Source organism: Panicum virgatum, chromosome 1N, assembly GCF_016808335.1.
Source record: "Panicum virgatum strain AP13 chromosome 1N, P.virgatum_v5, whole genome shotgun sequence".
NCBI lineage: Eukaryota > Viridiplantae > Streptophyta > Magnoliopsida > Poales > Poaceae > Panicum > Panicum virgatum.
Window position 1 is genome coordinate 15941606 of NC_053145.1, and position 70931 is coordinate 16012536.

Below are 70931 nucleotides of genomic sequence, written 5' to 3' on the forward strand. Positions count from 1 at the left end.
GGTTTGCGACTTAGGTCACGCTCAGGATAGGGGTGGCGACGGCGCAGGTTGCAGCAAGTGTCGCGCTCAGATCAGGGGTGGCGACGATGTCTTCCTTCAGGAACATCGGCGGCGATGTCCGTGCGAAAATGGCGGGAGGCGCGGAGGCGGATCGAGCGCCTGCTTGACGAAGACCGGCGGCGAGTGGCGCCACCGCCTGAAAAGGCGACGGCACCGGTAGGGTGGCTTGATCACGAACGATGTCGCTGCAGCCTGGAAGGGCTTAGCGACAACCTCGTCCTTCGGGGGTGTCGACGATGAAGCGGCGACGAATGGCAGGGCGACGCAAACCGATCTTAGATCGGAAAAGGAAAAAAAATAGCAGCAACTGGTGAACCGCGGGTACAAGCTCGGGTGCACCTAGCAAATGTCCCTCCCCTTCCTTATCCTTTCCCAATCGTGGTCAACCACGGGCAGAAAAGGAGAGGAGGCGAGAGGCCGGCGCCGGGTGCGGTTCGAGCGGCGCCTCTGCTTCTGCTGCACAGGAGACCGGCGGTCAGAGGAGAGATAGCCGTCGGGGAAGGGTGGAGCCCCCATGGCGCTGCAGTTCGCCGGCGACGGCGGTAGAGCGGTGCGACGACGGCGCGGCGAGGAGTCCCGATGCGACCGTCGGCAATGGATATCGACGTGGCGCTGGCGACGACGTCTGCGGCGCGGCGACTAGCCCAACCGCAGTACCCCCGACGGCGCGGCAGCTCAGCGCCCCCCGTGCTTCCTCCTGTTGCAGCGCGCCCGCACCCAAGGCAGCGGTGGTGGCGGCGCATGGGGAGAGGGGCGGCGCTGGGCCAGATGCGCGGGAGGGGGACGACGTGGACGGTGGAGGCAACCTGAGGAGATCCAATCGACCATGGGGAGGTAGGTCCCCTACTGCTACTTGACGACGACGGCGCGGCGGATCAGAGGGATCAGCCACACATCCTACGAGGGCGCTGCCCCCGACAGAGATCAATCTCCCCGGGGGCGGCGCGGCGGCGGCAGCGGAAGCGGAAGTCTAGGTCGAAACCCTAACTCGTGATACCATGTAGGAAAGATAGGATGCGTATAATGTGGTCAATGTATTGCATTGAGCCCCTTGAGCGGTATATATAGGAGTTCATGACTTGGAGGGCAAGTAGCCTCTCCTAGAGATAAAAAAGGTTATCCCGGGATTACAATCAATCCTAAACTTACCATATCCGGAGTTGTCTAGTATACTCTAACACAATGTCATAAAATATGTGTTACCATGTCGTTGGCCAAATTAACACCAGATGACTACAAGAAGGAAATTTTGAAATCTCATCCGGTGGATATAAATTCTCTAGGTCCTTACCATCAATCCCAGAATTCTCAATCCCATCCCGCTTCATAAATCCTGTCGTGAAAGTACATTCTATATAGGTTGTATCACCTGGCCTCTCTAGCATGTGCTCTCGCCAACTTAATAAATCAAAGTATGCATTTATGACCTACGTAGATTCTGCAATGACAATGGTTAGACAACTAATGCATTTATGAACTACTTAAATTCTGCAATGACAATGGTTATTAGATATAAATACAACTAATTGTACAGTTCAATTTCTTATGAAGTAACACTACCTCCTCCTGCCCTGGCGAAGATGGAATTTCTTTGATACATTCAATAACGCAAAGATCATCTTTGTTGCAAGCATAATCTGCAAATGCCGCAATTGTAAGCATTGGTAGATTGAATATAAAATATTATATGCAACGAAGCACAATGGAGCAAAACAACACGTTTTAGCAACATCATGAGATTCCATATTACCTATGATTGCTGAGTTCCTCATGAGATTGTTCAATCTCTTCTCCATCACCACTTTCCTTTACCGTTCTAGACATTCCATCACCTTCCGAGGTTGCCATTTCCGTTGGCTTGTGGGTCTCATTGTGATCCTTGTCAGCCATGTCACAATAGTGTGCCCCTGTTGGATGACCACACAATATTCTTAAATGTAAACATAAAACAACTACACTATAGCGTATCAAATGAAATTTACAAAAATAGTAGACGTAATGGGGCAAAAATCCTTTTACCTATCCAGCACTGACTCTTCATTGCCCTCGTCCTTCTCACTACCCCTTCCATCAACTTCTGATGGCCACAATTTTCACTGTGAATGCCGTCCCTTTCAAGACCAATCATATGTCGTCGCTGTAGGTCACAGGGTCATATGGTTGTGTTAACGGAAAGATATCATATCACCGGTAGATTGAATATAAAATATTATATGCAACGAAGCACAATGGCAGAGCAAAACAACACGTACTGTTCCATCTCCTAGAGTTTTAGCAACATTTGTACATCATAGTTGGCATCATCATCTCAGAACTTTACCTTCCTAGCTGACCGTTTTCCTTTGGTAGCGCTCCCCTTATCCATGATGTCCTGCAAATTAAAAAAATACATTGCGGTAAGACGTACGGTGGACATGAATACATGATGAGAGAGGATTTCAGCAAGTCAGCTATATATATATGGTCGCAGCTGTGTGAAATCAATGTAATATATGAATAACAAAATTAATAGTTATCGGTGGCGCAGGATTTGTCTATCAAGTATCAACGATTAACATGCAATACATGTAAAGCCAAATCACCTAATGAGTTATTGACTCACTAATCGCACCAGATGAACACGTAACACGCAAGTAAAACGGGATAAACTGTGTTGAGCACTACACGCGACGACTGCGTGCGCCGCAGCCGCCGTTGGCCACACCGCCGCACCTGAGCGCTGCTGGCCTGCATGGCGAGTGGTGCAAACCGCGCACCGGGGCTGGCTGTGCTGGTCGCCAACCGCCCGAGTACTGCTGAAGTGCTAGACTAATGCTCGATTCAATTGGTATGGGTTGGGTTCTGGTTCACGCCCTGCTGCTGCTGGTGGCTCCGCGCTACCGTTTCTGCTCCTAGCTAGCTTGGACACGGGTGCGTGTTGCGCTGAGACAGATAAACTCAGAATCGTTCAACTTAACCTGAACACAACCTACACACGTGTGCCGGCGGCTAACAGGGCTACCCCAAGTTCATATGCATGTGTGCCGGCTGAATTCGAATGAAAGAACACATGGCAGCTATAGATGGTATTCTTTGATCTAACCCTAGTCATTTGTTCCTGATCATCGGCTCACGGCCACTTGCTAGTTTCCCTGATGACCAGGCCACAAGGAGGTATGCAAAATCAAGCCACGTTTGACAGATCTGAACGCTCGAACAGGCAAGACGGAAGGAGACTAATAGGAGAGGATGACAAAGAACTCACTTGTGATCATGGTTTTAAATCGCCGGCTAAGGCATTTAGCGGCAAGGTCACCGTTACGGTGTTTAGCGGGCTATAGCCGGCATTTAGCAGGCTATAGCTGACTTTAGCGGGCTAAATGCCATAGCGGTTGTCCTTTCTAGAAGCTATAGCCGTCTTTAGCGGAATCTATAGCCGGCTATTTAGAACTCTGCTTGTGATCCATCCCGTGATCGCGCGCGGAATGATGCCCTCGGAGGTGTCGGCGGCCCAGCCACCGGTCGTTCTTGACGTGTGTCGGCGCCGCATGTTGCACGTCAGGCGATTGGCAGGTTGCACGGCGACGGCTCTTGGCCGCGGCGCAGGGGATCTTGCACGTGGATGAAACTGCGATCCCGGCGGCCCAACTCAAATCGAAGGGCGCTGGAGGAGAAGACGATGGTGCATGTCGCGAGGGAGCATCGCAGGGAGGAGCCGTGGCCCGTGGGCGAGCCGGAGGAGGACCCGAGGGCGGCACGGATGGACGCAGGGCGCCGCAGGAGGACCCGAACTAGGGCGACGCAGTTGGAAGATCCGATGAACGAGGGAGTGCGGCACGATGCCGACTTCTAGAAAATGAGCCAAAGATACAGGCCGAAAGTACCAGCCACTGCACCAACCGATCTTGATACAAAGCATATGTACCGGTTGTAATAATAGCCGGTACTCTTGGCCTGCGCCGAGCGCTGGTAAGACGTGCCACGGCACAAACAGGTGCCAATGCACAAACAAAGACACCGATTGATTCCATGAGCCGGTACTAAATGGACCATTCATCAATGGCACCGGGTGGAGGCACGATCCGGTGCTTATGGAGCAGACATTAGCACCGGGTCATGCCATGACCCGGTGCCAATGCTGGCCTTGGACATAGGCACCGGTTGGTAAATTCAATCGATGCTGATCAATTATTTTTAGCACCGGTTGTTCAGCACCAACCGGTGCTTTTGTGGCCCCACTATAAATACCCTACCCCCTTCCCCCCTCCAAGCTGCCGTGAACTCACTGTTCATGGCAGCTGAGAGAGGGGATGGGGGACAAAATTTTTCAATTTTTTTAAAAGGTTAGTAATATTGTTTTCAATACTTTAGCAAATTAATTTTGAGGATGTAGTTAGCTTTTGATTTAGTTTATACACATGATAAATATTTATAGATGTATTTTTGACCCGATTTAGTTTTATGGTATTATATTATTGTTATATAAATTATTAGGCATAAGATAACTATTTATTTATATATAGTTAGGATTTGGATTATTTTATTTTTATATTAGACATGCATAATATATATATATATATATATATTTGTAGTATATAATTTTGATGACACTCCAATTTAATTTGTTTCATAATCAATCATTGATTCATTCAATTTATTATTATTATTACTTCTAATGTTTATTTAAAAATAGTTTATGTTGACACTCGTTTGATGTTAATAAATAAAATATGAACTCAGATGAGTCGGCAATTGATGTACATGACGGACCGGCGTTCAATGGAGTTCATCGATGGTGTGCATAAATTCATAAAAGTTGCTGAGAACCACAAGTACGATGGTTTCATTTGCTATCCATGCAAAAACTGCAAGAATGAGAATAATTACTCATCATCAAGAACCATCCACAGTCACTTGTTCAGTAGTGGTTTCATGCCAAACTACTATGTTTGGACTAAGCATGGAGAAAGAAGAATAATGCTGGATAATAATGAAGAAGAAGAGGACAAGATTCCTGACTTTGAAGGCAATTACGGTGTCTTTTTTATGACACTGCAATGGGTGAGTGTGAAGAAGATGTTGAAGGACACAATGTAGAAGATGATCTGGGTCAGATGCTGTGCGAAGCTGAGGAAGTTCGCGAAACAGAAAAGGAATCGAGAGATCTGAAGCGTATGTTGGAGGACTACAGAACATTGTTGTACCTAGATTGCAAACAAGGCCAAAAGAAGTTGGGTACCAAATTGGAATTGTTGCAATAGAAGACATCAAATGATTTGTCTGACAAGAGATTCGAGGAGTTGCTAAAACTTAATAAAAAACTTACTCCCTAAGGGTAACACCTTGCCGGAGATAATATACGAGGCAAAAAAGATTGTTTGTCCTTTAGAATTAGAGGCAGAGAAGATACATGCTTGTCCTAATGATTGCATCCTATATTGAGGTGAGTATGAAAATTTGGATTCATGCTCTGTATGCAACGCATGCCGGTATAAGATCCCTCGAGATGATCCAGGCGACATTGAGGGGATGCGTGTCAAGAAGAGGGTGCCTGCCAAGGTGATGTGGTATTTCCCTCTAATACCACGTCTGAAACATTTGTTCATGAACAAAACGAATGTTAAATTGATGCGATGGCACAAAGAAGAACGTAAGCAAGACAATATGTTGAGACACCCCGCTGATGGGTCGTAGTAGAGAAAGGTGGACAGAACATTCCCAACATTTATAAATGATGCGAGGAATATAAGGTTCGGCTTAAGTACGGATGGTATGAATCCTTTCGGTGAGAAGAGTAGTGGCCATAGTACCTGGCCTGTGACACTCTATATATACAACCTTCCTCCTTGGTTGTGTATGAAGCGGAAATTTATTATGATGCTGGTGCTTATCCTCGGCCTGAAACAACCCGGTAACAATATAGATGTGTATCTGAAACCACTGATTGAGGATCTTTTATTGTTGTGGAAAGAGGAGGGTGTTCGTATGTAGGATGCGCACGCAGAGGAACATTTTAACCTTCGTGCACTGCTTTTCGTAACCACCAATGATTGGCCAGCACTAAGCAACCTCTCCGGACATTCCAATAAGGGTTATTGAGCATGCACCCATTGTTTAGAAGAAACCGACAGCATTTACCTCAATCACTGTAGGAAGATTGTGTATATGGGTCATCGTCGATTTCTTCCGATCAAGCACCCATTAAGGAGGAGGCATGCTCACTACGGTGGAAAGGCAGATCATCGTACCAAACCTAGACACCATTGTGGGAAAATAGTGTTTGAAATGGTCAAAGATCTAAAAGTAGCATTCGGAAAAGGACCTGGCAGCAGATCAGTGCAGAGTGATGACGGACGTGCACCTATATGGAAGAAGAAGAGTATTTTTTGGGAGTTACCTTATTAGGAAGTCTTAGAGGTCCGCCACGCAATTGATGTGATGCACCTAACAAAGAATCTTTGTGTGAACCTTCTAGACTTTTTTGGTGTTTATGGTAAGCCAAAGGATACACTGAAAGGGCAGCAAGATCTTCAACGTATGAAACAAAGGACCGCCCTACATCCAGAAAAAAGGGATAAAAGACGTCATTACCTAGGTCCTGCATGCTACACTATTAGTAAGGAAGAGAAGCAAAGTATGTTCAATTGTTTGAACAGTATCTGTAACAGTCCAAAATCTCACACAAATAAAAACCATATAAATTCAAAAATCATTCTCGAAATTTATTTTCAAAAATATAATTTTAAGACTGTTGAGATCATCTACCTTTGTATGAAAAATCCATTCCAAATTTAAGTTATCTAATTTCCTTTTAACCACTATCATCAAATTTCTATCTTTTTCTCTCTTTATTTCTCAAATCTTTCTCACCCTTTCCCTCTGTGTCGGTGGACAAAAATATCGAAGCAAAGCAACATCACCTCATCCCTTGCTCCTCCATCGAACAGATCAACCAGCAGCCTCCTCTATCTGTCTCGCACGCCAGCAAACCGAGCAAGCACACAGTACCAACATTTACTCTTCACTCATTGCACACTCACGCACTAGCAAGCGGCAGCATCAGCAGCAATAACTCTCACTCTCACTCTCTCTCACACACGTCTCTTTCATGCAGCAGCACTCTCTCTTGTAGGAAAGGTAGGATGCGTATAATGTGGTCGATTGTATTGCAATGAGCCCCTTGGGTGGTATATATAGGAGTACAAGGCTTGGAGGGCAAGGCACCTCCCCTAGAGATAAGGAAGGCTATCACGGGATTACATCAATCCTAAACTACCATATCTGGAGTTGCCTAATATACTCTAACATCCCCCCGCAATCGTAGCGATAGCAACACGAACGGTCAGACTGGAGAACAATGGATACGTATCCCCCCTGCAGTCGGAATGCCGGTGCGAAAGCTTTGACTGGAGACTCATGCAGATGATAGCCCTTTAGTGCCGTAGTAGCCGAAGTCGAGGTGGACGTGGTCCAAGCCGTGGAGGGGGCGCGGGTCGAAGCGTCATCGAGGTGCTCGAGTTCACAAACTCAGCAGCTTCTTGCCGAAGACAGCAGCAGGACGGTGCGGCGGATGACGATGGAAGACGACGTGGTTTGCGACTTAGGTCACGCTCAGGACAGGGGTGGCGACGGAGCAGGTTGCAGCAAGTGTCGTGCTCAGATCAGGGGTGGCGACGATGTCTTCCTTCAGGAACATCGGCAGCGACGTCCGTGCGAGAACAGTTGGAGGCGCGGAGGCGGATCGAGTGCCTGCTTGACGAAGACCGGCGGCGAGTGGCGCCACTGCCTGAAAAGGCGACGACACCGGTAGGGTGGCTTGATCACGAACGTCGTTGCTGCAGCCTGGAGGGCGCAGCAACAACCTCATCCTTCGGGAGTGTCGACGATGAACGTCGACAAACGGCAGGGCGACGCAAACCGATCTTAGATCGGAATAAGGGAAAATCAGCAGCAGCATCAAGACGAACCTGCGGGTACAATCTCGGGTGCACCAAGTAATGCCCCCCCAAACCTTATCCTCATCCGCCTGTTGGCCAGAGGACAAAGGAAGGGGCAAAAACAGAGGGGGCGAGACCCAAGCGGCCTCTGCTCCTGCTGCGGGGTGGACCGGCGGCCCCCGGGCCGCCCTCACAGCCGCATCCTTGCGCGCAAGGCTGCGACGGAAGCGGCACTGAGGACGAAGGGGACGCAGGCTTGACTGCGTGGAGGAGAGAGCCGGCGATGGAAGGCGGGAGGGACGAAGCCCCTGGACGCTGCGGCCCGGCGGCGACGTCGATCGGCGGTGCGGTGGCCCGCCGGCCCCGATGGCACAGTGGCCTGGCGTCCCCACGGTGGTCCTCCGCAGCCATGCACTCGCACTCATGGCAGCAGTGCGGCGGCGCTGGTAGGAGTCAGGGCGCCTAGCCTAATGCGCGGGAGGGGCGGGCGGATCTGGATGCGGAGCCGATAAGGAGGACGACGCGGAGGCATGCAGGCCCAGTGGCGCCCCCATGGCAATGTGGTACCCGAAGGGGACATCGAGCGGTGCCACCATGGGGCGGCCAGGGAAGAGGTAGGTCCTTCTGCTGTGCTTGATGACGACAGTGGTGCTGATTAGAGGGATCCGCGGTGCATCCTAGGAGGGCGCTGCCCCCGGCGGAGATCAATCTCGATCTCCCCGGGGGCGCGCGGGTGTAGCGGAAGAGGCGGCGCGGCTAGGGTTAGGATCTCATAACCTAGGCGTCTGATGCCATGTAGGAAAGGTATGATGCGTATAATGTGGTCGATTGTATTGCAATGAGCCCCTTGGGCGGTATATATAGGAGTACAAGGCTTGGAGGGCAAGGCACCTCCCCTAGAGATAAGGAAGGCTATCACAGGATTACATCAATCCTAAACTACCATATCTGGAGTTGCCTAATATACTCTAACATCTCTCTCACTCAATCTCCGTTAGTGGGCAAAGGCCACAAAGAAGCAGCAGCAGGCAGCTCTATCTCTCCCTGTTCAAATCTGTCGCTGCCTCCATGTGCTCTGATTTTTCTCCACCAAGTTGTGCAACAGCAGCAACTCCCTCCGTTCTCTTCCTCCTCTAATTTTCTTGACCACCGCAACCACCAGGGCTGCTTCTCCACTCGATCCCCCTCCCTTGATTTCTCTACCACAAGAACAAGCAGGCATCAACTTCTCTCCCTTTGCTTGCTTCTCCAGTCGACACTACCCAACAACAGCTTGCTGCATCTTCTTCTCTAGTGATCCAGAGAGCAGCTCATGCTCCATTAATTTTCTTGCCCATTTCTTTTTCCCAAAAACTTGAGCAGACGAGCAAGCAGTCCATGGCCACCGAGCGAAGCACCAGGGCTCTCCCGCTCGATCTCCAATTTCTGTCTCTCCACCGAGCAAGCATCCAGCACTAGCTTAGTTCTCTCGTGCACACCACCGTATCCCTGCTCCCTCCCTCGCCGAAGCTAGTAGCTCAAGCAAGCCACTCTGATTTCCACAGCAAGCACGGGCTCCACTCCAAACATCATGCGCTAGCTCTTTTTTCTTCTTGGCCTCACTTGCCCGTCGCTCACGACCACGACGACGGCCACAGTGAGTGCCGACACTGCCGACAACCCCCAGCCCAAGGAGGCGACGAGCCGGAGCTGCGCTGCCGCCGTCGCAACAACAGCCACGCCGAGCCGGAGCAGCCACGAGGAGTTGAGAGCTGGGGAACCGCCATCAAGAGCTACATCGCACGCCAACGGCCATGACGAGCGGAACCGCGAGCCCAAGCACCACCGTGCCACATCGAGCCTTTGTCACGCCGGCCACGCCTACACCGTCGACCCACGGTGAGCGCCGGCCGAATCTTATCCTTGCCAACCACCATGTGCTGCCGGCCGATGGCCGATGAACATCGTAGTTGGCCCTAGAATTCCCTGTCCTACCATTCTTGTGCAGGAGCCGAACATCGTCGCCATCCATTTCCTGTTGCCGCCTGACGCCATCGCGGCCTGGCTACGCCAGAGCTCTGCAAGCGTCGTGGCGATGCCACGGCCTCGGCTATGCTGAATGCCCGTGCACGCACACACTCGGTGCAGCAGTGCCGGCCCCTTTATTCCTTCTTGGTAACCACTGAGCACACGCGGCTGCCGTGACCTCGGGTTGCCGAGCGCCCGCACGTGTACGCGGCGAACACCACCTGAGCCGGGACCAAAAGACCCTGCCTTTGCCTCGCCATCGCCCGCGTCCACCACCGCAGTCGCTGGCCACCGCGAACCGGGATACCGGAGCTCGCATGTGACGGGACTGGTCAAAATGACCGGCTCCCCTCGCTCACTCTCTGATGTTTACAAGAAGGCAAGTAAGAGCACCTTCCTAGTTTCTCTCGGTGGATGGAAACACGCACACACACACTTGAGGAAAACAAATGTAGGAACACAAACTCTGAGAGGATCACTAACTCACACAGAAACTCTTCCGTGCTGCACACCAGCACGCACTTGTATTCACCTCCACACACACGTAGTACAAGCTGATTACACATTTTAAATAAACACACTCCACACCACGTCTAGTCCCACCACATGGCCGAGTACTCGTGGCCTTATCACGCCTCCCTGCATGCAAGCCACACTTACCTGCATGCAGATCACCACTAACTAACTTGTGCTTACAACTCGTACACGTTGAACAACAAGCTTCTGTCCACTGATGATGCATGCACCCATATTAACAAGCTGACCTCTTCCTGCTCCTGAATGTGCGCCACCTCACCGCCGCCCTGCCTAGCCGCTGCCTTGCCACCGTGCGCTGCGGACCTGGAGTGCCAGGACACTGCGAGCACGCGCGCCCGCTTCACCCTGGGCCAAAAGACCGAGCCTTTGGTCGCCACGTGCCAACATCCTGCTCAAGGTGCCCCTCGCGGTGCCATCCCCTTTCGCTGAGCCCGCGACATGCGCGAACTGCACTCATGCATGTCGCGACACTCTGGCCCCACGATGAGACCGCACATCAATGTCCGGCAGCTTTCGGCGCCGCTCCGCACTGTGGCACCATGATGCTTTGCCGCCGCCGCCGGCTTTGCTGTCTCGTCGCGTGTGTGACGACAATGCCGATCCTCGTTACAGCGTTGGCTCTGTTCTTGCACCAGTACCCCATCACACCGCTGTCGGCCACTGCCTCCTCTTGTTCTATAAAAGGCGCATTCGCGTAGCTCCTCCATCACTCCCAACTCATTTCCAACCGACTCGGCCACCTTCCCAAACCTGGCTCACTCACCCCCTCAGTTCCACTAGAGCAAGATTTTGCTCGTTGCTCTCTCTCCGACCACCCTTTAAGGGAAAATCTCCCGAGCTTGTCGTGCTCTTGGTAAGCACTGCATGCTATCTGGCCTAATTCATCTTCCTAAATTTATCTAAAATCTAACTCTAACTGTCTTTGTTAGTTTTATAATTTATAAAGTTTAGTTTACATTTATGTATGCTTTGTTTGTTTGATTTGTGATGCGTAATAGTCGCCGAGAGTTCGCGAACAATGATGAGAAGAAGCCTGGAGTCCGGTGCCGCGAGATAGGAAGTTTGTACCGCAAACAAAAGCCCGGAGTATGTACCGCGAGCACGAGGACTAGTACCGCGAGCCGGAAATCGAAACGCGTACTGTGAGTTGAAATACCCGTTTGTTGAGCGAAGGCAAGTTCAATCCCATCCTTCAATGCTTATTTTGTCCCAATTTTATAAACACAACCTATTGGCTAGTTTTACAAAACTGCATATGCTTTGATTGTTGAAAATATGGTTGGATAGCCACCCCTTGATTCGTTATAACCATTCCTTGACCACCTAGATTAATGTCTAAATATGAGTTATTCTATTTGGATGTTAATCGCTGCTAGAATGCTTAGGACCTTGAACACGGTACAACTTGTTTTATAAAAGGATAATGTGTGAGTGTGTGGGAAGGGAGAATGTGGAATTTTTGGAAACCAAAAGAAAGATGAGATGGAAGGCACTTCTGTGTGAATTGCCAAAAGGTGTGCTCGTACCTGTGTAGTTGAGCAAGGTTGGGAGATATCCATCTTGTCACAATTAAGGACCGAGTTGATGTGTCATCTTGCCTAACTCAACTATCGTGCAAACCACTCGACCGTTGTATGTGGCAACAGCTTAGCATAAACCCCACTAGTTAGTCTGATAGCCATCAGGAGAGCTGAGAGCAACGGGTGATCAAGGAGAAGGGATAAGCTCTATGTGACTTATGCCCCAGTTAAACCTCGGAGATAGGTCAATGGCCCCTTGGTGGATCTCGTGGTGGCTAGTCAGGTCTAGCTAAGGTGGGTAATGGCTTTGTTGGGATCTGCACCGACACTAAGGTGATCGTGCTGTGGTATCCCGCTTGTGGGTAAAGTTGCACACCTCTGCAGAGTATAAAATCTATTCGAATAGATGTGCCCTCAGTACTGGGCGAGTTATGGTTTGGTCACACAACTAGAGTTTCTTCTGGGAATGGATAGGTTGGCGTGAGTTATTTTGGAAAGTGTCCGGCAGCTGTGCCGTGTGCTACGGCGGATGAGGAGTCCGGTAGCAATTTAAAACTTGGATCCTGTGTGGATCAAGCCCACTCGGTTCCAAAAGAATTGCTTTAAGAAAAATCTTCTTCAAATAAACCTATGCATAAAAACTAGCTTTCCGCAAATTAAACCCTAACCTTATCATTGATCCATCCTGTGCATGTATTCTGTTTATACCCCCTCCGTGGGTCTGGTTGGACTTGCTGAGTATGTTTGTACTCACCCCTTTCCTAATTTTTACAAAGGAAGATCCAGACTTTGTTCCCGAAGACGTTGATTAGAGGTTCCGTTCTGCACCCAACCTTGCCTGTGGTTAGGGTCACCAAGCTTCGTATGGCGCAAGACTCTGATGACTTCTTTGTGCTTCACGTTCTTGTTTGGGTTGTAGTTGTTGTCCTCGCGATAGTGGCGCTTCACTGCCCATTACCGCGTAGAGTTGTACAGTGATGTACCATCTGATGTAATAAATGTGTTATCAACCTCCTGGGACTGATATTGTATCACATTTAAGTCATCTATTTTGAGGGGACACTTCAGTATCAAGGTCCCATCAGGCTACTCTTCGAACATAAAGAGGCCACTGAACCTGAAAGAGAAGAAATTCGCACACGTAAAGTCCCGTGACTGTCACGTGTTGATGACACAATTGATTCCAGTTGCACTTAGTGGTATTCTACCAGCTAATGTTCGAGCAACAATCATAAATCTATGCGTCTTTCTCAACACAATTTCTCATAAGGCAATCGATCCATCGAGTTTAAGCAGGCTACAAGAGGATGTTGTCCAAAGTTTAGTTAGCCTTGAGATGATATTTTCTCCATCATTCTTCAATATTATGATGCATCTTCTAGTTCACCTGGTCAAAGAGATTGGTACTCGGTCCTGTTTTCCTTTATAATATGTTCCCTTTTGAATGATACTTTGCAGTCCTAAAGAAATACGTTCGTAATCGGGCTCATCCAGAAGGAAGCATTGCGAATGGTTACGTCACAGAGGAGGTCATTTAGTTTTGTGTTGACTATGTGGAAGAACTATGTCCAATTGGGATTTCAATATCACGTCATGAGGGGCGGCTGATTGGAAAGGGCACACTTGGAAGGAAATCAGTAAATACCACAGATCATGCCACGTTGAGCAAAGCACATCTCACAGTTCTGCAACAATCAGTCTTGGTGGCTCCATACATGGAGGAGCACATGCAAATTGTGCGAAGCATGTACCCTTTGAAGTCTGAGACATGGATTACAAAACATCATAACGATACATTCGCCACCTGGTTGCAGAAGGAAGTCATGGCCAACGATGAAATTCATGAGCAGCTAGCTTGGCTGGCCAGGGGTCCGGCAAATTCAATCCTGATGTACCAAGGATATGAAATTAATGGTTACACATTTTATACAAGAGCCCAAGATAACAAGAGCACCAATCAAAATTGCGGTGTCCGTATTGATGCCACTGACTCTAGTGGCCAAACAAACTCATATTTTGGTTACATTGAAGAGAACTGGGAACTCGACTATGGGCCGTTGAAGATCTCTCTATTTCGTTGTCAATGGGTTAAATTGACAGAAAAATGTGTCGATATCGACGAGTACGGAATGACAACGGTAGACCTCAAAGAGCTTGGCTATCGAGACGAACCATTCGTCCTAGCTAAAGATGTCACTCAAGTTTTCTATGTGCAGGACATGTCTAGCAAACCGAGAAAGGACAAGTCCAGGAATAAATCAAGTTTTCTAGTTGCCGGAGATGAGCCAAAGCGCCATATTGTTCTGGCAGGCAAAAGGAAAATTGTGGGAGTCGAAAATGTCACAGATGAAGAAGAATACAATAAGGTTGAAGATATAACTCCGTTCGCAGTGGAGGTGGACACAAGTATTCTATTAGCCGATGAGGATGCTCCCTACGCACGTCATGATCATAATGAAGGGACGATTGTAAAGCGAACCATCGTTAAAATTCCCTTAGTTGAATGATTATGGCTTGTAATATTTTCTATGAACATGCTATTAATGATTATCTCTGATTGTTATGACAACTACCAGATTTATTAAGCAATTTAATGATTTCTTATGCATTAAAATGGTTTATTAGGCCATTAATAGAATTATTGTCCATTTAAATGATTTATTATGTATTTACATGATTAATTATGTATTTAATTGATTTGTTAGGAATTTAATAGAATTATTGTGCATTTAAATGATTTATTATCCATTTAAATAATTTAGTATGTATTTAAGTGATTTATTAGGAATTTAAATTAGTTATTAGACAAATAAAAGAATTATTGTGCATTTAAATGATTTATTATGTCTTTAAATGATTTATTAGGCATTCAAATGATTTATTAGATAAATAATAGAATTATTATGCATTTAAAGGACTTATTATGCATCTACATGATTAATTATGTATTTAATTGATTTATTAGGCAATTAATAGAATTATTGTGCATTTAAATGATTTATTATGCATTTAAATGATTTATTATGTATTTAAGTGATTTATTAGGAATTTAAATTAGTTATTAGACAAATAAAAGAATTATTGTGCATTTAAATGATTTATTATGTCTTTAAATGATTTATTAGGCATTCAAATGATTTATTAGACAAATAATAGAATTATTATGCATTTAAATGATTTATTATGCATCTACATAATTAATTATGTATTTAATTGATTTGTTAGGTAATTAATAGAATTATTGTGCATTTAAATGATTTATTATGTATTTAAATGATTCATTATGTATTTAAGTGATTTATTATACAATTAATTAGGCTACGGTACAGTTGTCGGTCGAAACCCACCGGCGAGCAGGGACAGGCAACACGAGGAGCCGGGAGGTCGCCGGGGCGCTGGCAAGCTCTGCTCCCTCGTCGACGGCCCGCAATTCCGTCACGCACCCGGAGATTCCGTGGAAAGCCGGGCGTGACACCTGACCTATAACCAATCAGGAAGGTGCGAACGTGCTCCAAACAGTTTCCTGCATACAAAGACACGTGTAAACATAAGTCCGAGCCGTGGTCGGCTCCCCGGGACGACTCTTGCATCGGCTTTAAAGAACCGATCGAGTCCCGGTGTCAGATTGGATCTGCATCTATCCAGATATTGATGAATAAAGCAAATAACTGTAAAGCTGCTTCAATTAAATCTAGTCAATCCAATCCACGATGGTAAAAGCTTCACTGCTAGATCGGAACATCCTACACGTGACTGGGCCTAATGAACGTAACAGATAACTAAACCAAAACCCAAAACAGAGGCCTAAGAACTAGCAAGAGCCGATTCCCGGAACAATCCCTATTAAGGCTAAGATAAAGTATCTAGTACGCCACCGGATCATCCAACCCGTTTGCAAGGCCTAACCTAGTAGATATTACGCCAACTCTTAGAGATAAGAGCAAACCATAACAGATCAGATCTACTAGACATAAAAGAAGCATGACGTTGTCTCTGTGAAACTAATTCTATGCGACAAGAATTAGCATAAGATTAAAACATGACTGCACAGAGACAACATGATATTCGTAGATGATAAGCAGCGAAGCACAACAGATCCACCAAAAGCCATGCTACGAATATCAGGATAACTAGCATTACTTGCCATAAAAAACGCTTAAGTACGAGTAATACCAAGGTAAAAGTAAGAACAACGCTGCCCTGATCGCGAGAAGCGATCAGGGCAGCATGGTGCTTGCTTGGATGAAACCCTAGGATTAGGGGTGGCGATGCGCCGAGATTGTTGTTTGTGAGACGTGATGACGTTCTCCCTCTTATGAATAACATAGGGTACATATTTATAGTCTGGAGACTTGGGAAACAATCTAAACTAATCTTGTCCCGATCGGACTCTATCTCTAATCTTAAACTAAATCTAAGGATACATGGCCCATGTGGCCCAAATGCTCACGCAGGAGCCGATTTACAAGCCTTCTTAATCTTCTGCTTTAAGCCCATCTTACTTTCGGCCCATAAATTAATCTTGTTAATTTATAGCGATAACACATGCCCCCCCTGGTTTTGGCAATGATAGTTCCAAAACCACTCCGTCGCTTCATTTTCCCGTTAATGCTCATTAAAACTGCTGCAACCACCAAGGAAGACGCAACGTCTCTGCAACTGGCTCCTCGTAGAATGTGAAACTGCCGATCCGTCTTCCATCTTTTCACTATTTAATCTCACCCCGAATTGGCTCTTCTTCACAGCAAAACTCCTTCTTCTTCCCAAAGCCAGTAGCGCAGAAAAACCCCAATCCTTCACCAGCCATGGCCATCTCTTCTTCCTCTGGCTCCAATTCTTTTGGAGATTCCTCTTCTTCCTCCACCTCATCTCCTTCTTGTCCCCTCTCCGCCTCCTCCATCGATTCTATCCCAGAGAGCCGAGAGCCGACCCCCGAATGGGACCCGATAGCAGCGTACGAAGCGCTGGCTCCTCTGCATTGGCATGCAGAGGAGTTCGATTTCTGGGTCGTTTCCGAGGAAGACGAGCCCGAGACCGAAGGAGAATACCTCCGGCTCCTGTTCCAGGAGGAGTCGGAGAGCGGCGAGGAAGAAGACCCCTCTTCGGACGGAGTCGACTCCTCCTCGGAAGAGGAGATCGACTCCCCCTCCGACGACGACGAGCCGATGGGCGGAAAGCCCTTTCGGTTCCTCGGGTCCTCTGAGGAGGACAGCGAGGAAGAGAACAGCGGCGACGGCGACGGCTGGAGCGACTCCGGGTCTGAAGGCGGCAGCAGCGCCTTCAGCAGCGACGACGACGACGACGATGACAGCGACGACGACGGCAGCGGGGATGCGCCGGCCCGAAGCCCCAAGCGTTGTAGGTACTAGGTACCTACGAGCAGTAGCAGTAGGTAGCATCGTAGGGGTAGGATCACAAAGCCGAAGGATCAATTCCTTTGTAACAATCGGCTTTCCTTGTAATGATCTTTCTTTTTAATGAAATTGATTTCCTCCAATTCCGTGTATATCCGCTTACTTTCCAAAAAACCGATGGCAACGCATCAGGCTTCTATAAATATCCAAGAGCCGACGAAATTCAAACTAGAAGCAACCCGCACAAGAGTAGAGTATCACTTCCAACTTGAACCGAACTCGACGAACTCTCAAATTCGAGCGTAATTCGAAAACCAAGCTCTACAAATTCGAGCAAGAACTCTCCAAGCAGCCGGAATTCGAATCAGAACCCTCAGCAACCAAACCCTAAGTCAACGGATCTGAACCATGGCAGATTCTGCAGCTCAGACGACAAGCTCCACAATCGATGATGCGGCAATCTGCGGCCTGAAGGTAATATTCGGTCTAATCCTTTAGTTTTCTTCAGCTTACCAAGCCTCTGAAACACTAAACTCTAAAACATGACACCATATGCATACTTCTGAATTTCTGAACTTCAGGTGTCTGACATCCTTCTGCCGCATCCCTCCAATCCAAAATCTTTCTGCCTTGGCCCACAAACCCATGAAAACCCATAGATTTGATCTCTTGTGAAGCAAATAGGATTCCTTTTGTGAGTCAAAACATCGATCTGAACCTCTGGGCCGACTGCTTGAGAGCCTGGCCTAATCCCCCCAAAAGCTGGATTACATGGTATAGTAGAGTAGCAAAAACCTATATGCCCTTGTGGCAAGATTTGAACATAGCCGATGCACTTAGCTTATCACTGTCACTCCTTGACAAAGATGAAAATCTTCTGAAAACCATCGGCTATTTTTGGTCTGATGCTCTGAACTGCTTCTTCTTCGGTCATGGACCCATGACCATTACTCTGCTAGATGTTACCATGATCACTGGCCTAGACATTGGATCTCCTAATCCTGCTGCCCACAAAATAGTTGGAGACCACTTGCCATACTTTTTATCTTTAGTTCCTAATGGCAATACTGCCTCCCAAACCAAGTCTCCAACCTAAAAATTCTTTGGCTTGACCTTCTTGTTGTACGCACAAGCAGCTTTAGCTTTATTTTCCTTGATCTTCTCCAATGACCAAAGCCTTAGCTCTGTCAGGTCCTCCACGTTGTCGTTCATCAAGGTTGCATACTGCTCAGTAGATAGATCATTTTGAAACTCAACACGCCTTGATCCGACCGTGATCTCCCATGGTAACACAGTATCTTGGCCGTAGACTAAATGGTACGGCGATGTCTTGGTAGACCCGTGACATGAAATACGATATGCCCACAAAGCTTCTGACAATACCTCATGCCAGCGCCTAGGATATTCATCGATCTTTCTCTTTATGAGCTTGATGAGGCTCTGGTTGGATGCTTCAGCCTGTCCATTAGCTTGGGCATAATATGGAGATGATCTGATCAGCTTAATCCCCATGTCATCGGCAAACTTCCTGAACTCCTCTGATATAAAGACCGATCCTCCATCGGTCGTAATGGTCTGAGGGACCCCAAATCTGTGAATGATGTGCCCTTTGACAAAGCTGATCATATCTTTTGACGCTACTGACCTCATGGGCACTGCCTCTACCCATTTTGTGAAATAATCTGTAGCAGCTAAGACCCATTGGTGACCCTTGCTAGACGGCGGGTTGATCTGACCAATCATGTCCATGGCCCAACCCCTGAATGGCCACGGTTTGATGATATGATTCATTATTGATGCTGGCACTATCTGAATCTTGCCGAATCTCTGACATGATTGACATCCCTTGTAATATTTGAAGCAATCCTCAAGCATGGTAGGCCAGTAATATCCCGATCGCCTAATCAGCCACTTCATCTTATGAGCCGATTGGTGAGTACCACAGGCTCCTTCATGAACCTCATGCAAGAGCCGATTTGACTCTGAAGGTCCCAGACATTTAAGCAGTAGTCCTTCCAAGGTCCTGAAGAACATGTCATCCCCTATCAGAACATACTTCATGGCCTTGAGTCTTATCCTTCTGGGTGCCCCTCGAGCCGAATCCTACAAGTAATTGAAGATATCGGCTCTCCAGTCTCCGGGTTCTAGAAACTGAACCTCCACATTGACTCCATCGGCTGTCTCCTTGTAGCCAGAAGCCATCTGTGCCAAATCATTGGCTTCATTGTTCAGAGTCCTGCGTATCCAGTGGAAATTGATGTACCTGAATTGTGACATCAACTCACGGCACTGCATCCATATCGGAAAAAGAGCCTCGCTCTCACATCTATATTCTTCCGTTAGCTGAGAAATCACCAGCTTTGAATCTCCAAAAATTTCCACCGCTTCTGCTCCAGCTTCGAGGAGTAGTTCCATCCCTTTGCGAACGGCTTCATATTCCACCAAATTATTGGTTCATGGGGCAGTCATTCTGATGGAAAAGGAGTAAGTCGCCCCATGAGGCGAGACCAACAGAATTCCCACACCGCACCCATCATCACAAGCCGATCCGTCAAAGAACATAGCCCAAGCACGAATAAATAATACAGCAATATCAGTGCTGATCCTGTCTGCAACAAGATCCGCCAGTGCTTGTCCTTTGACCGCTTTTGCAGACTGATACCGAATATCGAACTCTGACAATGCAAACGTCCATTTTCCAAGCCGGCCTTTCAGGACAGGAGCTGACAGCATGTGCTTTATGACATCCGATTTGCATATGACAATTGTTTCCGCCGAGAGCAAAATATGACGAAGCTTTGTACATGTAAAGTATAAGCAAAGGCAAAGCTTCTCGATTTCAGGATACCTGGTCTCGGCATCTAACATGCGTCTGCTGAGGTAGAAAACCACCCTCTCCTGGCCGTCGTGCTTCTGGACTAACACTGAAGCAATGGACGTGTCACCTACGGATAGGTACACATAGAACGGCCTATCTTGCTGAGGAGGAACCAACACTGGAGGCTTTGACAAATATTCTTTGATTTCGTCGAAAGCTTGCTGCTGTTCTGCCCCCCAGCGAAACTCATCATCGGATTTGATCTTCACTAAACCCATGAACGGTTCAATGCACCCAGACAGATTAGAAATAAATCGTCTGACAAATTTAATTTTACCGATGAGCTTCTGCAACTCTTTCTTCGTAGTAGGTGGCTTCATCATCTTCACAGCATCTTGACTCTTCAGGCCGATCTCGATTCTCCGTTCGTGCACCAGGAATCCCAAAAATTGACCGGCCGATACGCCGAAAGCGCACTTTTTGGGTTCATTTTGAGCCCAAACCTTCGAGTCTGCTCCAAAACTTGACGCAGATCTTCTAGATGCCCCCAGCTGATTTGGACTTGACCACAACATCATCAATATAAATTTCTACCAGTTTGCCGATGAGATCATGAAAAATGTAATTCATGGCACGTTGGTACGTTGCACCGGCATTTTTCAGTCCAAAGGTCATAACCAAATATTCGAACAAACCGACTGCGCCTGGTACTCTAAACGCGGTCTTGTTCACGTCTTCTGGGGGCCATGAAGATCTGGTTGTAGCCGGCATTACCGTCCATGAAACTCATCATTTTGTGGCCAGCAGCTGCGTTGATCAACGTCTCTGCAACAGGCATCGGGTATTCATCCTTCGGCGTCGCTCTGTTGAGATCTCTAAAATCGACGCAGACACGCCATCGGCCATCCTTCTTTTGCACCGGTACCACACTGGAGATCCATTCTGCATACCGGCACGGCCTGATGAACCCAGCATCCAACATCTTCTCCACTTCTTTCTTGACTTCTTCTAGGACCTCGGCCTTCATTTGACGTGCTCGTTGCTGAAACGGCCGAAACCCTTTCTTGAGCAGAAGTCGATGCTCGACGAGGCTTCTATCCAGACCGGGCATCTCAGTGTAGTCCCATGCGAAGCAATCCCGGTACTCTTTCAGTAGTGCAATCATCTCCTCACGCAAGGCCGGATCCAACTTTTTGCTGATAAATGTCGGCCGTGGCTTATCCCCAGGACCGATGTCAACCTCTTCCAAATCATCAGCTGATGTGAACCCGTATCCTAGCTTGCCGTCGTCTGAAAAACCAGCTGCGAATGCAGGCGAGTCCTCGTTATCCTCAAGACCAGCGGCAAACACAGGGAGATGACAAGAAAAATTATGTGGCCAACTGCACGGGCTGGCTGCTTCTATAATTCCATCATCATTCGAAACCAAATAGTCGATGAGTGGCCAACTGCCAGAGCAGGCCATCGTGTGTACATGATGTAACAATTCCGAACCCAAACATGATTTTTCTATTTTTTGGGGCCGGTCGCTGGGGCCGGCCTCTCTATCTCTATTACATCCCGTGGCATGCCAGGATGCGTCTACTCTATGAGGCCAGTGGATAAGACCAGCCTCAGCCTGTTTTTTGTTGCTTTGATCCGATCACAATCTTCCAGGGCGATCCCTAAGATCGGCTCTTGCCCTTCCGCATCCCAGGCATTCATGTCTGCGAGCGAGACCTCGCTAGAGTCATCTGCACGGACTACCTCCACTTCATCGCCATCCATGGATGAGATACTGATGCATTGTGGAAGGGATACAACAGTTGGCGTGAATCCAATCCCTCCCAAGCAATACCGTGTATGTACTTTTGCTGTTGATGATGAAGAACGAAGTCAGGATCGTCTTGCGGCCCACTGTCAACTCCACATTAAGAACCCCCATTGCCTCTGATGGTTGTCCATTGAAGTCATTGAGCATCACATTGGTCTTGATTAGGTCGGCAGAAGAACGACCCAATCGGCGCAGCACAGAGTACGGCATCAGGTTGACTGCGGCGCCAGTGTCGACCAACATCCTATTCACAGGCTTACCATCGATGAAACCCTTGAGATACAATCCCTTCAGGTGCTTGTAGCTTTTCTCCTTGGGCTTCTCGAAGATGATCGGCTGTGGGCCGAGATCCAGCTGCGCAATGGCCAATTCTTCCGGTTGGGGCGCCCGAAACTCCGTTGGGAGCACGAACACCATATTCACATCAGCCGATGGCTTCTCATCAGCTTTTGTCTGCTTGAGGCGCCACTCCTTTCTTGGGGGGCGCCTCTCCTCCCTTCACGGTTGTCTGATCTGCTCCGCGAGATCCGGACGTGCCTTCCTCAGCACGTCGAGGTACTTTGCTTCCGCTTCTTCTAGATTGCGCAAGCGCTGCACTCTACGCTTCTGTGAACGATTAAGCCCATCAGGACACCACCGTGGACGATGGTACCTGTCTTCTTCTTCAGGCTCAGAATCACCCCTGGATGGCCGCCTCACACGGTCATCATGACGTGTTCTGGGCCCTAAGCGCCGGAACACCGATGTCTCGTCCTGCTGGCGTCCTCGAGGCCTGCACTCCAACCAATCATCTATAGTAGGCAATCGGCTCATGCCGGAATTCCAACAGTACCTGAAGAATGGGCAGTACCAGTGGTCGCGTATAGCCTGGCGTCTCCCCAGTGTCCTTCCTGTGCGGTGCTCGTACTCATCCTCTTCCAATTCGTATCGGCGGTGCAACTTGTACTGGTACTGGTACTTTTCCAGAAGCCGATTAGAAGCTGGAAGCTGGTTGCGGATGTGACGCACTTGCTCTTCAGTCACATGTTGTTGTTCTAGCTTGTGTTCATTCTGCGGCCGTTTGCCAGAAGCGGCCTCTCTCCTCTGCTTGTCATGGCGGCGCATGGGTCCCACCATGTTGATCTGGAATGCCAAATCCTGGCCCTCGGATCCGAAATCTGACAGCTCCACAACATTAGCTTGTGGGAAGGCCTTTGTGTCAACCTTCATCGTGTGTTGAGCCAGGATTAATCGGCCTTGCTCAATAGCCGATTGGATCTGATGACGCAGCTCCTTGCATTCAGTCGTGGCATGAGTGAACGAGTGGTGCCATTTGCAGTACGGCCTTCCCTGCAGCTCTTGTGCCGTCGGTAGCTAGTGATTCTCTGGGAGCTTCAGCTGTTTTTCTTTGAGGAGCAGATCAAATATCTGCTCTGCTTTGGTCACGTCGAAGTCGAAGCCCATCACAAGCCCCTGCTGTTTGACCCACTTGCACGGGACAGGGTTTGCCCCCTGAGTCCACTCTGCCACGGCCACTTCTTGCTCCTCGCCAGAGTCATCAGATTCATCCGCCTGGGACATGTTTACATGGCGCTTGAACTTGTCCTGGTACAGCTCAGGATGGTAAAGGTCATATGCCGTCAGCTTCTGCACCATGTGTGCCAGAGAGGTGAACTCCAACTGAAAAGCCAGATCCTTGATCGGCTTAGCGAGTCCCAGAACAGCCAAATCGACTGCCTCCTTCTCTGTGATGCGCGATGAGTAGCATCGGTTCTTGACTTCTCTGAAGCGCTGTATGTATTTCGACACAGTCTCTCCTCGCTTCTGCCTGACTTGGGCGAGGTCGGCAATTCCAGCTTCAGCAGCCTCTGAGTGGTACTGGGTATGGAATTGATCTTCAAGCTGCCTCCAAGTTCGAATCGAATCCGGAGCCAATGACGCGTACCATCCAAAAGCTGGGCCTGTAAGAGATTGGCCAAAGAACTGAACCCTCAGAGGATCCGATACTGAGATCATCCCAAGCTGCGTTAAGTATCGGCTCACATGCTCTATGGAGCTGGCTCCTTCTGACCCGTTGAACTTGGTGAACTCAGGAAGCCGATACTTGGGTGGCAACGGAATCAAGTCGTAATCACTTGGATATGGCTTGGAATAGCCGATCACTTTCCTCTTGGGCAGGATGTCGAACTGGTCTCTCAGTATTGCACTGACCTGCTCCACACTAAGAATTCCTGGGGCCGATGGCTCAACATTCGGCCCAGTAGCGTACTTTGCCAACCACGCTTGTTTCTCCGTGTCTGCTCCAGAAGCCCCTGGATTTACCATTTGCACCGAGCGTGTTGGATTGGCGCTGTCGGGGATGTAGGTGCACGTGTAGCCGTGCGGGATCTCCTTGGGCGGCTCGGTGAGGAATTGGCCTTCTCCAGGATCACTGCCGATCTTGTGGACGACGTAGATCGGCGAATTTTGTGGTCTTGGGGCCGCGAATGAGAACGGCAATTGCGGCCTAGAATGCAGTGCGGCTTCCTCTGTGTGACTCCCCAGGGTTGGTCCCGATGGAGAGTACTGGTTCTTGATTATCTCCTGGATGACGCGATGCGCCACGCGCTCGAGCTCGTTCATCAGGCTCTGAGAGTGCCGATGAAGCGTATGGGCCACCATGTAGTTCATCTCCTGACGCAGGGCCCTGGTGCGCTCCTCTGATGGTACAGACAAATCTACGTTGTCGAGAGCGCCATCAGGCGAGAACCCCTTCCACTTAATGCCATGGTTGCGGGTCCTCTCAAAAGAGCCGATGAGATTGGCTTCCAAAAGAGCTTTAATCTTGTGTTCAGGAGGGAGTTCTTCGTACGTGATGGGCTTGGGAGCGGGTTCTTGATCTTGAGCTCCAGACATTGTCGCAAGGGACGTTGTTGTCGAGAAGTGTCCCACCAGGCGTGCCAGAATGTGTTGTCGGTCGAAACCCACCGGCGAGCAGCGACAGGCAACACGAAGAGCCGGGAGGTCGCCGGGGCGCTGGCAGGCACTGCTCCCTCGTCGACGGCCCGCAATTCCGTCACGCGCCCGGAGATTCCGTGGAAAGTCGGGCGTGCCACCTGACCTATACCCGATCAGGAAGGTGCGAACGTGCTCCAAACAGTTTCCTGCATACAAAGACACGTGTAAACATAAATCCGAGCTGTGGTTGGCTCCCCGGGACGACTCTTGCATCGGCTTTAAAGAACCGATCGAGTCCCGGTGTCAGATTGGATCTGCATCTATCCAGATATTGATGAATAAAGCAAATAACTGTAAAGCTGCTTCAATTAAATCTAGTCAATCCAATCCACGATGGTAAAAGCTTCACTGCTAGATCGGAACATCCTACACGTGACTGGGCCTAATGAACGTAACAGATAACTAAACCAAAACCCAAAACAGAGGCCTAAGAACTAGCAAGAGCCGATTACCGGAACAATCCCTATTAAGGCTAAGATAAAGTATCTAGTACGCCACCGGATCATCCAACCCGTTTGCATGGCCGAACCTAGCAGATATTACGCCAACTCTTAGAGATAAGAGCAAACCATAACAGATCAGATCTACTAGACATAAAAGAAGCAGGACGTTGTCTCTGTGCAACTAATTCTATGCGACAAGAACTAGCATAAGATTAAAACATGACTGCACAGAGACAACATGATATTCGTAGATGATAAGCAGCGAAGCACAACAGATCCACCAAAAGCCATGCTACGAATATCAGGATAACTAGCATTACTCGCTATCAAAAACGCTTCAGTACGAGTAATACCAAGGTAAAAGTAAGAACAACGCTGCCCTGATCGCGAGAAGCGATCAGGGTAGCATGGCGCTTGCTTGGATGAAACCCTAGGATTAGGGGTGGCGATGCGCCGAGATTGTTGTTTGCGAGACGTGATGACGTTCTCCCTCTTATGAATAGCATAGGGTACATATTTATAGTCCGGAGACTTGGGAAACAATCTAAACTAATCTTGTCCCGATCGGACTCTATCTCTAATCTTAAACTAAATCTAAGGATACATGGCCCATGTGGCCCAAATGCTCACGCAGGAGCCGATTTACAAGCCTTCTTAATCTTCTGCTTTAAGCCCATCTTGCTTTCGGTCCATAAATTAATCCTGTTAATTTATGGCGATAACAGGTACCGGTTGAAATCTTCAACCGGTACCTAAGGCGTTGCCAAAAAAATTTGGGTGCGCGGGAGTCGAACCTGGGCCGCGACGCACACAACATTTAGGTTTACCACTGAGCTACTCGGTGAATTCAGTCCTTATGGCGGCGAAACCCTAAAAATACAGATTCCTCAGGAGTCTAAGGCACCGGTTATTTCAAATCTACCGGTGCCTTTGGCGCTTTTCAATTCCCGTCCGTTGGAACCTTAAAGTACCGGTTGCTTACACACCCGGTGCCTATGTGGTACCTAAAGTACCGGGTGGATCGCCACCCAGTGCCTTAGGCCCTCTTAGGCACCGGGTGACCTTTTCACCCAGTACTAAAGGGCCTTGTGCATATAACACAGTGCCATGTTCCTCCTCTTTACTTGTTTCCCCTCCGCCATTGCCGATCGTCGACCTCGCCGCACCCTCCGCGCCCGATTCTCGACATCCGCCGTCGGCGCCTCCGCGCCCGGTAGTCACCGCCGCGCCCCGTCGACGCCGCGCCGGTCGGCCTCCACAGCGCCGCCACCAGGCTCCTCCTCAACGCCCCCGTGACACCAGTTGCCGCACCGCCGCCACCAATCTTCGCCGCCGCCGCCGCAGTCTTGAGGCCGCCGCCCCGTCGTCCGCGCGCCGCCGTCTCCGTCCCGGCCACCTTCGACGACGACCCCGCCCCGCTGATCACCGGTGCGCCGCCGCCCTTCCCCGTGCCGCCTTGTGCCGCCTCGCCTTCGCCGCCCCCGGCCTGCACTGCGCGCCGCCATCTCCGCCAACATGCCGCCGCCGTCTCCGCTGTGTGCCGCTAGCTCCGCCTCGTCCAGGGCCAACCCCCCTCCCCCCCGCCGTGTATGTGTGGCCGCTGGCCAATATTTTTTTTCTTTTAACATTTTTTGTTTAAGTAATTCTGTTTTATATTAACTAGAATTCAATTTTGCATATAGATAATTATATAGATAATTTTAGAAGTATATAGTTATTTTTAGAATATATAGATATTTTTAGAATTATATAGATATTTTTATAATTATTGATATAGTGTTTTCTTTATTATATATTAAGTAGAATTGATTTATAGAGATATTATTAGAATTCAATTATGAATTAGTTATTTTGTTTTGCTACATTTAATACTTCATGCATGCGATATAGAGAGATATAGTGATCTATTATCATGTATTCATTATTTAATTATGTCACTCAAAGACTTCAATTACATGTATTCTTCATTCTTCATTCAAAGGTGTCATTTAAATAACTTCTCGAGCTTGCAAACACGCAAACACACTAACTCTCGCTCACCCACTCACCGACGCTCTCTCTCCTTCTCACCGACGCTCGATCTCTCGCTCACTCACTCACCGACTCTCTCTCCTCACCGACGCTCGGTCTCTCACTCACACACACACACTCACTGACACTAGTACACACTCACTCACTACCACTCACACCCACACCCACACCCACACACTTACACTCACACTCTAACACACACTCACTCCCTCTCTCACACACAAACACACTCTCACACACTCACTCTCTTAAACACACACACACTCTCTCTAACACACACACACACACTCACTCACTCACTCACACACTCACTCGCACACACACACACACACACTCCTTCACACACACACTCCAACTCACTCATGCACACACACACACATTCGTTTAAAGAATTGAATTCTCGTGCTTCAGTTCTAGATGGTCACAGACTCTAAACATTTTTACGGTTTCAGTTAAGGATGGACCCCTTCGGTGATGACGAGGCCGCCAGGCAATACATGTTGGACGCAATAAACGAAGATACGAGGGCCAACACCACCCAGCCAATTCGTGAAGAAGATGCTCGGACAGCTGATTCCTTCCTAAATATGTCTGGAGATGCCGATGAAGAAGATGATGACTTTGCGCCGCCGCCCAATCATCAGCAGCACATTCCAGTACGTATCTTAATTATATATGCATGGTGACTTCGGTAGATTAGTTTTGCGATTAACATATCTTTTCTGTAATTTAGTCGACCTCCGCATCGACTTCATTGAGCCAATCAAAAGGGAGACGCCGGCCAACCAAGAAAATGGAGGGAAGACAGGTCATCATAGAAGTGGACGCAGAGGGCTGTCCAAGTTCTCCAGAGGCTGCTAGCACAAAATTTGTCAACCAATGTGGGGTTATTGTTCGGGCAAGAATTCCGATCACCACAAGACTATGGAAATCGAGCAAACCAGAAGAACAGCAACACGCCGTGTCTCCACATCAGAAGGAAATGTTATGGATATAACTCAAGGATATGTTCACTCTTCCTGAAGGAGTTGACCAAGAACTTGTGAAGAAATATGCCTTGAAAAAGATGGCCCTTGCCTTTGCATCTTTCAAGAAGAAGTTGTACAACAATTACATCAAGAAGGATAAGGAGCCGAACTGGGACGATCTTCCTCAGGTTAAACCATACTGGGAGGAGTTCAAACAATACAAACTATCAGAGGAAGCCCAAGGAAAATCCAAACAGGCCAAGGCGAATGCAGCAAATAAGAAGTACAACCACCACCTTAGGGCTGGCGGGTACAAGAAGGCAGTCAAAAAATGGCAGAAGATGGAGCAGGACCTTATGGATAGAGGCATCAGGCCGGCAACATGGGATTGGCCAGATAGAACCAAGTGGTGGTTATTTGCTAACGGCATGACACTAAACCAGTTGGATGGAACTTTGGTCGTGCCGGAGCATATGCAAGAAGTGTCCCGCGATCTGGTCACAGCAATAGATGTGGCCCTACAAGGAACATTCTAGCCTCAAAGGGAGAATAATGAACTGACCAGGGCATTAAAGAATCCGGAACACCCTGGACACGGCGTGGTGCCATGGAAAATTGCTTGGGCCGGAGATTCCTCTTACAAGACTCACCGAAAGAGCAAAGCCGAACAAGAAGAGAAACTCTGTGCCTTACAAGAAGAGATGAACAAGAAGGTTGCGTCCTTGGAATCTCAGATGGACGCCAGGGTCAATGAGGCAGTGCAGCTAGCTCTGAGCCAAAGGGGCACTGCTGGGTCGCACCCGGATGTTGTGATAAGCCCGGCCTCTCAGCGACGTAGCAGCTGTGCATCCACGGCGGCACCCAACGTACAAGCTGACCAGCACCCCTAGATTGAGCCAACGGCGGTAGATGACCAGAGGTATCCAGTGGATGATATCACCATGCCGACAACGTGTGAGCTACATGTGCGAGCAAAGAATATATCCATTCATGTAGCATACGGGTCAGCCCTGCCACTGAATCCTTGTACTACAATTCATGGAAGGCCGATACCCCCTAGCTACACCTCCGTCACAGTTGAGCAGATAGTTGGAAACAATGAGAATCTTGAGCTCAACTTCGTTGGAGGGGATGGAGAGAAGACATTGGGAGACGCACTACACGGGGTCGTTCTATGGCGCAAGGCTGACATCAAACTTACTGGAAGCACAACGGCTCTCGTGCAGACCGATCGCCCATCTCCGCGGCCTCCCTCACCGCCGTCCCCACAACCACCTCCCTCACCACCGTCTCCGCCGGGGCAAAGGGCCACGAGTACTCCAACTCCTCCTGCACCAGAAAAAGGAAAGAAAAAGACATCATCCCTCCTAGCGGCTGGACCCTCAAAGAAGAAGCAGAAAACGGTCGAAAGAAAATTGACTTATGAGAAGACCGCTGAGGAGTTGGAAGAGGAGACTGCTCGATATATAAAAGAACAAGAGAAAATTCCTTGTAAGGCCCTAGAGAAAAGAGCGCTTCCTTGTGTGGCCCTGGAAAAATAAAACTTCCTTGTATGGCCTTCACTTTATTTTTTATCCTTTGTATGGCCTTCCATCACCTCCCGTTAGGAAATTCTGTCAAACATCAGACGGAGTCCTGCCGGCCGTCCGCTCCACCCTCTGCTTCATTGCCAAAGCCACCAAGCCCCCGAGAACGCTCCATATCCCCGTGGACCACCGAGACGCGGTGTTCTGGTGCCATGCCGGGTAGCCGCCTCCGCCGATGCCGCCCGCTACGCCGCGCCGCTGCCCGCTACGCCGACGCCGACGCCGATGCCGCCCGCTACGCCGCGCCGCTGCCGACGTCCCCCGCTACGCCGCGCGGCTAACGCGGGCGGTGTTCGAGGATGGCGCGCTGCGGTGGTTCTTGTTAGCTTGGATGGGCTGGAGTTTGGCGGTGCCGCGGCGGGGCTAGGGACCGAGGAGGCACTGCAGCCCGGGCAGCTGTACTTCATGCTCCCCGTGGCAATGCGGCGGCGGCCGCTGCAGACGGAGGAGATGGCCGCGCTCGCCATCCACTCCAGCGCCGCACTCGTGGGTGACCATGATGGCCCCGCTCATGTTCCCGGAGGACGCCGCCGTCGGGAGAGGCGCCGGCGGCGCGCAGCGCGCGCAACGGCAAGGAGTGGAGGTCCAGGAGGGGCGCGCGCGGAAAGGGAGAGCAGCGCGTCCGCGGCGCGTCTACGCGCACGTGGCGGGGGAGGCGGTCGCCGCCGCGGCGATGAGCATGGAGAGGAGCACGGCATCCATGGCGCGTGCGCGGGGCGGGAGAACCTGTCGACGGCGGCGGCGACGAAATGCAACGCGGCCGCGTCCTCCTCGACGGAGACGTCTGCGTCGGCCGCGAACGGGAGCTCCAGCACCTTGACGAAGATGTGCGGCAAGCGGCGCAGCTTCTTCCCGTCGAGCACGCCCGCGGCAGCCGCGCAGCACTACACGGTGATGGTGCGCTTCTGCGGGGCTGGGTGGACCCTCATGGCATGGCGGGGCCGCTTGCGTCGTTGCCTTCACCAGTGGCGGTGGCGACGCCTCCAGCGGCAGGTCAACGGGGGCACGGGGCGGCGGATGGCGTGGGGGCCTGCAGCGCGGGGGATCCATGGACGCCTCAAGCGGCCGCCGCGCGAGGCTGGCGTGCCTGCCCTTCGCTAGGGTGGAGTCCCGCGCATGGAGGAGGGAGGTGGTCACCGGGAGGCAGCGCGTGGAGCAGGGGATGGCCAAGCGTGGTCCCGCCATGGTGCAGCGCGTGGAGCAGAGGATGGCCGGTGCGGCGCCTCCTCCCCCCCACTGTCTCCTCCACTGTCGAGGTCTCCCCCCACAGGTGCCAAATCGGGACGGCAACCTCCCACGGCGGCGACGAGTGACGGGCCGGCATCCGCGAGTGCGAGGCGTCGAGGTCCCCTGATTTGGGCGCGGGCGCGAGCTCCCCTGAAACGGAGGCGTAGGGCTGGAAAATGGACTTGTGCAGGTGGCCGGCTTAGGAGCGTCCGATTCATTTTCAGCGGCCTGGAATCGCCGCATGTTACAGCTTGACATGCCATGCCGAATGTGGAGCGGAGGGCCGGTGGGCTCCGTGTGATATTGATGGAATTTTCTGATGGAAAGTGACGGGAAGGCCATTGAAGGGATAGAAAATAAAGTAAAAGCCATACAAGGAAGTTTTATTTTTCCAGGGCCACACAAGGAAGTGCTTTTTTCTCCAAGGCCTTACAAGGAATTTTCCCAAAGAACAATTGAAGCCTAAAGTCCCCCCGCCGAGGGAAAAGGTACCTCTAGAATTAGGGAAAAAGCTTCTCGCGAACCTAGACAACCCACCAAAACCGAAAAGCTTACCCTCGAACTATGATCGTACTCTGACAAAGGCACACAAGGTGAGACATGTGAAAAATAAATGTGGCAAGACCATCCCTCAGCTTGGCAGACAACAAAAAGAACTCGAGCCCCTCCGGGTGCCAGGGTTGCCACTCCTACACCCGACGGACGTACAACTCCAGGCGGACCTACAGGCGGCGATATTTCTTTCTGAAACTGGATTAACGCTAGAGCAGGCAACGGGGCAAGAGGAGGCAGATATCCCTGTCGCTCCCGTTCTTACTCCATTCGAGCATGGAAAATCTTTTGTCACTGAGGAAGAGGAGAAAAGTTTAGGCACGCAGATGTTCAATTTGCATAGATGGTACCTGCGAATGTCGAATGACGAAGGGAAAATGTTCGGAGTCAAGTATCGTGACCATGATTTCTTCCGCGGGCGGGACAACTTCTTGGTGTACTTCGAAGATTTATATCACATTTACCATCGACAAGCCATCGACGCCTCTATCATCACCATTTGGGTTCTATAAGTATCACTTACCTCTACATTAATACTTTTTATTAACAAGAACATAATTATTTGTTTGCATTATATAATTTCTATTGTACCGTTGAGACAGGAGATTCAAAGAAGCCAAAAACATGGATAGCACCATCAGATCGGCTTCATGTCTCCGTTGCTAGTCAACCAGAAAATGCTCAACGAAAATTACAAGGACACGTCCCAAAACATGTACAATTCGTTGACTAGGCAAAATTACAAATCCTTTATATACATACCATACAACTTTGGATAAACCTTGGTCGACTCAATCTTCTGTTATATTACTAAATAAATACTAAGTTGTCTAATGCTTGTATGTATATATCCTATCCATATCTGCAGTTATCATTGGATTTCCTCATACTTTCCGTAGAGACCGGCAATCTTGTAGTCTTTGACTCAATGAGAAATCCAAAGTCCGCAATCCAACATATCATAGACCCCTTGAACAGGTAAGTTCAGTTTGCACAATCAAATCCTTTTTCTGTTAATAACAATTCCTGAATATCAAACTTAATTTTGAGCGCAGGGTTTGGAAAAAATTTGTGAAAACGAACAAAGGACGTGGTCAATGGAGGCCCGAACTGAACGTTAAAATGGATTATCCGGTATGTTGATTCATAAATATTTGTCTAGTTAAGTAATCCCAAATTGTTCTAAATTGAGTAATTTATTTGTTTCTCCTTAAGTGTGCAAGACAAAAACAAGGAACTGATTGGTGCGGGTACTACATATGCGACTACTTGCACATCATGACTCCATGCGGGAAGCCTACTACGGAGGACTTAAGAGTACGTACAAACCATTCACTAGTACATTTTCATAATTATACTAACACATATGATGTTAATTTTTTTTTCTAAATGATAGATATCTAGAATAGGGGATAAATGTTACTCTACCGATTGGATCAACGCCGTGTGCGAGCACCTCGCCGGATTCATTTTGAACGAGATCTTGGATCCAAGAGGCGAGTTCTACCACGACGGTCACATCCATAAAGGACTTCCATCGAGCTCCTGAGGGGCCCAGTAGTTGGACTACTAACATGACTTGTACATTTGTAAATATTTCTAAATGTGATGTCTTGATGTTTGTATATTTGTAAATATATTAGTTTATCTAATTAGCTTAATTATAACCTCGCATTTGACTTTTAGTTAGTTTCAAATATTCTGTGAAATCGAACACGTACGTACGACCAATGAATGTATAGTACTGTAGAGTTCGAGTGCGCTTAGCAATTATAAAAGAATAAACAGTAATAAATAAAATAAACAAAACTGGATTTGAGAAAATAAAGGGAAAGGTTATTGGTACCGGTTGGAAAGACCAACCGGTACCAAAGGGACTGCCAGCTTGCGTCAGCGTGGCAGCCTCTGTAGTACCCGTTAGTCTTTCCAACCGGTACCAATAGAAGCCTAATCCACCGGGTGAAAAACTCGAGGTCTTAGAATGACGCCATTGGTCTCGGTTTGGGAGAATCGGTTTGAAAATCGGTGCCTAAGGCCGTTGGCACATTTTTCTAGTTGTGCGGAAACATACAGTTATAGTAAGTGGGGCTGTAGAATGGACGGCAGGAGATTAAGGGCGCGTTTAGTTCCAAAAATTTTCACCTCGAAATTTGTGACTTTTTCTTTGGACACGTGTATGGAGTACTAAATGTAGTTAAATAACAAAACTAATTGCACAGTTTGGATGTACACGGCGAGATGAATCTTTTGAGTCTAATTAGTGCATGATTAGCCATAGGTCTACAGTAACCTACTTGTGCTAATGATGCGGTCAAAGACCTCAAAAGACGAATTCTGATGCGGTCAAAGGTCTCGCGGTTTCCAGGTGAATTCTAAAATTAGTTTTTTAATTAGTGTCCGAAAATTCCTCCCGACATCTGGTCAAACTGTTGATTTGACAACAAAAAAAATTTTGATTTGGCAACTAAACGCGCCCTAATCTCGGCGAGAAAAGACTTTGCACTCACGGACTACGCCTAGTCGCCCGTCCTTCCTCGCGAGTCGCGACCTAGAGCGCACGCACTGCCGCAGCCCCACATGCCGCCGGTTGATGTGAGCCTGCCTTGGCCTGTCCCTCTCTGTTACGTTTGGCTCCATGGTTGCTTTTATTGCAAGTTTATAAAATGTGTATACGTGTATACATTGTGTTCCCAAAGTGATTCATATATAGATTGATGTGAGCCTGCTACCGGTTTTGAATCCATCTGTTCCCGTGCGTACGTGGTTGATTGATCTGATTATTCATATTTATATTTTTTTTTTTTGGTTCCATGGTTGCTTTCACTAGTACAGTGCACGTGTTTTTCAGATGTCAAATAAATCACTACAACAAATACTTTAACCCATGACGGATTTCTAGTAACATTTATGAGAAATATATATTATAGTAATTTTGTAGTTGTAGAAAATTTGTACAAATGACATCAACATTTTTTAAAAGAAATTACAATTGATAATCACACGTATTAACATTATTCAATAACCAAATAAAAAAATAACTCATGCCACAATAAAAAGTAAATATAGATGTTGAATTTTAGTATGCTCAAACACTCAACCTAAAAAAGTCAAAATGACCTATATTTTGGAATGGAGGGAGTAAATTATAAGCCAAGCTTAAATACCATCCACTCATCCAGCCTAATCAAACTCCAACCATGATGAGATGTTCTCTGTTTTTCATAAAATGCCATGCCCAAATGCATCAGGGCCCACTGAATAATGCAGGAATTGATTGAGTTTTGACTCACACGGGCCCACTCAATAATGCATAGGGACAAATTCAGTTTTAACTCACACATGTAACTAACTGAATAATGCAGATAAACAAGAAGCAAATATGCAAAATAGCTTTAAATATGGATCACGGTTGCAAATAGAAAATATGAGCACCTAATAGTGATTTCCTTCTCTAGTGTCTCCACAAGTGATTTTCTTCTCCAATGTCTCCACAAGGCAAATCAGCCAAAGCTTCCAAATAAAGCATCCTTCACTTGAACAAATCAAAATATTGTTAGACATCCTCCATGTTTTGTACAGAATTTTATTAGCAGGAATTCAATATTTCTACATTAATGTAAGAACTCCAAACATAATTTGTTCCGGTGCTCGTACCTAGTTGGAACATTTTAAACCTGAACTATAATCCTTTTACAATTTGGAACTAAAATACCGCCTAGCACAAGAAGGACAGACGTGAAGTTGTGGCAACATATATAGGACTGTCGTACAGCTCAAACTCCACCTCATTTCTTCTCACAAAGTAGCATACATTTCTTTTGTTTTTAGAGTAGTAGCATGTTAAAAACAATGTACTTTCAGCGTACTTTCGTGCGAAAAATGCATCTGTGTTGATCTAGAATAGATATGGATGCAGTTGGAACAGGCAAATCATGCCTGCTAGAGAAACAATGGTCAGTGCTTCTGAATCCTGCAGATCGCCCACACTGGATCAAGGCCGCCACACTATGGTGAAAGGGCTAAAAGGGGATCGGGCTAAAAGGTGAATTGGCACTATGGTTTTTAGAGGACTACCTGGACGACCAGAAGCCCCGTAGAACCCAAGAAGACTACGAAGAATTGCCAGGTTCACGCCCATCTACGATTGGAATATCTATTAGGCATTGCTTGCTAGATTTGCTAGCGCTTTACTTTATGTTGAGATGAACCTGCATAGCCTATTTTAATATCGTATTCCTTGCATGTTGAATGGTTGAGATACCCTGCTATGCTTTGCTGAGAATGTGTTGTGTGGCAATTCGTGATTGATAGTCTTGGCGTGAGTGGAGATCCGACATATGAGGAGCAGGTGACTAGGATTTTAGCGGGGGTGAGTGAATTAACATGATCTTCAGATCAGGGGCTAGGGATTGTGCGTTGGGCACATCCTACGGAGCACCTGTGGTGGGTGCAGGATCCCTTCGGGGGAGGCTTTCCTTCGGGAACCACAGCGGAGTTTGACAGGCAATACCTGTGATTGGTGCCGATCGCGGACCGTTTTGATGGATACACACTTGGACGGAGATACTCGCTTCGGCAACTTAAGGGCCGAGTTAGTGGACTTGGAGACAGAACTATGTCAAACGTACATACCACTTATCCATTATGAGGATGGATCCGGTCCGAGTTAGCTATGCACGGCACCATACCTGTAGGAGGATAGGGTATCAGTGTTAGGTGGAGAGGGGTTGACCCTATAGCCCCCGATTAGCAGGATTCAATGGAATCCGACTGTGGAAGCCTTCACAGTCCTGGGCAACCTCTCGTGGGAGGACGCACCCCAGACCTGGAAAGCAAGATGGTGGCCGTAGCCATTAGTTTGTTACAGTATAGACCGGTGCCTCAGAGTTAGTCGGCTAATCTCCGACTAGCCTCGGGGCGAGTAGTTACATATGTACAAGCTCTATAGAGTGAAAACTATACGTATAGACGCGTACTCGGTCATGTACATCTCTTTATCCGGCTTTAGTGTTACTTAATATTTCTACCTCTCTCTAGTTTACTTTCTTGCTCTAATAGCAGTTGAGGTGCGAGGGGACGGAGTTCTCATACCGAAATCGCGCACCGGGGGGGATTCTTGGAGGTGTGTGTGGACCGGCAGTTCGGGATGCCTGAATGGCCCGCGTCGAGGTGTTTGGTTGAAGTATATGTTTATATACTTGCTTGCTGCTGGCATAGGAAAACCCAGCCTTACCCTTTGGCTATATTTTATATCGATGCATCCACAAAAAGATGCCTACAGATAGCCAGAAATTAAAGATGCATCCACAAAAAGATGCAGATCCGAGAGGAGGATTTCACCAAGACGACGAAGGAAGAAATTAAGGATGGCTCGAGTTACACTCCGAGTTGCCTGTGGGGAAGAATTGAGAAGATGAAGATGCCCAGAAGTTTAGCTACCGCTTCTGATTTCTGTTTGTTCTCCTTTTAGTCCAAAGGGCTTGTACTCAAAGATTCAAATTACAATCCTTTTGGATTATGTACTAAATAAATCCATGTAATGATTTTAACGTGAGTTACACCTGTGATATGTAATTGAAATGAGGTCTGTATGTGATAGCTACTGATCCAAGGACTATCACGACTATACAGAGAGTCAGGTTTCCTTTCAGAAACTCGGTTTGTTTCATGAGTGATGCGGAATCTGTTGATGATTTCGCTGGGAAGTTCATGGCGCTACTTGGGCATATCCATGAGCTTGGAGATGCGGTTGAGGAGAAGTATGTCATGAAGAAGTTGTTGCAATCCGTTTCCACCAAGTTCATCAATGTTGCGACATCAATGGTGCTGTTCGGTGACATCAACAATATGGCCGTGGAAGAGGCCATTGGGTCATTGAAGGCCCATGAAGAGCTGCTCAAGGGACAGGAGGTCCGATCTGAAGAGCAGCTCCTCATGGCAAGAGGACAGGACTCGATGCGAGGTCGAGGCCATGCCCAAGGGAGCTGTGAACGACGCAAAGACAAAAGCAAGGTAAAATGTTATAATTGTCAAGATTATGGGCATTTTGCTTGGGAGTGTCCTAAGAAGGGAAAGGAGGAGAAAGCCTTATTAGCTCAAGGCTACGCCAGCGATGAAATGAGACTTTGTGAAGTTGATTAAGGATGGAGGATCAAGATTAGGGGGAGATTGTTAGAACTAATCTTGATTCATGTATCTGCATATTTATCTTTTGTTCTGCATTGACTTAGTATCCAGTAGGCCACATACTAGTAGGATGTGTATGTATGTGAGATACGTACATACATACATAGCTAGTTTGGTTCCAGATGATGAGCAAGGTGCCAATGTGCCGTGTGACGCGGTCATTAGCATCACCCTGCGAAGCTGTGCTGCATGTGTGTCGTTGTGAGAAGCAGCTGGATTGCATGCAAGGAGCAGTCAAGTTAGCCGAATGAATTGGTCAGAGTTACTGGTGTTGCATGAGACTCACCAGTATGGCTGTTGATTAGTTTGTTGCATGGTCATTAGCATGTAGTTAGAACGTGGCATGAGTTCCAGACTAGTGGACTGCACCGCTAGTGATCCTCACGGCATCTTCATCCGCAAACGCTCAGTACATGCATCATGATCTGATTCTTCCTTTAATCTTGTTTTGTGAGATCATGATTATACTGTCCCTAGTTACTAGCATGTTAGAGTTGTTCATACTAGTTCTTATTATATTCATAATTTATTTAATTCGAAATTTAATTATGCAATTGCCTAATTTTTCACCATGTTCGTCACCGATGATATTTTATTCGATGCTTTCTTCTACGTCAGAGTTCGAATCCTCTATGTTCTTCTTCCAGCCATGAGTGCTCATGATGCCAACAACGATCTTGTAATCCTCGACATGGTTGCTGGTGTTTGGAGGAATCTAGTGAGGTTAGTAATCCACGTTCTCGTGTGTACGAGTTGGAGTCCATCAATCCCCCTTGGGAGTTTCCTATTCGTCGATTCGGATTGGCCAGTGAGGCAACTTGGCGTCTGATCGCAGTGACAACAAGTGTGGTCAGACTAGTAAAGAACTAGGGCCGTGTTTAGTTCAGTTGCAAAAAAAAATTTACAAAGGAATCTTACTAATTTGAAGTACTAAATGAAGTCTATTTACAAATTTTTTTGCACAGATGGGTTGTAAATCGCGAGACAAATCTAATGATGCTAATTAATCCATGATTAATCAATAATTAGCGGATGATTACTGTAGCATGCTGTTGCAAATCATGACTTAAGTAGGCTCATTAGATTCGTCTCGCGATTTACAGCCCATCCATGCAAAAAGTTTTGTAAATAGACTTTATTTAGTACTCCATACATGTGTCGAAATATTCGATGTGATGTTACGGGATTTACAGGATCGGATCTAAACAGGGCCTAGAATCAAGTGTGGACAAGTTTGCACGCGATGGGCGAGGCCCAGTACCTACACCAGATAACCAATCAACTCACTGTTGCCTCCCGAGATGCCTTTTTTTATTTTTATATTAAAAAACAAAATTTTAAAAATGTATGCTGAATACGAAAATTTTCAAAAATGGGTGCCTATTGCCCCACAGGGTGCCTGTCGCTCATCCAGTTGGCAACAGGGCGCATTAAACAGTAAACTTATAAAATTGATATAAAATTATATAAAAATCGGAAAAATACAAACTCAATTGTTCTGGATTCTATGAAATAAGATCTACAACTTTTGTTACATAAAGTTTTTCATTTGATCAATGTATCTAAATCAAGAAAAATAGTTCTTGTACCTAGAAAATCTGAAATAATTCATTTGGTCTAGTTGTGCTTATCTAAAATTTACCAAACTTTTTTTTGTAGCTCTTAAAAATTAAAATAATAGTACCATAAAAATTATGACTTCTAATACTCAGTATAGCAGCATGGATAAATAACCCATTTAAACTAGACATATTGCAAGATCTAATTTACAAACTTATTCTAGAAATGTTTTCTGGGCCTACAAATTTTGTACAAGCCTATGCTCACCATATGCAACACTCTGGCCAAAGATGAGATGCATCCAAATGATGGATCTTGAGATTTAAATAAAAGTGCATTAAACTGGTATTTAAAATAGAGCAATATACGTTGATCAAATTAAAAACTTTATGTAACAAAAGTTGTAGATCTTGTTTCATAGAATCCAGAACAGTTGAGTTTGTATTTTTCTGAGTTTGTATTTTTCTGATTTTTCTACGATTTTATATCGATTTTACAAGTTCACTGTTTAATACGCCCTGGGCGTTACATTTAGGTCCTGTCGCCAACTAGATGGGCGACAGGCACCCTGTCGCCCATTAGGGGGGCGATAGGCACCCATTTTTGAAAATTTCTCTATTCGGCATATATTTTTGAAATTTTATTTTTTTAATATAAAATGAAATAAACGCTCCCGAGAGCCTAGACGAGGGGTCATGCGACTAATCAATTAGGCCCAAAAGACAGCGTTCTGTTGTTTGCCGGTACATTTAACGGATCAACGGCACGTTTTTAGCAGACTTTTCAAAATTTGAAGACTCTTCATCGATTTGGGATGTGGCCATGAGCTTCATCTTGAGTGCTCTTATAAATTGTTATAATGACCTACATACCATCCAAATTTTAGAAAGTTCTCATGTACCCTTCATGGAAGTTTCTTTTACCCAGGTGCCACTCCCGTCAATTTTCCTTGTAACAGCAGTTAACTTGCATGGGAAAAGACGATTTTGCCCCTAGTTGTAGAATGCAACATATTTTCATGTTTTTACCTGTGTACCACTGTTAATTCTGGCAGGTTGTACGTGGAGTAACCATTTTTATGCGCACATAAAAATTACCCGCATCATATAATCAAAATATAATATTGCAAGATAGGCAAAAATTGAACTATCAACACAACCACAATTAGTATTTAAGTAAACAGAATTAGACATAAAAGAGGTCCAAATACATCATCAACGTGCATAGTCATCTTGATCAAATGTCAAGTTTGCACACAAAAGATGGCCATATTGACCTCATTACTAGTCTGAACTCTAAACATAGATTCAAGTATTACAAAACCATGGCATACAAATGCAAACTCATCAAAGATCTAGTTTTTTCTTGCTTCTGGTTCCCATGGCCGGACTAGAAGGAGAACTAGGGACCTTGCTGCGGGTTGCCATGGCTGGACTAGACTTGTTTGGAGTTAATTTTTTTTAATGGCCCTTTTCTTCTTGTGTTGCTGCTGACTTCTCTTGTCATCCATGTGCTGCTCACTTGGCCCAGAAGGATATGTAATCGCCAAAAGATCTAGCTGATTTGAATCTTGTGCAGACCCCTGATAAAAGAGAGACATTAGTAAACCTATTGAAGTGGTAAAAAGAGAGAACTGAAAATTAGCATACCTCACAGAGGGGTCACTAGCCTCAGCAGCTGAAGTTCTCTTTTGTTTCTTCGCACCAGTTGTTGAGGATGATTTGTTCTTCCTTTTCTTTGATAGATCTGCAACACTTGGTACGACAGGAAAGACCATCTTTTGTGCAGGTGCTGCAAGCACAATACTAGTCTCGGTATTGGCTGGTGGCACCTTCTTTTTCTTCTTTTTAGGTGGACCTCTGCACAACAAATAATGTTAGCAACTAGTAATGCAGTAAACATGGAAAAATAGTTACAAACTTTAACTTCCATGTTACCTTTCAGCAAGCATTGCAGCTATGTCGTTTGGGTCACCATCCTTACACTTCCACCAATGATGTCCATACTGTTGACAAATTGGACACTGATGACTTCCCTTGGCTCCTTTGCTGCCACCCTCTACTGCTGCCTTGTATCTATTTTGCCTTCTCCTACCAGCTGTTAACTTCAACAATGGAGGATGCATGAAGAAACCATGTTCTGATTTGGGCCACATGGACTTGTCTGGTAGAGAAGGGATTTTACCATCATAGGCAGCCCTGAACATCTGTACTGAGTAGTAGTTGTCCACATGATCTTCTATTTTCTCTCCAGGTATCGAGGTGATAAAAACAATTGCATGCTTACAAGGTAATCCAGAAACTTGCCATGCTCTGCATGAACATTCCTTTCCTGTAGGTTCACAACGAATCTGTAACTAGAACCTTCCCTTGCTGTAACCTCTGCAATCCCATCAGGTGAGCTAGTGACAACATCAATGTCTAGATTCCTGCTTTGGTCCTTCAACTTAGTTATGATGTGTAGCAAAATTTTACCTTCTATCTTCTGTGCAATTTTTTTCCTCAAGTTCCACTTGATAAGGACCTTCTGCCTTATACTATCCATCAAGTCATCTAGATGCATCACTTTCTCATTTTTAATCCAATTGTTGAAGCTTTCTGCTAAATTATTTGTCACATAGTCAATTTTGGGCACTGTAGAGTACTGGCTTTTTGTCCATAGTTTTGTATGGTTTTCCTGCAAGTACAATATTGCTGCTGGATTTTCTGCAGCCATGGCATGGATATGCTTGTCAAACATATATGTATTCCAAGAATAAACAGCAGCCCACAAATGTTCATCATACACTTTTCCCCAATACCTTTTCTTAAAATTTTGCACCAAGTGCCACATGCACTCTCTATGCTCTGCAGTTGGAAAAACCTCACTAACTCCTGTCATGACTGCCTGACCACAATCTGTGCAAAAGGTTAAATCAGGTGGGGTACCACAATCTGGTTCACTCTTTTCAATGTTATACTCAAATTCATTCTTGATAGCATGTGTTGCAAGAGCCAACTTAAATTCAGATATGTTTGGATAGATGCTCCCTACTTCCATAGAAGGGTCATCTTTGTTGTATGCCACTTTAGGAATGTGAGATGGTAATATATCCTTAATAGTCTCGTCTACCTCGGCATCTATATCCTTAGTAGTTTCATCTACCTCGGCATCCGTATCGGAGTCGGTCATAGAATCAGATTCAGAGTTCGAACCTGGATCATAATCTTCATCCTTTTTCTCACTAGTGTCAACATTTGCATGAGAAGTAGGTTCTATGTTAGAGTATAAAGCTAGATCTTCATCAACCCCCACATATTCAATTTGTCTAACATAGCTTGGAAGAGAGCTATTCTCTATGTCTACCATGTCATAATATGGTTCTGTAACAGTCCCAAGTTGAGTTGCTTTGCTAGGTTCTACGTAGCTAGGGCTTGGTATAGACGGGGAGCATGGAATTTCAACATTGTTCCATAGTGGAATTTCTGGTGGATCAACATCAGGTTTATGGTATGCAATTGACATGCGACAACATTTGGAAGTCTTGTGTTTGGCAAACATATTCATTAAGTCTTGGTCAGAATGAATTTCAATGTTGGACTTGCTATCAGCACAGAAATAGAACAGCTTCACCACATTACCATACCCACAAGGAAACTTATCCACAATTTCATCAACCAGATCTTTAAAATTTGTGGTGTCTGAATCAACAACTTGGTTAAAGCCAAACCATGATCCTCGCATACTTGGACTAATTATTCTGATTTCTAAATTAAAACTGGTCTCGATGTCATTCCTACATATGAATATAAATATCTATAAAGTTTAATTAAATCATAACAACACCAAATCTAGCACTGATGCTATGCAATTGAAAGCACAAACAAGAACTCACCCATCTGGAAGCCAATCCGGTCGCTCGGCCGCCATCCCGCTCAGATCCAGCAGCCAGACCATGCTCCCGCGGCACCCGCTCCCCTGCTCTGCGCAGCACCTCCGCGTGCTGGGGCCTGCCCGCTACTCCCACGCCTGCGCGCGCGGCAGCTCCGGCTTCAGCCCTCCGCGCGCGCCAGCTCCCGCGCGCTGGCTCGCCCGCTCCCGCGCTCAGGCCTGCGTGCGCGAGCGGCTGCGCGAGAGGGAGGTGCCGAGGTCGATCTAGGGTTAGACTTCAGTGGAGAATGGAATAGAGAACAGAGAGGAACAAGAGGGCTCGGGAACAACCAGAGAAGAGAAGACAGAGGAAGGGTAAAAGAGTCTATTTACAATCAGTTGGAAGCATCTCAGTTATATTTTTACGGAAAAACTAACAGCAGTGGCATGTAGGTAAAAAAATTTCGATGAATAGTACAGGGAAACTTTCTAAAATTTGGATGGTATGTAGATCATTGCAATAATTTATAATGGTACGTAGCTAAAAGGCTTAAAGAAGAGCCTTTTCGGCTGCGGCAACAGCGATCGGCGACGGTGAGGGTCAACGGGTGCTCCGAAAAGGGCTTATTCGTTACTCAGAGGTGCCCTGTCAGGGGTTGGATGTAAAACAGTAAAAGTACTAATAAAATCCAACCTTTGAGATCTCAAAGAAAGAAAAAAAGAAGTCCCTCCCCTTTCTCCTCTCGTCTCGCTCACTCGCTCGGCCGTCGGCCGCCTTCTTTGCAAGCGGCGACGACAGGGGAGTGGTGCCGCCGTTTCCAGTTCTTCGTCGGACGCTTCGCCGGCCGACAAGGTATGTCCGCCCTTCCTTTTCCCTTCCTTTCCTGTTGTGCGAAATCGAACACCCAAACCCCCAAATCTCTGACCATAGATTTTACCTACTAACTTAGATTTTTTTTTGGCAAAATTTATTGGGTCCGCCCCTGTTGGTGTACTTCATTTTCCAACAAATTTGGGGTTTGTCTGCTCTCTGACCGATTCGTCAGGGTGGGAATAATGTATCGGAGGAGCGGGCATCTAAAACTCTTAATTTTCCTATCTGCTAACTTTTGAGTTCTGAACTTCTCATGCATTCGGTTTCCGTTCTGAACTTCTGATACACTCCGTTGCCACCAAACGATCAATTTGTGATGTGCTAATCTCTTTTATTTTCTCATTTATGCCCTCGCAGTAATGGCGTCGCCAATCTCTGCAAGACGCTATCAGCAATTTCCTTTAGTACATAACAATGGTGAGCATTTGTAGTCATGCCCTATTATTTGATGAAAATGTTTCTTTAATTTTTTTTCTACATTCTATTTGATAGAAATGTCATGTTCATGTAATTTCTCATCCTACAAAATTGGTTCCGGAAATGGGGGGAAGAAACAACAATTCATCCCAAGAAATTAAGAGAAGGGCTGATTGGAAGAGACTGCAAGCCTAGAGTTACTCCTGTAGTGTTGTATGTGTCCATTGTATGTAAGATAAACTGGCTGCACGTTTGTAGCGTAAGCAAATCATTTTATCTCCTCATCTTCACCAAGTACATCTGAACCGGCCTTGATTATTTTGTTTCTAGTTAGCTTTGCCATCTTCTTGTCTGAAAATTGCATATTATAGTAACTAACAAATCAGTGATCTTAGTTTCTCGTGACATGTGTTAGTATTTATTAAGATATGTCAGCAACGATGTGGTTCTGTACCAATATTGCTTCAGTTCACTTCCTTTTATTCACACTACCACTTTGCATTGTCTTTTCCCACACAGGACTTCCAAGATTTTCTCGAGTAAAGATGGCATGCTTGGGAATAAAACAAACTAGATATCATTCTGAAACCAACTTATCTTCATCAGCAAGTCATGGAGATGCCAGCAAGCTCCATCCTGTAGTCAAAATGTGTGGCATCACATCAGCTAGAGATGCAGAAATGGCTGTAGAGGCCGGAGCTAAACTTATAGGCATGATACTGTGGCCTAACTCTAAACGCTCCGTTTCTTTATCTGAGGCAAAAGAAATATCAAGAGTTGCACAATCTTATGGTGCTGAATCAGTTGGTGTCTTTGTGGATGATGATGAAGATACTATCTTACGAGTGTCGGATTCATGTGACCTTAACTTTATCCAGGTATCACTTATAAAAGTTGGTTGTAATATACCATGTGCTGCTATGCTATTTCAGCTGTGACTATAATGTACAATTTTCTTCAATTTCCCATATGCAGCTCCATGGAGATGAATCTCGTGCATTGGTTCATACTCTTTCCAAGAATAACCACATTGTTCATGTGCTAAATGCTGATGAAGATGGAAAACTAATCAACTCTCCTCCTGTTTTGGAATATGCACTTGATTGGTTCTTAGTGGACAGTGCAAAAGGCGGAAGGTTGAATCTTACTCTTATTGCTTCTTGAATCCTAATTATATAAATTTTGTTTGTGTTGTTCCTTGTGCTAAAATTTTCTCTGCTTGTTCTTTAGAATGAGGAAATGTTTGATTCTAATTAACACCCAAAATGAGATAAAAGTTGAAACAACTGATAAGTGTTTGGATGTTAATGCTTAATAAATTCAGCAGTCATATTTGATTGCATTACTTTGCAGTGGAGAAGTTCCTTACTCTGTTGTCATTCCTTACTCCTTACTCTGTTGTCAGTGGAGAAGTTCTCTTGGATCATATCCAGAACTAACAAACATGACCACTTTTCATTTACAGTGGAAAGGGATTCAACTGGCAGAGGTTCCAGATGCCGACAGTCAAAAGCAAGAATGGATGGCTATTAGCTGGAGGACTTCATGCAGATAATGTTTGTCGAGCCTTTTCTGCTCTGAAACCAAATGGAGTTGACGTTAGCAGTGGCATATGTGCTCCTGACGGTATCCGTAAAGACCCCAACAGGATTTCTTCCTTCATAAGTAATGTGAAATCCCTGAGTTGCAGATCATAATGTCATTTGGTTATTGGGAGCTTAGTTTCATTCATTTACTTACCTTGCGGAGACTAGCTAATTTGGCGTTGAACGCAATCTGAAGCCAAAGCTGTTCAGCATGGCCGGTTGAGGGGAAAATAGTGATCAAATTTCTGAAGAGCAAACGTTATATGTATTGTATTTGTTGGTAGTGTGATGTAATAAGTGGATTTTGCATGCATCTCCAGATGAAAGGCAATAATAAACCACACATCGTACATCGATGTATTTTCTGCAGCAATAAAGTAAAGGGCTAAAGGCTATACTTATTCGCTATCGCTCTTCCTTGAGTTCCCCAATCCCCATATAGTGCCCCCTTTCTGACAAACCGTGTGAGTTCGTAGTTCCTCACAATCGGCAATTTTTCATTATTTGTAATTAGATAAATTCTGTGTTTTGTTATCACCACAGGATTTAAGAACTGAAATTGTGGCCATTGTTCTACTTAAGATAAACCTTATCGTTGCCTGTGAGTAAACAATATGATCCTTGACTCTTGGCCATCTTGTTCTGCCTGGAAAAAAATTAAACAGAAAAAATATCTGTAGACCTTATCTTTGCCTATGAGTAAACAATATGATCCTTGACTCTACCATCTTGTTCTGCCTGGCAAGAATTAAATATCTGTAGCTAAAGAACGGGATACAGGTTCGTACCCACTTAAAGCCCATAGCCTGATGCAACAGCACAATACCTATCTTGGGGGAAACTAGCATTTAACACCAAGTGTACATTTGCTGGTAAAAGGGGCATTTAGCAAACTCATCTCAGGAAATGAATACTGACGAGTTACAACATGTTGATATGTTATCAAGTTCAAGCATCGCATGCCACAGAAATACCTATCACAGAGAAAACCTAGTTTTGGACTTTTAAGCATCTCTGAAATTAATAGGCTTCAGTCGATTACATAGTTAACTTACATCAACTAGTCCCCAACCGCACCGAATACACACTGATAGGAAGCTTTTCTCAACAATCCCTCAGGATCCAAGCAACAGACCTATTGAAACGGTCTCAGTTAAATGATGGCACCACCAAACATTCAAATGAGCAACCTTTCTGCGCATACTTCATATGCCTGAGTAACAGAATCAGTGGTTGAAGTATGCCTGAGGAACAGAATCAGTGGTTGCCCTCAGATGGTTGCGCATAGGAGAATGCAGGCTGTGGAGCAGATGGTGGAGCCGGAGGAGCACCAGAAGTCGGGCCTGCAGGTGGTGGTGGATTCGTTTGGTACATGGCTGGAGGTGCTGTGCTGTTAGGAATGGGGGCTCATGGGACCCCAGATGTTGGAGGTGGTAGTGTTGGAGGCCTTGGGAGGGGAGCTATCTGCATCGGAACCGAACCAGGTGGGGCACCTGGTTGTGGTCCAGAGCCAGGAGGGGCACCTGGTTGTGGCATGGTTGGTGGGGCACCTGGTTGCTGCATGGTAGGTGGGCCACCAGGATAACCTGACAAACATTTCAGAAAAGTGTTAACTGGCATAAAATGAATCAGAAGATCAGGGCCTTTACTGAAAAATTTAAAAGAAACTCTCGTAAAGAGCAGTGTACATGCCAACTGATCAGCTGGTGTAAAGCGATAACACCAAGCTATCAATTTTTCACCCATTCGACTGCAATTGTTTTCATAATTGATGTAGACAAAAGGTGAAAGACAGGAAAGGTACAAAAATAAGCTATTCATGACTAGTAAGGATGCTAATAATAGAAAAAAAAGTCTAAATTACTCCCCTCAACTATAGCCAAAGTCCGGATAACCCTCTAAACTATTGTTTTGGTTCATTTTACCCCTCAAACTATGCCCTTTGGTCCAAATTACTCCCTAATAAAATTTGTCTTTTTCATTTCTCCATGCATGGAGTTTTAAGTTGAAATTTTACAAGATGATAGTACACATCATAACACATGTCCGAAAAAAATACATTTACCATTATTTTGATAGGTTAGGATATTTAATAATAAGTTAATCATTGGAGTTCAAAATTATATGAAAAATAACGATGAAAAAATTATAACAATTTTTTAATATGAATTGTGATGTCCACTCCCTGTAAAATGTGAAATAAAAATTCAACTTGTGTATGGAGAAACAAGAAAGACAAATTGTATTATGGGTTGAAATGAACTAAATGGCATAGTTTGGGGGATAAATTGAACTAAGTTATAGTCTAGGGGGTTGTTCAGACTTAAGCTATACTTGAAGGGAGTAAATTGGACTTTTTCCCTAACAATACTAAGTTGATATGATCTGTAGCTTAACAACTCAATTGCATAAACACAGATACACAATCTGTTTATTAATCTAGGAAAAAAAATACAGGTAGAAACAGAGAATATCATAGTAGTCTAACTTTTACCATTTTAGATCTACACTCATCATAAAACCACATGATCAAATGCTCAAGCAAAGGAGAAAGGTGATTTCTTGGGGAATATTGTGAGTTTCTTTCCTTCTAAAAACTCTGTACAGAACAGTTCGCGTATGTTTGTTTTCTTACAAAAAATGGGGACTCGGAGATTAGTGGGTCTGTTAAGAGATCCCTTAAAGTTACTAGTAACTACAAATCAGGATTGTATCCAAAACAAATAAAATCATGAAATCAATTTCAGGGTAAAAATAAACCAAACCCAACCAGCAACATGAAATCAATTAATGGATACATTCAGAAGAACTACAACTAGGTTTATAACACACAACTAGCACTTCTTACGAAACATCATCTTTCAATGTTTTGCTCTGCTAATTGTAGACATTAAAACATGCCATTATGTTTACCTTCAGTGAAAGAAAGCAGTATCGAAATAAGAAGAAGAGGCATAATTTTTAAGTTATAGGCCATGAACAAATAATAGAAATCATAATAGACACTAGCAATCATGATCAGTAGTAGTTACCAGGAACACCAGGAGCTGGAAAAATTGGGGGCCTCACTCCTGGCATCAATGGTGCACCAGGTGCTTGAGGGAAGCCATGAGGCATGCCAGGGGTTGGCAGAATCGGAAGGCGCGGGCGGGCCATGGCTCCTGGGAACGAGAGCAGATGCTGATTGAAAGGGGCACCTACTTGAAAAGCTGCAGCTTGTCCGAGATGTTCCTTGATTCTTTGATCAATTAAACTTTGAGTTTGCTGCTCCTCAAATTGCTGATAGTACGTTCGAACATTCGCCTAAGATGTTTCAAATAAGGTTCAGTAGATGAATAGGAACAATTATAAAATGGAAATATGGAGATTATAAAAATAAATAAATACCTTGTGTTTGTATCCAGCATTGTGTTGCTTACGGACAGATGGCTGCAATATTTTACATAGTAGTTCTTAATTCATGCTCCAAAAAGAGAAGACAAAAAACAGAATACACGGTACCAAAGGCAGGACTTGATACACATTCTCGATTTTATACAGTTTGCAGAAGTATGTTGAAAACACTGCTATGCTATCTTACAGTCTAAAAGGATGACCAGATATTGAAATTCAGAAAGTCAAGAGGGCTGCAGGTTGCAAATATCTCATTGCACATTATGTATAACTGAATAGGCTACTCAATCTGTGGATACGCAAAAAGGACGCACCATTCTCTTGCAGTCTATAGTAAACATCAATTATCTCAAGGAATATACTATGTGGGAAATAATTACTAGGGACCCGGCAAGCAAATTGAATTGAGCTATTGAGACAAACAAACATGAAACCAAGTGACATAAAGAACTCCCATGAATATAATCCTGAATCCTCCAAACCCAAATATTTAGTAGCTGTTAGCCCGTTACAGCAAACTCTTCTCTACCTCATGTTGACTAAAGTTTATTATATCAGCAGTGGCACTTGTGCTTAGCTTAGATCACTACATGTAATCATAAGGAAACATGCAACAAAATTAAAGAACCAGCTACCCTTCCCTAGCCTTAGAAACATCAAAGGGAGAGCAAGACACTAACCGAGTCATGGGTGAGGTAGGTGTCGCAGTAGTCGCAGTAATACCTGCAAGGCAAGAACAAGAAATAAGTACAAATATATGAGAAGGTAAACATCAGACGGGACATATTCCACAAGACAGCACCCTGAGAGACGGTATCAGCTAAGCAGCGCCGGCGGCGAGGAAACACTGACCCCACGCTCTGCTCCTATACAAACCCCAAATTCTACCACACCCCAAATATCTTAGAGCCAATGAGGAATGAGGAAATCAGACAGCCTTGTTCTCAAACCATGAAACGCCTAATCTAGTCTAGGGATTGAAAACCAAATCCAAATCCAAACCCTACAGTCCCCGCCCCCGCACATCCCCATCGCACCACGGCCGATGTACAACCTATCCGCTCCGGGGAGACGATCCAAGAGAGGGAGGAACTCACCGAGGCATTGCGGCGGCGGGCGGCGGCGGGCGGCGGCGGGCGGCGGAAGGGGATCGCGTCCCGGTCGCGAACGGGGTCGGAGCAGACCACCGGAATCTGACCTCGTATGCCTAAACCCTCGCCGACACGAGCCGCTCGAGAGTTCCAGGCCTCTTTATGGGCCGAGCGGGCCGTCAATGGCAAGTAAGCCCAATCCGAGTCGGGCTCGAGGATGGCCCATAATCCTAATTCCTGACGCCTCCAACCTCTCAGTGGGCCCACTGCCCAGTGTACTGTGCTGCTTAGGCCTGTGACCTCGGCGTCGTCCTCCTCGACCGCCGCCGCTGCCGCCGCCGCCGCCGCTGGCGGTCGGAGATGGCGCGCCGCGGCGCACTGCTCCTCGCGGCCCGTGGGATATCCTCGTCGCCGTGCCTCGCTCGTAGGCTCAAGCAGACAGGTGAGGCGCGTCATGTTTTCTATTCACTTATTTCGGTTCCTCTCTCGCTTTCGAGAAGAGCGTTAGCACGCTGGCTTATCGGTATGTGGGTGTGTTTAGAACTTGTTTGGTGCTTTACATGGAGTTTCAGTGGCACTACTTTGATTAAGTGAGGTAGGATTTATAGAGCTCAGACGGATTTGAAAGCAGTGTGGTGGTAGTGGTGCCATGAAGTTGGGATGGATGTAGATCTGTTTTGGTGGAAACATGCTTTCCAATAGCTGCTGTATCTAAAAGTAATAAATCCATGGATACTTTTGAAATGTCACTGCAATGCCTAATAACAGTATTTATGGCAAGTAGCGAGTTAGCATATATGTAGTAAAGTTGTGTTGTAGTTTGTTTAATTTTTGTTCCATTGGAGTTCCTGGGGATTCACAACCACAAATTAAATAATTCCAAAAGGAAAGATAAAATTCTGAATCAGAGTCAATGGTTTATTGAGGTGGAAATACGTCTGTTGATATTTAGTAATGTATAATGTGAACTTTGCTTTATTAGTGTGAATGAGGTCATTTCTATGTTCTAACACTAACAGTAGTAGAGATCAGTTAGAATGAATACAAAACAAACATAGCTCGCAAGTTATCCTTCCAGATTAAACCTGAAGCTGAAGTGAGGTATTAATTTGACTTGCATTTCATTCTTATTTGCAGTTTTAAGCAAAAACTTCTTTTGTAATGATGTCTGAAATGCCACATATTTGCTGATGTTTTGAACCCTTGTTTGAACACTCTTGATCTGTTTATTTTCAGAAAGTGAGATTGTTCGGATGTTTCATCCTCCAGTACGTCAGTGTGAGGAGCTAATAGCAACCGTTGGGCCAAGGTACACACACTCTGTACGTGTCTTGGATGAGAGGTTCATTAGGATTCTCAAGATTTTCAAGTGGGGCCCTGATGCTGAGAAGGCACTGGAGGTTCTCATGCTTAGAGTTGATCACTGGTTGGTGCGAGAGGTTTTGAAAACTGATGTTGGGGTCAACGTGAAGATGCAGTTCTTCAGATGGGCTGCAAAGAGGAGGAATTATGAGCATGATACATCCACATACATGGCGTTGATACGTTGTTTGGACATAGTAGAGCAGTATGGCGAGATGTGGAAGATGATCCAAGAAATGGTACGGAATCCCATTTGTGTTGTCACCCCGACAGAGCTGTCAGAGGTAATTCGAATGCTGGGGAATGCTAAGATGATCAGCAAGGCAATTGCAATCTTCTACCAAATCAAAGCACGGAAGTGTCAGCCAACTGCACAGGCATATAACAGCATGATAATATTGTTGATGCATGAGGGGCAATATGAGAAAGTCCATGAACTATACAATGAGATGAGCAATGAGGGTCATTGCTTCCCGGACACTGTGACATACAGCGCACTGATTTTTGCTTTCTGCAAACTCGGTCGCCGTGATTCAGCAATTCGGTTGTTGAATGAGATGAAGGAGAATGGAATGCAGCCAACTGTTAAGATATATACCATGTTAATAGCTTTGTTCTTCAAATTGGATGATGTTCATGGAGCATTGAGTTTGTTTGAAGAGATGAGGTTTCAGTATTGCCAGCCAGATGTGTTTACTTACACTGAGTTGATCAGAGGCCTTGGTAAAGCCGGGAGAATAGATGAAGCATATCACTTCTTCCATGAAATGCAGCAGGAAGGCTGCAGGCCAGACACAATTGTTATGAATAATATGATAAATTTCTTAGGAAAGGCTGGCCGTTTGGATGATGCTATTAAGCTGTTTCAGGAGATGGAAATGTTGCGGTGCATTCCTAGTGTTGTAACATACAATACAATAATAAAAGCACTTTTTGAATCAAAATCTCATGCTTCTGAGGTTCCATCGTGGTTTGAGAGAATGAAGGGAAGTGGAATCTCCCCTAGTTCATTCACCTATTCTATCCTGATTGACGGATTCTGCAAAACCAACAGGACAGAGAAGGCCATGATGCTACTGGAGGAGATGGATGAAAAGGGCTTCCCTCCATGTCCTGCGGCATATTGCAGCCTGATTGATGCTCTTGGAAAAGCTAAGCGCTATGATCTTGCCTGTGAACTTTTTCAGGAACTAAAAGAAAACTGTGGTACCTCCAGTGCTCGGGTATATGCAGTGATGATAAAACATTTAGGAAAGGCGGGACGGCTTGATGATGCTATAAATATGTTTGAGGAAATGAATCAACTCGGTTGTACTCCTGATGTTTATGCTTACAATGCTCTCATGTCCGGATTAGCAAGGAAGGGCATGCTTGATGAAGCTCTTACTACAATGAGAAGAATGCAAGAGCATGGGTGTATTCCTGATATCAACTCCTACAATATTATCCTTAATGGTCTGGCAAAAACAGGTGGACCTCATCGTGCTATGGAGATGCTTTCTAACATGAAACAGTCTTCAATAAGACCTGATGCTGTCTCGTATAATACTGTCCTTGGTGCTTTGAGTCATGCTGCCATGTTTGAGGAGGCGGCAAAGTTGATGAAAGAGATGAATACATTGGGGTTCGAGTATGATCTTATTACATATTCATCTATACTTGAGGCTATTGGAAATGTTGATCATGAATAAACTGGCGAACTTTGCTGACGGGCACTAGACGAGTGTTGACTGTGATCCACATAAAGCAACTAATCCAGGCTTCTTTGTTCTTGAAAAATGATTCTTTGAAAAAAGCCTTACCTGTTTGACATATGTCAAAAGATGTCCATCCTGCGCTTAGATAAATCGTTGATGCAAAATATTGAAGATAGCAACTGATCAAACTGTGAAGGTGCGTAATTGTTGAATTCACTACTTTGCTAACAAGACATCATGCCTCCCATATTATCCAATTGTGTTTATGTTTCAATATCTTTATCTTCCTCTCTAATCCGAAGAACTTGAACGCTATTGTTTTCTTATATGAATGGTTCCAGCAATGACTTCCTGAAAGGTTTGAGATCAGTGAAGCACAAGCCTAACTACTGTATATTGATATATTTCTTCAGCAGTCCACGGCCACATGTGACACATTCCTGAAGTCCTGGTAGGTGTTACTTTGCACAACCCTAATATTTTTAAGTCAATCATTCTCATTTTTCTTGAAGCTCTGGTAGGTGTTACTTTGCCCAACTCTACTATTTTTCAAGTCAATCATTCTATTTCAGTGAAAGAAAAATATGGACCACTTTGTTATCACACATTTCTGTTGTGTAGCCATATCCTGGATTTGTACATGGACAAGTCCTGATGTCCTTTTAATGTTGCACTGCTAAAAACAACTTAATTATTTTCAGTTACTACTCAAATGGGGCCAACTTCTGAAGTCTGGACTTCCCTTGCATCATGATAGAATCTAAAGCATGTAAAGAAGGATTTCACCAGAAGAAAATGTAGAGCAAGAAGGCATGTTTGGGATCAACACTATTCTGGAGCTGTATGTAGCTGCATACTTAATTATAACGCTATGATGCCGGAGTGCTTTCTGCTGTGTAAAACCGGCAAAGACCCTTTCAGAGTCATGTCACCTAGGATCCGTACTTATAGTTGTAACCTGAGATCCAGAGGCGAGATGTGGTTGAAATTGTACTAATACACTATGATTATATGACTGTATGCCTCAGTCCCACTGTTGTAGGCTTGTAGCCATATGATCCATGACAGATGTGCTTGTAAAAGTTCGTGTTATTATAGTGGGCAACCTCTTACTGCTGCATCTATATGCGTGCGAGCATCAGTGCTTAAGAAGTTAAGATTTTTTATCTCCAGCGTGGAAAGTGAACTAATCAAATTGTGCACTTGGTTTGGAGTAATGGAGATGCCCTGATAAACTGTCTCTCTCCTGTATGTGGTCCTTGCCATTCTCTAATAAGAATATTTATTTTTTGAGATGTATATGGATACGTTTATGCACTTGACTGCTTGAGAACAGCTCAACGGCACGTGAGCAATCTTATCTCTTTAGAAAGTTAATAATGTCAACACATGCCAGGTCCGTGCATTTGTTCCTGAACATGGCCACACCTGGGCCAGCTAAGGCCTCGTTCGGCACCACAGGATTGATGCCGGGTCTGTTTTGCATCCTGGCCAGGAACAAGTGAAACCAGCTGTGTCACTTAATCCTGGTGAACATCCATTCCTGGCCAGGATTGAAGCCACAAGGAATAAAAATATGTGTTCGTACCACAGGGAACGGAAACAAAGGTCAATGGGGATATAAAGATTTGCTTTAGTTCTGACAAGTCTAACATCAAGTACCAAACTGTTGCAACATAAACAATAAGCTTCCATGAGAATCAACAGATCCTTTGCCAAAACACAAGCTAAATGCTTAAGTTGCATGTTCTTCTTGACACCAGACTTGGCCCTTTCTACAATATAGAAGCTCTTTGGTCTTATTAATCTCCGGCCTCCAGCTTGCTCTGCCAAAGACACCCTGCCTCCAGCTTGCTCTGCCAAAGAATCAGAATTATAGTTTTGGTTTAGGAAGGAGCATTTATATGCAGCATTCACACCAACTCACCCAATCACTTTGGAGCTGCTGCTTTTGAACCTCACTTTGCCAATGCAATCTCTCATGTGTCATGCTGTTCTCTTCTAGAATCACTCAAAGATGATTTTTTTCCATTTCTTTTCCACACAGTATGTGAATTATCAATGAGGGCTTGAAGGCTGCCGCCCTCTGCAACCTGTGAAAATCCAAGGTGGTCTAGCCTGCAGAAGCAATCACATAGGAATGAGCCTTCAGGTTGAGCCCAAAAAACAAGCAGTTGTTATAGATGTCAATAGAGTTCAAATATCAGGAACTTGTTTCTGACGGACTGACCCAGCCAACTAATGTCACATCCATGTAGCAGAGCTGCTATAAGAAAGCTGGGAAATTTGAGGGCTAAACACAAATACTTATTTTGGGATGAAGGGACTATATCTTAAAGAATTCAGACACAAAGTTAACAATGCTCTCAAAACACAAGTGCATGCAAAATACTAGTGGATGAAATTTCATTGTCACCTTACTTTGAAATGTACTTGTCACCATTTCTTCATTACAAAATCTGATTGAGGATACAGACATATAAGATGCAGATGTGGTGGCCTGTCTCAGCCTCAACCCTGTATGTTAGATAATTACCCATGCTCTAGCTTGTCTAGATTCTACGCTGGTAGGGGCTCTTGCTCCTGCTCAGTCAAGGCTGCCTCTTCAATGTTGGGCGGCAAACACTATTGTGTATAGTAGCAGTTGCAGTTGGCAGCATGGCAGCATGGCAGCAGTAGTGGTAGAGACTGCATAACACTATAGTGACTTACTTTGTAAATGCTCACCTTGACTACTTGTGTCTATAAAAGGATAGAGCAGTTGCAGCTAAAAAAAACAGATCCACTTCGTGTGCTCTTCCTGAATCCTTCTTCTTCCTCTCATCTTCTTCCTCCACCTGCAAGAAAGAGGGTGTTGTGTGTGTGAGGGAGTGCCAACGAGTGGTATCAGGGCTTGAGTGTTCGAGCTTGGTGGCCATGGCTTCCCTGGATCGTAAGCATGGGCGCGGGCGTTCTCAGGAGCGTGGCCGTGGACGCCAGACGATGTACGTTGTGAAGAAGACGGTGCGGGACGTCGGCGACGCGCAATACCCCATGCTCACTCGCACGAACTACGCCTAGTGGGTGGTGCTGATGAAGGTGATGCTCAAGGCAAGGCGCCTGTGGGCGGCGCTGACCGTGGGCACCGCTGACGAAGAAGATGACTAGTCGGCCATGGAGGCAATCCTCAAGTCCGTGTCGGCAGAGTACGTCGTCCTACTCGGCGCCAAGGACTCCGCCAAGGAGGCGTGGGAAAGCCTGGAGACGATGCGGCTCGGCGGCTACCGCGTGCGCAAGGCAAAGGCGCAGCAGCTCCGGCGGGAGTACAAGGCTATCGCGTTCCGCGATGGCGAGGCCATCGAGGACTTCGTGCTGCGGCTCACATCTCTGGTGAGCCAGCTAGCGCAGGTCGGCGTCGACATCGGCGAAGAGGAAGCGGTGGCGAAGTATCTCCGCGTCGTGCCGCCGCGATTCGCGCAGATTGCGCTCTCGATCGAGACGCTGCTCGACATGAGCACACTCTCGATCGAGGAAGCCACCAGGCGTCTCAAGGTGGTCGAGGACCGCGCGGAGGCCCCCGCCCGCATGACTGCCGGCGGCCAGCTACTGCTCACGGAGGAGCAGTGGGCAGCGCACCTACGCGAGAGGAAGCAGGCGGCGCAGCAAGCCACGGCGGAAGGCGCCGGCAAGGACGGCAGAGATCATGCCGCCGACAAGGATCGTTGCCGCAATTGCGGCAAGATCGGGCACTAGGCCCGCGACTGCAAGGAGCCGCGGCCCCAGGAGCGGGCGCGTCGAGCTCAACGAGCCGCGCGCGCGGGTCAACCTCGGGCGAGCAGAGGAGGAGGCAGAGGAGCTGTGGTACCTAGACACCGGCGCGAGCAACCACATGACCAGGAGCCGCACGGCCTTCTCCGAGCTCGACACCGGAGTCATCGGCACCGTGAAGTTCGGGGACAACTCCGGCGTCAACATCGAGGGGCGCAGCACGGTCGTGTTCCAGTGTAAGAATGGTGAGCTCAAGGCGCTGACGAATGTGTACTACATCCCCAAGCTCCGAAGCAACATCGTCAGCATTGGCCAGCTCGACGAGCGAGGCTGCCAGGTGCTGATCGACGGCGGCGTGCTCCGGATCAGGGACCGCGAGCGGAAGCTGCTCGCCAAGGTCGAGCGCGGCAAGAATCGCCTCTACACCTTGGCGCTGCGCATTGCGCGCCCGGTGTGCTTGGCGGCAAGGTGCGACGATGCGGCGTGGCGCTGGCACGCACGCTTCGGCCATTTGAGCTTCGATGCTCTGGCCAGGATGGCGCGGCAAGGCATGGTGCGAGGGCTGCCACTGATCGAGCATGCCGGCGAGCTGTGCAACAGCTGCCTTGCCGGGAAGCAGAGGAGGCTGTCGTTCCCCAAGAAGGCGAGCTACCGCGCTGGCGATACCCTCGAGCTCGCCCACGGCGACCTCTGCGGGCCAATCACGTCGGCAACGCACGGCGGGCGGCGCTACTTCCTGCTCCTGGTGGACGATTGCAGCCGCTTCATGTGGCTGCACCTCCTGTCGAGCAAGGATGAGGCGCCGGCGGCGATCAAGGAGTTCCAGACACAGGTGGGGACGGAGACGGGGAAGAAGCTACGCGTGCTGCGGATGGATCGCGGCGGCGAGTTCACCTCGGTCGAGTTCGGCCTCTACTGCGCGGGACAGGGCGTTGAACGCCACCTCATGGCGCTGTACTCGCCGCAGCAGAACGACGTCGTGGAGTGGAGGAATCAGACGGTGGTCGGCATGGCTAGGAGCATGCTGAAGGCCAAGAAGATGCTGGCGGCGTTCTGGGGCGAGGCGGTGAGCACGGCGGTGTTCATCCTGAACCGCGCGCCCACCAAGAGCCTGAAGGGCACGACGCCATTCGAGTCTTGGCACGGGAGGAAGCCGGATGTGTCCTTCCTCGGGACATTCGGCTGCGTCGGGCACGTGAAGAAGACGAAGCCCAACCTCGCCAAGCTGGAAGACAGGAGCACTCCCATGGTGTTCCTAGGGTACGAGCGCGGGAGCAAGGCTTATCGGCTCTACGACCTGGCCAGCAGCAAGGTGGTCGTGTCCCGCGACGTCGTCTTCGACGAGGCGGCGTGCTGGGGCTGGGAGTCCAATGATGGGGAAGCGACGCCAGGCGGCATGAGCAGCTCTTTCACCGTTGAGTACATGGTGTACTTGTAGCGAAAATGGTCTCTCATGCCATATTTCAATATAATGTTTTGGCGATTGATGACACACACAACACTTGGACTAATATAAGTGTTAAGATGATCATTATCAGGCTTATAGGTCCAATGGATGAAAACCCCGAAGAAATCAAGTCGAAAGGACCAAGACAGAGGTAATTTGCACTCACCGGTTAAACCGACGTGAGGCAAATTACACTCACCGGTGCAATGGGATCAGAGAAGACTCAGTTAGTAGAGTGCACCGAATGAACCGACGAGGAGCAGAGTGAATACGTCGGTGCAATGGATCCAAAAGCTGAGGCAAGGTCTATACAGCGGATGAACCAACGATTGGATCTTGGAGAACGTCGATGCAGTTGTCCAGAGAGATGATTTTTCAGAGTTCACAGGACAACTACACTCACCGTTTAAACCGACGCAGCATCGATTGATTGCTCGTACAAGTAACGGCTAGTTTTTGAGGCGGGCAGTTTAGTATCACCGGTTGAACTGACGATGGCTATTGGAGGAGCGTCGGATTAACCGGCGTTAGGGACTTTTCAGGCAGCTTTTCTCCAACGGTTATATTTGCTTGTGCTGCCTATATATACCCCCATGGCCGGTCGTCACACATGGTTGGAAGCCTCAAGAGCTGAAGAAAGTGCTGCCCAAGCAAAGATCCATCACCAACCATCCTAGAAGTGCTTAGTGTCATATCTAGCTTGTGAGAAGCTTTGAGAGAGTGATTTTGTGCACTTGTATAGGCTTAGTTCTTGAGAGAGCTAGCTTAAGAGAAGTCTTGCCGAGGCAAGCAAATCATTCCCATCGACGACCCTCCGACTTGGTGTGGAGCGGTGCCGACACTTTGTACGGGGGAATAGTAGACCCCCTCCTTGGTGGAGAAGCTCTGTAGTGGATTTCGGCCGGGTGACTGAGAGAGACGGTAGCGGTGCACGAGACTCGGTGTCTTGTGGGCACTTGACTTTGCTTGCCGGTGCGCCTTGGTGGCCTAGCGCAAGACGGTGATCGAAAGAGTCTCGGTGTCCCGTAGACGTAAGCGTTTGAGCCGAACCACGTTACATGACCGTGTCTACTCGGGAGTTTGCATCCCTCTTGCCCTTACCTCTTTACTTACCATATTACGTTTCCGCATTTACACTATCTTGCGTACCTTTACTTTTCTAGTTAGTTTGATTAGGATTGGCTATAGGTTGCAAGTCTTTTGGGGTAAGTAGAGAGTAGCATAGATAAACCTTAGTCATAACTAGTACGTGTAGGACGCGTTAGGTTTATCTTATGCAAGTAGTTTGAGCCCTAGGTTAGAAAGCGAATTATCGACCCTATTCACCCCCTCCCCCTCTAGGGTCGGACACACCGGCGATCCTTACAATTGGTATCAGAGCTTGGTCTCACACCTCTTACGAGGATTAGCCAATTCCATTGGTAAATTTGTGAGAAAGCTCGTAGGAGACCCGTCGACTTCACCGTCGAGTGAGTATCATGTCCGGAGAAGGAATGAGTACCGATAGGGCTCCGTTTTTCGATGGCACGGGTTTTCCACGATGGAAAGTGTTTATGTAAGCACATCTCCAAGCCTATGGGCTTGATGTTTGGCGTGTCACCGAATTAGGCAAGAAAAATGAGACTAAGGCCGAGAGACAATATGATGTCATTGCTAAGTCAATTCTATTGTCCTTTCTATGTGATAGTGTGTTTAATCATGTTTTTGCTAATAAAAATGCTCATAAGCTATGGAAGCAAATTGTCGAGAATCATGAGGGCACAAAGGATGTTGCCAATCAAAAATATCATATTCTCGGCGAGGAGCTTAGTAGCTTTAAGCAACTTCCCAATGAAAATGCTCATGACATGTATTCACGATTAAATACTCTTGTCAATGAAATTAATGCCTTAGGTCTCAATCAACTTAAAGATGAGGAAATTAACCGCAAGATCCTCCGAAGCCTTCGCAAGCCCGATTATGACATCATCAACGCTCTCTTGCAAAAAGAAGACTTGATCAAGATTACACCCAACCAAGTCATCAATCAAATCATCGCCCATGAGTATAGTATGGGGATGACAAAGAAGAAGGAGCAAGAGTCCACCTCTACTTCAAGCCACAAGAGTCTCGCCGCCAAGCACTCATACAAGCACCAACCAAGGCGACAAAACTCATCAAGTTCAAGTGAACAAGAAGAAAAGGATAAGGAAGATAGTGATGATGAATCAAGTTCAAGTGATGAAGAATATCCAAAGACCGTGCTATACCATCACAGCAAGATTGCCGAGCATGTACATGAGCTCTATGAGCTTGGGTACAAAACTCTCATTAGTTGGAGTGCGGTTGGGATGGAGAAAATGGCGAAGAAAAAGAACAAATCAAAATCTCAAACTCTCTCCGCCATCTATAAGCCCAAAAAAAGTGGTGAAAGCTCAAGTCACAAGAAAAATTCTAAGAGCTCCACCACCCATCGCTCTCGGAGATCATCACCACCTCCCATGTGTCTCATGGTACAAGATAATAATGATGTAAGTGATGACTCCTCCTCCAATGATGAATCCGATGTTGAAACTGATGAAATTAGTGAGATGATGACGCTTCTTCATAATCAACAAAAACATCTCACTAAACAAAATAAAGAAATCAAAGCTCTCAAGAGTAAAGAAAAACTTCATGCCTCATTTGTCTCAAGATATGAGAACTTGCTAAACAAATACAATTTGTTAGACAATGAGCATGAAGAGTTTAAAATAAAATATAAGAGTCTTGAATCTAATAGTGAATCATCATCGGATAAATCATTTCCTTGCAATATTCCTTGTGCAACACCTATCATCAAGGTAGATGTGTCTACCTCTTGTGATCTAACCCCTTGCAATGAGGATGTGATTGTAGAAACATGTGATGATCCCATTGCTAAGGAAAATGATGAGCTCAAACATGAGGTAGAAAGGCTAATGGCGGACTTGAGGCGGCTCAACAGAAAGTACACTCAAGAGCAAGTCCAACCTTCTCAAGATAACACCTCCGCGGGCATGAAGAAGCTTGAGAAGGGAGAAACCGTGACTTGCTTCAAGTGTTGCAAAGAAGGCCACAAGTCCTACCAATGCAAGGAGAAAGAGGGCGAAGCAAAGGGCAAAGAAAACGGCAAGCCCAAGAACTTGAACAAGAAGGGACACAAGAAGGCTAAGGAGATCAAGAAAAACACATCTCCAAACTTGAAGGAGTCATACATGTACACCAAGCCCACCCACAAGAACAAGCAAAAAAACAACCACTACATACTTGAAAAGAAGAAGAATGGCAAAGTGGTAGTTCATGTCATGGGGTGGAGAACATATGGATGGAACCGGCCTATTTTGATGCTCAAGGATATTATTCATACCATGGATGGCTCTCACAAGGTTTGGATCCCTAAAATTTAGGCGCCAAACAAGCACTACGGGGAATTTGGAGGCTTGGCAATGTTGGGGATGCATGAGTAGGGATGCATCATGCAAAGTTGAATTAAAGCCAAGTTGTGGATTAAAGATTAGTGACCCAAATTCCCCTCCTCTACATATGAGGTAATGAGCAAGGTAAAAGGACGATCTCAATTTCATTTGATATCATTCATGTATCATTGTAGCTCAATGCCTCTCTAGGAATGCATGATCTTATCTTTACTATTGGTATCTTTCATTTGATATGCTTTCCTAGAAATTTCATATGGTAGGTTGTCTATACTTTATCATATCTTGTTGCAACCTACATGAGCTTAATTGTTTCTCTCACATGGCATATGTCATCCATAGCATATCTTGCAATTTGATATCTCTCATATTCGTGGTAAAAATGTTTTTGATATCAATTGCTTACTTATGGTGCCATGATTAGCAAGTTATAAAGTTAAATCCCCACTGTGTAATACAAGTGCATACATTTGTGTGTGATTCAAACACTAATGCACACATTTAGGGGGAGCTAACTCTATAGCTTGTATTTGTGTGACTAATATGCTTTACAAGTACTTTTTGTTGTAGTTACCTAGAGCTATCTCCATGAGTTCAAATTTCTTTTGAACACTACCCCTACAAGTCACAATTGGCATCGCAATTGGTGTCAAGATAGGAGGTGCCACACGCTTTGAAAAAGGGTGAGCTTGTTCAAACAAATGGAGATATGCCAAATCTAGTTGGTGTAACACTCTATCACTATTAAATTTCTTTTGCTACTAATACTCCTTGTTGCTAGTGGTTATGAAGCTTTTAAGTATTTGATGACAAAGGGGGAGAAATGTACCCTAAAAGCAAGCAAATAGTCTGTAGTAAATGATGCCATTAGCAAGGAGAAATGAAAAATACAATGCAAAAGGATGCATGGTGATAGGGGGAGGTACTTAGTCAATATAGGGGAGAAGTGCAATTTGATGATCCCATGGATTAAGGTACAAAATTTTTTTCATTGCTCATATGGTTCAAACCACACAATTATCTTACATTGGCCACAAGCCATTGTTTCACAATAGCTATCAAGCCGGAAGTATTTCGTCCTATAGACTAATCAAATGCCGGTAGCTTTTAAAATGAGCATTGAAATGTCATCCGAGTAAGCTAAGTAGTTTCTAACTTTTTAAATTGGTATCAATTTCATATTCTTGCAATTCATCTTGCTTGCTTTGGTTGTGTTGTCATCAATCAACAAAAAGGGGAGATTGTAGCAAAAATTGCCTCTCATGCCATATTTCAATATAATGTTTTGTCGATTGATGACACACACAACACTTGGACTAATATATGTGTTAAGATGATCATTATCAGGCTTATAGGTCCAAGGGATGAAAAGATACAAAACTCCGAATAAATCAGGTCGAAAAGACCAAGACAGAGGTAATTTGCACTCACCGGTTAAACCGATGTAAGGCAAATTACACTCACCGGTGCAATGGGCTCAGAGAAGACTCAGTTAGCAGAGTGCACTGGATGAACCGACGAGGAGCAGAGTGAATACGTTGGTGCAATGGATCCAGAAGCTGAACCGACGATTGGATCTTGGAGAACATCGGTGCAGTTGTCCAGAGAGATGGATTTTCAGAGTTCACAGGACAACTACACTCCCCGGTTAAACCGACGCAGCATCGATTGATTGCCCGTACACGTAACGGCTAGTTTTTGAGGCGGGCAGTTTAGTATCACCGGTTGAACCGACGATGGCTATTGGAGGAGCGTCGGATTAACCGGCGTTAGGGACTTTTCAGGCAGCTTTTCTCCAACAGCTATATTTGCTTGTGCTGCCTATATATACCCCCATGGCCAGTCGTCACACATGGTTGGAAGCCTCAAGAGCTGAAGAAAGTGTTGCCCAAGCAAAGATCCATCACCAACCATCCTAGAAGTGCTTAGTGTCATATCTAGCTTGTGAGAAGCTTTGAGAGAGTGCTTTATGCACTTGTATATGCTTAGTTCTTGAGAGAGCTAGTTTAAGAGATGTCTTGCTAAGGAAAGCAAAGCATTCCCGTCGACGACCCTCCAACTTGGTGTGGAGCGGTGCCGACACTTTGTACGGGGGAAGAGGAGACCCCCTCCTTGGTGGAGAAGCTCCGTAGTGGATTTCGGCCGGGTGACCGAGAGAGACGGTGGCGGTGCACGAGACTCGGTGTCTTGTGGGCACTTGCCTTTGCTTGCCGGTGCGTCTTGGTGGCCTAGCGCAAGACGGTGATCGGAAGAGCCTCTGTGTCCCGTGGACGTAGGCATTTGAGCCGAACCACATTACATAACCGTGTCTACTCGGGAGTTTGCATCCCTCTTGCCCTTACCTCTTTACTTACCATATTACGTTTCCGCATTTACTCTATCTTGCGTACCTTTACTTTCCTAGTTAGTTTGATTAGGATTGGCTATAGGTTGCAAGTCTTTTGGGGTAAGTAGAGAGTAGCATGGATAAACCTTAGTCATAACTAGCATGTGTAGGACGCGTTAGGTTTATCTTATGCAAGTAGTTTGAGCCCTAGGTTAGAAAGCGAATTAGCAACCCTATTCACCCCCTCCCCCTCTAGGGTCGGACACCCCGGCGATCCTTACTGTACTCTGGTGCGGGGGAGCTGGCTCACGACGAAGAGGAAGCAACACCCTCGAGCGAGTCGCAGGGGACACCCTCGAGTGCGACACAGGGGGCACACTCGAGCGAGTCGCAGGGGACACCCTCGAGTACGGCACAGGGGGCACCCTCGAGCGAATCGCAGGGGACACCCTCGAGTACGACACAGGGGGCACCCTCGAGCGAATCGCAGGGGACACCCTCGAGAGCGGCACAGGGGGCACCCTCGAGCGAGTCGCAAGGGGCACCCTCGAGCGCGACATAGGGGGCACCCTCGAGCGAGGCGCAGGTGACACCCTCGAGAGCGGGGCAGGGGACTCCGATCTCCGCCGAAACGCGCACCGTTTCATCGATTCGCTTCATCACGCTTCCGCCGAGCGCCTCCCAGAACATCGACGCCGATTACTCTGGCGAGCCACTCCGATTCCGTCTGGTGGTTGACATCGTTGGCATGGGGAGTCCGCCCGGGCAGGCGGCCCATGTGCTGGACGACCTCGAGCTGCATCTGGGCAGCGCAGAGGAGCCACCAAACTTCGCCGCAGCAGAACAGGAGGCACGCTGGTGGGCGGCGATGCTGGAGGAGATGGCGGCGGTGGAGGAGAACCGCACGTGGGAGCTGGTGGATCCGCCGGCCGGTTGCCGGCCAATTAGGCTCAATTGGGTGTTCAAGGTGAAGTGGAATGAGCGCGGCGAGGTAGTGCGGCACAAGGCGCGGCTCATCGCCAAGGGATTCGTGCAGCGCGAGGGCATCGACTTCGAGGAAGTCTTTGCGCCGGTGGCGCGCATGGAGTCTGTGCGCTTGCTGTTGGCGCTGGCGGCGGTGAGGTGCTGGAAGGTCCATCACCTGGACGTGAAATCGGCATTCCTCAACGGAGAGCTCGCCGAGGAGGTGTACGTGCAGCAGCCGCCGGGATTTGTCATCGCTGGCGAGGAGCATAGGGTGCTCCGCCTGCGCAAGGCCCTGTATGGGCTGTGTCAGGCACCGCTCACGTGGAACATCAAGCTCGACGCCAGCCTCGCGTCGCTCGGCTTCACCAAGTGCGCCACCGAGCACGCCCTCTACACACGGCGGTCGAAGGGAGGCCTGGTGATCGTCGGCGTGTACGTCGACGACCTCATCGTCACCGGAGCTGAGCAGCGGGACATCGACACATTCAAGGAGAAGATGAAGTCGATGTTCTGCATGTCAGACCTCGGTCTGCTCACCTACTACCTCGGCATTAAGGTGGAGCAGACTGGGAATGCCATCACGCTCCGCCAGAACGCCTACGCGAGGAAGCTGCTGGAGCGGAGCGGATTGGGCGAGTGCAGGGCGTGCCAGATGCCCATGGAGGAGAAGGTGAAGCTGTCAAAGGGCAGCACTGCCCCCTTCGTGGACGCCACGAGCTACCGAAGCATCGTCGGCGTACTACGTTACCTCACGCACACGCGGCCGGACATTGGGTTCGCCGTGGGGTACGTGAGCCGGTTCATGGCGGAGCCGCGGGAGGATCACCTCGCCGCGGTCAAGCATCTGCTCCGCTATGTGGCAGGGACGCGCGACTACGGGCTCGTCTACCCAAGGAGGAGCAGAGGAGAGCTGGAGCTGATTGGGTTCAGCGACATGGCGGGCGACGTTGATGGACGAAGGAGCACGACTGGTGTGCTCTTCTTCCTTGGAGCGTGCCCGATCACCTGGCAATCGATGAAACAGAAGGTCGTCGCGCTGAGCACTTGCGAGGCAGAGTACATTGCGGCGGCGGCGGCATGTTGCCAGGGAGTTTGGCTGGGGCGGCTGCTGGCAGAGCTCACCGGAGAAGAAGCTCGGGCACCCGTCCTGATGGTGGACAACCAGTCCGCCATCGCCTTAGCAAAGAACCCCGTCCACCACGACCGGAGCAAGCACATCGACACCAAGTATCACTTCATCCGTGATTGCATCGATGGTGGACAGATCAGGCTCGAGTATGTCGAGACAGCTCGACAGCTCGGGGACATCCTCACCAAGCCACTTGGGTGCGTTCGACTTACAGAGTTGAGGACCCAGATTGGAGTTGAGGAGATCAAGCAAGAGCAGTGCAATTAGGGGAAGAATTGTTAGATAATTACTCATGCTCTAGCTTGTCTAGGTTCTACGCTGGTAGGGGCTCTTGCTCCTGCTCAGTCAAGGCTGCATCTTCAATGTTGGGCGGCAAACACTATTGTGTATAGTAGCAGCTGCAGTTGGCAGCATGACAGCAGTAGCTAGTAGTGGTAGAGGCTGCATAACACTATAACGTCTTACCTTGTAAATGCTCACATTGACTACTTGTGTCTATAAAAGGAGAGAGCAGCTGCAGGTCAAAAAAAAAAACGGCTCCACTTCGTGTGCGTGTGCTCTTCCTGAGTCCTTCTTCCTCTCATCTTCTTCCTCCACCTGCAAGCAAGAGGGTGTTGTGTGTGTGAGGGAGTGCCAACACTGTATTCAATAATCCCAATTAGAGAAGCGAGAAATGATACTGTGTGAGGATAAAAGCCCAATACTCTTCAGTACCAAAGAAAATAAATACTAACCTGTCAAGGTCATAACCTCCAATTCCTAGTACAAAATCCATATCAACATTGCCAAATTTTGGCTTTTTCATCTGTGCCATCCTATTTATGATCTGCAAGAAGGAAGAAAAGAATCAGCATGAATGAATAATCAACATCAAGAACATATTTTGTTTTGTTACATCCAGAACATATGAGAAAATATGAGAATGCACCGTAGAAATACAGTAGCATTGTTATAGACATATAATATCACTAAAAATATCCTTTTATAACTAACTCAACATAAATATATTAACTTTGGCAAACAGAACCATCCCTACTGACTTAAAGGCTACATGTTGGAAACTTTTGTCCTTGGAAAAGTCCAACCACTTATAACCAGTCAGATAAAACAGATGTCACTTCATTTCATCTTTTTTTTTTGAAAACTCACTTCATTTCATCTAAAAGCATTTCTTAATTCATGAACATTGACAAAAGAAAAACAGTACAGGGGCTCAAACTGGAACCATGGATGCTAAACCTAGAGATCTCTTCTACAGAATCAGCAGAGGAACTAACTGGTTATGTTCTCCTCATGCACAAGCTAGCTAGAGGTTGCACTAAATAATTTTTCAACAGAACAAATTAAGGTCGTCTTCGGCAGTAATCAATAAGACAAATGCAAAATAATTCTAGCTGGAACTCCAGCAGTATACTACAGAATAGAATGTCTCTATAGATTTGTGCATAGAGCAACCAATAGGACAAAGGCAAATGCTCTATTCTCTGACAACACAAGCATCCATTTTAACATCAGTGTTAATGGAATGCAACAACAACATGGTTTTAAATAGCAGACTATAACCCCGCTATAGTCTTTTTAGAGAGTCTCCGCTACGCTATTTGTATTTATGCCTCTATGACAGCTATGGACACTAAATTGCGCTATAGCTGTGCTAAATGGCGTAGCTTTACAACCGATATAGTCTTATACTTAGCTCAGTGCTATTATTTTGGTCTTTTGGACAATTGAATATCTGATTGTATGAATTTTGTTGTACTGTCAACTTAAGTAATGTTCCCGTAGCCCTAGAAATATATTTATGTTTACGAAATTCGCTAATTACTATGTTTTCGTGCATCTATTACTTGTATTTTTCATAGTTTAGTAATAAACCGCTATTTGCGATAGCCCGCTATAGCATCTTAGTCTCGAAAAATAATATGCCGCTATTTACCATAGCCTGCTATTTAAAACCTTGAACAACAGGCATTCCTCAACCCATGGCCTCACAACCATGAAGGACGGAGCAAGCAGCAGTTGAGGCCTCCGGGTCCGGGCACCTGCAGAGCCCGCGCACCACACGTGCTCTGACACACGCCACACGAGTCCCTGTGGCAGCAATTTCGCATGTGCTCGCCGACCTGCGCCAGCCCGGCCAGGCGGGCAGTAGCGACGAAGCCGACGGCCGCCAAGCCTCACTCCTGGGCCACCTCCCGGCGTTCCTCAAGAACCGCACATCCACCCACCCTAGCGCCGGCAAGAACCCTAACGCCGGGGAGAGAAGAGGGCTAGGAAGAGGAGAGTAATCCGTTACCGGCGAGAAGGCAGCGGAGAGCGCAGCCTTCTCCGTCGCCGTCGCCTCGCGCCGCCGCCTTGTCGCCTCGCGCGCCGCCGCTTGCAGGGGTTCGCGTCGGAGCGGACGGCGTCGCCTGGCTTCGTTCCAGGAGGGAGGAGGCCTGGATTGATTCCGGGCCGTGGAGGTGGAATGGGAGGCTGATCCGGCCCAGGTTTGATTCCGGGCCAGGCTAACCGAAGAGCGATTCCGGGCGTCTTTTTTATTTTTACATTTTTCAAAAAAAAATTTACAGAAATATATTTTGGTTTTCAAAATTTACAGTTCTATACCCCTACCGCCCTGTCGGGCGGCGGGGGCCTGCCGCCCCCTGTCGGGCGATAGGGACCTCTTTATAAACAAAAATAAAATTTATTTACGAATCAGTCCTTGGTAGGGGCCTGCCGCCTCCCTGCCGGGCGGCAGGCCCCCTGCCGGGGCGGCAGGCCCCTAGTACACGAGAGAAGCAGCATATGCAAACAGGCACGCTTGTGTCGTTTTCGTTTGTTGCAGTACAGCGGGTGCTAGATATTTTCGTTTGTTGCAGTACAGCGGGTGCTAGATAGGGGCAGGCACGCGCACAGTACGTCCGGCCAAGGAGCCTGCTTTTTAGTCAGCCAGCTGGGGCAAACGGGGAGCAGTGGGTGCAGTGCAGGTGCCCACCACTCGATTACTTTACCAGCAGCTCATTCACTGCGTTCGGCAGGCTGGAGTTGGAGGCCGGAGCTAGAATAGTGTGAGAGAAAAATACTGTTGAGCTGGCTGGAGCTGGAGTTGGTGGCTGGAGTAGTGTGAGAAGAAAATACTGTTGGGCTGGAGCTGGAGCTAGCTGCCGAACGGAGTGATTATTAGACCTCGTTTGATCATCCAGAACGAAATTTTAGTCGACTAAATTTTAATCCATACCATTTTAGATCTATGGATTTAAACCTTACAAAATTAATGCACGTGCATCAATTTTGTAAGGTTTAAAGTTAAATCCATAGATCTAAAATGGTATGGATTAAAATTTAGTCGACTAAAATTTCGTTCTGGATTAAAATAGATCTAATAATGAGCTGCTGGTAAAGTCATGGAGGGGTGGGCACCTGCACTGCACCCACTGCTCCCCGTTTGCCCCAGCTGGCTGACTAAAAAGCAGGCTCCTTGGCCGGACATACTGTGCGCGTGCCTGCCCCTATCTAGCACCCGCTGTACTGCAACAAACGAAAACGACACAAGCGTGCCTGTACTTCGCCTTTTCCATGCATGCATAATTGCATCGGCTGCTTTGCTCGTGTATCAGGGGCCTGCCGGGCGACAGGCCCCCTGCCGTCAACTGGTAGGAGGCCGCCCGGCAGGGAGGCGGCAGGCCCTACCAAAGATTGATTCGCAAATAAATTTTATTTTTATTTACAAAAAGGTCTCTACTGCCCGGCAGGGGGGCGGCAGGCCCTCTACCGCCCCTCTGCCGGACGGTAGGAGTACAGAATTGTAAATTTTGAAAACCAAAATATATTTCTGTAAATTTTTTTTTTGAAAAATGTAAAAATAAAAAAAACACACGATTCCGGGTCAAACCTGATTTCGTTCCGGGCCGTCCCAATCCGCCCGGATAGGGCCTCGTTCCGGGCCATTCCAGGTTCTGCCGAACGAGGCCTAATGGGGTTAGGAATGTGACGTGAAGGAATATTACACTTACCTCAACTGGAAGTCAACATGATTCTTTGTCATCTCCTACACACTGAAAAGGCAGACATTAAGTC

At 46.8% G+C, this 70931-nt stretch overlaps 3 protein-coding genes across 4 annotated transcripts; 2 read left to right on the forward strand and 1 right to left on the reverse strand.

Moving 5' to 3' along the window:
- The first annotated feature begins 44090 nt into the window (after positions 1 to 44090).
- LOC120655331 (N-(5'-phosphoribosyl)anthranilate isomerase 1, chloroplastic-like) lies at positions 44091 to 46681 on the forward strand. Of its 2 annotated transcripts, XM_039933087.1 has the most exons (6): positions 44104 to 44256; positions 44450 to 44504; positions 44634 to 44694; positions 45214 to 45572; positions 45670 to 45830; positions 46160 to 46681. In XM_039933087.1, the coding sequence occupies exons 2-6, from the start codon at positions 44460 to 44462 to the stop codon at positions 46389 to 46391; spliced, it is 858 nt and encodes a 285-aa protein (XP_039789021.1). In that variant the 5' UTR covers positions 44104 to 44256; positions 44450 to 44459; the 3' UTR covers positions 46392 to 46681. The 2 variants fall into 2 exon arrangements, with proteins under 2 accessions (XP_039789022.1, XP_039789021.1); XM_039933088.1 differs by lacking the exon at positions 44450 to 44504 and having other exon boundaries at positions 44091 to 44256; positions 44635 to 44694; positions 46160 to 46675.
- Positions 46682 to 47145: 464 nt separating this feature from the next.
- LOC120655332 (U1 small nuclear ribonucleoprotein C-1-like) lies at positions 47146 to 50902 on the reverse strand. Its single transcript, XM_039933089.1, has 5 exons — positions 50771 to 50902; positions 50354 to 50396; positions 49668 to 49709; positions 49313 to 49583; positions 47146 to 47866 (listed from the first exon to the last, which is right to left on the reverse strand). Exons 1-5 carry the CDS (start codon positions 50776 to 50778, stop codon positions 47688 to 47690), a joined length of 543 nt encoding a protein of 180 aa, XP_039789023.1. The 5' UTR covers positions 50779 to 50902; the 3' UTR covers positions 47146 to 47687.
- Positions 50903 to 51028: 126 nt separating this feature from the next.
- LOC120655329 (pentatricopeptide repeat-containing protein At3g16010-like) lies at positions 51029 to 55058 on the forward strand. The gene is made up of 4 exons (XM_039933084.1): positions 51029 to 51206; positions 52001 to 54019; positions 54165 to 54274; positions 54525 to 55058. The coding sequence occupies exons 1-2, from the start codon at positions 51125 to 51127 to the stop codon at positions 53815 to 53817; spliced, it is 1899 nt and encodes a 632-aa protein (XP_039789018.1). The 5' UTR covers positions 51029 to 51124; the 3' UTR covers positions 53818 to 54019; positions 54165 to 54274; positions 54525 to 55058.
- Positions 55059 to 70931: the final 15873 nt, after the last annotated feature.

Bases quoted from the DNA above. Each gene is read 5' to 3' on its own strand.
- LOC120655331 (XM_039933087.1), top strand. From the start codon at position 44,460: ATGTATCGGAGGAGCGGGCATCTAAAACTCTTAATTTTCCTATCT. The intron at 45,573-45,669 runs GTATCACTTATA...TCCCATATGCAG, and splicing joins GTGACCTTAACTTTATCCAG to CTCCATGGAGATGAATCTCG. The intron at 45,831-46,159 runs GTTGAATCTTAC...TTTCATTTACAG, and splicing joins GACAGTGCAAAAGGCGGAAG to TGGAAAGGGATTCAACTGGC.
- LOC120655332 (XM_039933089.1), bottom strand. The intron at 49,710-50,353 runs GTTAGTGTCTTG...AAAATATTGCAG, and splicing joins CCTACCTCACCCATGACTCG to CCATCTGTCCGTAAGCAACA. The intron at 49,584-49,667 runs GTATTTATTTAT...GAAACATCTTAG, and splicing joins ATGCTGGATACAAACACAAG to GCGAATGTTCGAACGTACTA.
- LOC120655329 (XM_039933084.1), top strand. From the start codon at position 51,125: ATGGCGCGCCGCGGCGCACTGCTCCTCGCGGCCCGTGGGATATCCTCG. The intron at 51,207-52,000 runs GTGAGGCGCGTC...GTTTATTTTCAG, and splicing joins TCGTAGGCTCAAGCAGACAG to AAAGTGAGATTGTTCGGATG.